The 72089-nt window shown below is 43.2% G+C and overlaps 1 protein-coding gene across 1 annotated transcript; it reads left to right on the forward strand.

The window, feature by feature from the left end:
• Window positions 1–15713: 15713 nt before the first annotated feature.
• Window positions 15714–58171, forward strand: ACP3 (acid phosphatase 3; the record flags this gene model as incomplete). The annotated part of the gene is made up of 11 exons (XM_084248019.1): window positions 15714–15833; window positions 22794–22889; window positions 24619–24705; window positions 25301–25453; window positions 30391–30489; window positions 32854–32946; window positions 34924–35056; window positions 37955–38037; window positions 40333–40436; window positions 45052–45221; window positions 58053–58171. 11 exons carry the CDS (start codon window positions 15714–15716, stop codon window positions 58169–58171), a joined length of 1257 nt encoding a protein of 418 aa, XP_084104145.1.
• Between the last annotated feature and the right edge of the window lie 13918 nt (window positions 58172–72089).

The following is a 72089-nucleotide window of genomic DNA, read 5'->3' on the forward strand; positions in this document are numbered from 1 at the left end:
TTTAAAAAAATTAAAAAATAAAAGAGTTTAGCATAAACTCTTTGGTGTCCAAACAAATAAAGAATGAATAAAAAAAAAATCACAGGACAAAATCACTCATGACTGCAGTGGGGAGAAATAGCAGGGGTGAGGCTAGAGGCATGGAGATAAAAGAATTCACTAATAAAGGGGAGAACACAAAAGGTGGATTCACTGAAATACCCTACTAAGAGAGGAAGCAAGGGAGAAAGGAGCAGTCTGAGCACAAAGGAGGATTCGAGGGTCCCTTTTATAGTCTGTTTTTGCAGACTTTCTAACTTGGGGCACCATTTATCTGCTAAGATTTCTGGTCTCTGGAGCTGGTCTTTGACACAGAAACATGTCCTGGACTCTGTTTCTATATTCCTGGAGTGGGGCTGGTTTCTCTGGTCATGGTGATCAGTCATATGGCATATTCCCATGGCAACCTTATCATTCCCCTTATGTATTCAAGCGTCCCAAACCTACCTGCTGGGCAGGGAGCAGTGGCTTAGTTTTTAGCCTTATTATATTGTACCTAGACAATGACTACAGAAGCAAAAATGATGACCAAGATGCTAGCAAGCAAGCCTAATAATGTATAAAAAGGATAATGAAACAAAATGAATTTTCCCCAGAAATGCAAAGATGGTTTAACTTTCGAAACTCCTTTCATTAATCCTCTACCTCAACAAACTTGATGAGAAAAGTATATCATCATTTCAATGGAGAAAATGGAACTATTGATGACCATCAATAATATTCATAATTTTATAAAAAAAGAAATAATAAAGAGAACCCCCTCCCTCTAGAAATAGAGCAAATGTGTTAGTATATTGAAATCATTTCTTGTAAAATCAGGAACAACTCGAGGGTGATTGATTGCTTTCAACACCTCTAGGTAGCTTGTATTGCTGGTGCTAGCTAACACTTTAAGGCTTAGGGAAGAAATGACCTGTATAAAATTGACAAAGCTTGTTGAAAGGGGGGAATTATTAGGGGGAAAGGATGTCCTAAAGCTAATTCCATACAGGCTTTGTGGACTCCACCCCCACCCCAGGCCAAAGCCAAAGACACTGGGAACTCCAAATCCCATCACCACCAAAGGGAAGGTGGCTGGGACCTGAGGGTGGGGTTAAGCAGCCAGGTTGGTATAAAGCCAGACACGTGGGCTTTGGAGGGGTCCCCCATTTTGACTCTCCGCCAGCTCGCAGCATCCGGCCATCTCGGAGAGTGACTTTGGGTTTTCCAGGTCGTCGGATCGGGTAGGACGCATTAAAGACTTTATTTCCCTATTTTCTCCCTGAGTTGTACATTTTCCTTATTTCCTTTTTACTTGTAAATAAACCTTTTATTAACCTTTTGTGTGTGCCTGTAGTGGAGTATTAATAAGTCCCTTGTAAGCGCGCAGATGAGGACCCACAGCCAGGCAACCCGTTCAATATCGGGGCTGCCCTATAACAAGGCTATACTGTAATCAAGAAAGTGTTTATTGGATAATGGGGATCACAATTGGGCTACACAATCTGGGTGTGTTCCAGCAGGATCAGGGTATGGGGAAATTCTAAAAGATCAAGCAAGGTAATTCATTTTGAAATTTTGTATTGGTTCTTAAATACATTTATCTTTTTACAATTGGTTGACAGGAGTCGTCAGACAGAAGGTTGCAATGTGGGGTCTTTTGTGACCATCAGCCTCTTTGTTTCATAGTGGCAGTAAGGAGAAGACAGTTCATTGCTCAGCAACTACCCAAGGTCCCAACAGTGCGGTTAGGCTTGCTGCAAAGTAAGTTCCAACTTCAGTACAAATAGAGTGTGGGAGAAGGTGGCTGGCACTTCTCTCAAGAGGAAGTTTCAAGTCAATATTTGTATCACAGAGGCAGAGAGAAAAGCGTTCTAGAGAAGACCCATGAAGCTGGAAGACAGTTCTTTCCTTGCTCTTCCCTAATGATTGGACTAACACATGAAATCACCACCGCCAGGCAATTATTACGGATCTCCAAATCTCCCCACCTTCCCAAGGACTACAGGCTCTGGAGGTCTAGTGGGCAGTGAAGTGCCTTTCCATCTCAACCCACTCCAGCCTCCCATAACCAGCAAGAGCCCAGGGTGAAGCAATCCCTCCTTCCCCCACCAGGACACCAGTCCCCACTCACTGGCCATCCTGCATGGCTGGTAATTCCAGATTTCACTAACTGCTGGTGAAATGTAAAATACAAGACAAACGAACAGTCAAAAACAACTAGTTCTTTCCCTGGAGCACTTTTTAAAGTCTGATTGTCCAAGTGTATTTAAATACACCTCAGCAGTGTATTTCAGTCCGTGTCTGTCTGTTCTGTTTAATAAGGTGTAGACCTTATTAAATCAAAGCCTCTTGGGTGGCACCAAGCAAATTTTTTAACCCATGATCTTCCAGTTTGCAAGCAAATTGGAGTCTTTCTACTAAGTGTGTCTAAGGATCAGCTACCTTGGCATCCCTGGGGAGCTCTTTAGAGCTACAGAAATTTAAAGCCCAGTATTTGCATTTCAACAAGGAGATCTGTATAGTTTTACTAGCCCTAGAAACAGGTTGGGGAGAGGTCTGCCTTCCCCCCTTTATTGCTTTTCCCTTCCCTTGGGCTATTTTCCCCTACCTGTAGATTGGGGATAACCTCCCCTCTAGGTGCTTCTTGGCTCTCCCTTGCCTTTATTGACTCAGTCAAGTGTCTTCCTGGGAAGAGCTGGCCTTTGAATTTTCTGTAGCGTTGCCTTCCCTGTCTAGCAACTTGACTGTTCTGTCCTCTGTTCCCACCCAGCAAATACTTGAAACTGACAAGGCAATGGGAATTAGATTATAGAACTTCATTTTCTGAAAAACTATCAAGAATTAAAAATTATATTAAAACACTTATAAACCATATCATGGGGCGGTTTTCTAATATAGTCATGCTCATCATTCACATTGCATGGGCCCCGCACAACTGAATTAGTGAATATGGAACCATTGCTCCCAGGGGAAATGCAAGCTGGGGTTCCTGCAAGCCCCTGATCACCCCTTCCCAGGCTTGTTCTGTGTGGTCTGTCTGTTTCTGAAGGACCTCTTCCGTACTGTTGATTCATCAGCACTGAATGCACAGCCAGCAGCTCTGTAACTCTTGTGTGAGCGAAGCTCTTCCACACTAGCATTTTCTTTGTAAGGCGCTTCCCCCACACTTGGGGACAAAGGCAGCTCTTCAGCGCGGTGCCCTAGAGCCACTTTAAACAGTGGAGTCACCAACAGGAAGCAGAAAAATGCCCCAACACTGTGAAACTGAATAACTTGGAACTGTGAAGAGGACAGTTGTTTGCAGTTTGAGAGCTGAGAAGGTGGAGCTGAGACCATGCATGTTGGGCAAGTCCAATTTCTCCCCACTGGGCACATAGCCACAGATGACCATAAAAGCATTGTGAGCATCAGTTTGGGTTTACAAGTGAATTTAAGCACATTCACAAATGTAGAACTTGTAAATTGTATCTAACAAGCCTTAGCATTGGGACACCAACATATCAGGAGAAATGCATGCCCATGAAGAATGTCCTGAGCACCCCAAATAGGCCAGGAAAGACCACTTTGATTGCTGTGTGCTGGGTCCTGAGTCAGAAGAACCTAGAGGGAGACCCAGGTAGCCAGAGGGGACATAGACACAACATCAACTTATCCACTGGAGACAGAACAGGAATTTTTAAAAAATATTTAGTTATTTATGCCTGCAAGAACAGGGGTACAGGCTAAGGGTGCCGGGGGTGAGAGGATCACCAGAGACAGAGTGGGGAACAGAACAGACAGACGGACTGAAATACACTGCTGAGGGGAACAGCAGGTGAGACAGGAGAGGTCTGCTGCGCCATGTGGGTAGCTCCCTGGCCGGTGATGGAACTTGCTGCAGTGGCTGCAGATAGCTTCATAGTGCTGTACTTAATCCCTTCGCCACCAGGGAGGTCCCGGAACAGGTATAAGGCACCTACCTCCCCCTTCCAGTATTTTTAAAAAACAGCTGTGCACATTTCAGAACCAAGTGACTCAAACCCTACTCGTTTGATACTCACCTCGTTAGTTGATCTCACACAAGGGCACCACTAGCTATAAAACTTCTATCTTATCTAACTAAGGGGAGGTGAGGTCTGGTGGTTTTGTTAAACAAATTAGCCAAATCTTAATATCCCTACCTGTAAATTCCCGCCCCTTTCGTTAAGCAAAAATTGTCAAAACCCATCTGTGAGCCTCTGCCCCCTGAAACTAAGCCTATTTATAAGGGTAGCCTTATGATCCAAGATGTGATTCTCCTGTGGCTCTGCCCACACTCATGCTGGAGTGTATTCCTCACCTGCAGCAAAGCTTCATTTCTAACCCACCAGGACTGGCTCCCCATGAGTTCTTTCCTGTGTAGAAGACAGGAGCCTCAGGGTCCCCCAGTACCCTTGGGCCTCATCATACTCATCATGAAAGAGTAACGATATTTTACTAATCAGTTTGGCTGTCTTGGTCCTTCCGAATGTCAAGGTAATACCAGGCTAAGAAAGCCCTAATCCCCCCCATTTCTCATTCTGTTGTAAGTCTGCTAGATGCACTTACACTGGAAGTTTTATTATCTTTCCTCAAACACACACACACACACACACACACACAACTTATGGTACCTTACAAAAGGGGGAAATCTGATAATTTTACTAGCAATCTGATGCCTACTGGCAAACTTACTATGTTTCCAGTGGCACTGCCCTCGGTCTTTGTGGACAGGAGCTGAGCCTGCTCTGTGGAAAACCCTGGTGCTGTCCAAGTTTGCAAAATGTCAGTTCATAAGAGCATCACAGGAGCAGAGTGGGGTGGGAGGGAGCAATCTGTCTCCTGCTTCAGAGACCTGATGATCTAGAGGGGAGAAGTCAGAGCTGGTGCTGGCTCCCTGCTCCAGTAAGGTAGAAGCTGGCCTTCAGCAGCGCTTTGCGGATGGCAAATGTCACATGCATTTGGGTCACCTGGGAGTTTTGATTCAGATCTGGAGTGGTGCCCAAATTCCTCACTTCTAATAAGCTCCTAGGGATGCGGTTGAGGCTGGGCTGTGGACCACACTTTGACCATCCAGGAGCTGGGCAGCGCAGTGGTCCCATCCCACCTCACCTGCACTAGAATCTCACAGAGGCTGGCAAGGCATCAACTGGTGTCTCAGAGGCCCCCACAGTTTCAGACTCAGTAGCCCTGAGTTAGGGCCCAAGTATTTGCCTTTTCAACAAGTTCCCAAATGAAAATAATGCTACTGTCCTTGGATTCACACTTTGAGAATTCACAGCCCAGACAAAGCCAGTCATATTCCTGAGACCTTGTTTCGTCCCGCTTATGATTATAGGCATCATAACGCTAACCTTTTATCATGTTGGCAAAGAACTTGAGATTCTCATAAAAGATACTGATGAGATACTTTTCTACATTTGTGAAAAGATTCTGATTTCATCTAATGATGAAATTTCTGAAGGCAGAGACCACATCTTATATTCATTTGCCAAATATGAATCTGGTAAGGACAAATTAATAAAATCTGGATGTACTGCAATGAAATAATGAATTTCACTATCTGATGGGAACTTTTATCCTAAGTGCTTTCTGTTTCAACTGGCACAAAACTAATCACTAACTGCCAGCTTGCCTTCTCTATCCCTTTTTACAAATTCTAAACTATAATTTTATAAATTTCTTCTTTCTCTTTTTGTAAATCAACACCTAGAAAAAAAGAATCCACTTGTATCTCCTTTGCCTAAAACAGGACTGTTAAAATGTAAGTATGGGGGCCTCCCCGGTGGCACAGCGGTTGAGTGCTGGGTTGCGAAGCTGCCCGAGGCCTCTGCAGCGCCAGTTCGATCCCCAGCTGCTCCCCGGCCACCGGAGGAGGGTCCCACATGGCGCGCAGACCTCTTCTGCCGCCCGCTGCTCCCCTCAGCAGTGTACTTCGGTCCTTCTGCCTGCTCTGCTCCCCGCTCTGGCTCTGGTGAATTCTCTCACCTCCCGCGCTTCTGACTGTACCCAGTGCATGTATAAACAAAACAAACAAACAAATAAATAAATAAAACATGCCTCTATTAAAAAAAAATGTAAGTATGGGCCTCCCTGGTGGTGCAAGAGGTTAAGTCTCAGCACTATGAAGATATCTATCAGCAGCCACCGAAGCACGAGTTTGATCCCCAGCCAGGGAGCTACCCACATGGCAGAGCAGACCTCTCCTGACTCGCCCACTGCTCCCCTCAGCAGTGTATTTCAGTAGATCTGGGTGTTCTGCTCCCCACTCTGTCTCTGGTGAGTCCTCTCGCCCCCCACACTGCTGGCTACACCTCACTCCTTGCATGCATAAATAAATAAAAAATAAATCTTAAAAAAATATAAGTACTCAATACCTACTTAGAGAAAGAGAGGGAGGGAAGGAGAATGGGAGGAAGAAGGAAAAAAAGGAGGGAGAGAATATGTACCCTTAGTTCAACATACAGTTTGCTGTTGACAAGCCTTCAAAATGACAAAACTGAATACCTTTTTTTTTTTAAAGATGTATTTATTTATGCATACAAGAGCTGGGGTACAGGCCAGAGGTGTGGGGGTGAGAGACAGAGCGGGGAACAGAACAGGCAGACTGACGAAATACACTGCTGAGGAGAGCAGCGGACGAGTCAGTAGAGGTCTGCTGCAACTTGTGGGTAGCTCCTGGGCTGGGGATTGAACTTGTGCTTCAGTGGCTGTGGACAGTTTCACAGGTTGCGCCTCAACCCCCTGTGCCACAAAGGAGGTCCTGAATACCTTTTTTTTTTTTTTGTGGGACCCTCGCCGGTGACCGGGGAGCAAACCGGCACTGCAGAGGCTGCAGGCTGCCCCGCAGCCCAGCGCTCAACTGCTGACCACCAGGGGAGGCCCCTGAATACCTTTTTTAAGGCAGAATTTTATGTTTCCTTTTAATTGCATCTTTGCTCTAGATGGAGTCCTTCTAGCTATAAAGATTCAACTGATTTGATGATGATGATGATCTATTTTAAAAGTGAGTGTGTTACAATAGCACCAGCTGTGCAAAGCAGTTGGCAATTAAGTCACGGGGAGGAGATTATTAAGGTCTAGTCATCAAGTGAGAAGAACAAGCTTCTTCTAACCGGACTGAGAGATTGGCAGATCCAATCTCCTGTAACAAAGATGGTGGCTACCAACCAGAGACCATCATGGTCTGTTCACTCAGCTAAACAGTTAAGGTCAGGTGTTTGTCCACAGCAAGTTGGACTGTCCCTTCACTGTGAATTGGAGAAGCATGGCTGCCTTTCTAGGGAATGAGACTCCTGCGTGCAAGCATTGGCCAGGTGACCACTATGTGGGGGTGACTTAGGAGAAGCAAGTACAGTCTATCTCTCTTAAGGCAGGTGTGGAAGTGAACTCAGAGCCAGCTGAAGGCGCAGGCAGAAAAGAGCATGTGCAGACAGATTGTGAAACGTTTGCCACTGTCCCATCTTCCAGCACCTGTCACCTGGTCCCCCAGACCTGATCACTATAACAATATTGTCATGGTTCAGTGACAATAGCAAACTATTTGTTCAGAATATCTGAGCCCAAACTATAGAATGAGAACCTCATCCAATGCACAACTACACAGGAGCTTGAACAACATATCTGCAGAGAAAGGGCTGATATTAATTTCCAATTTTCCATCACAAACGGAATCGTAAGAGTCCTCAGCCACTGGGACTCTTACTCCAGATTTCTCATCTTCTTTCATTGTTTCACCTGATTCCCTTTCCTACATCACATGCTGTATCCCATGGGGGTACAATCAGTGTTTGTCAGGGATCAGATATGGGATCAGGACCCATTTTACAGAGCTGGCCTCAGTAGAGTCAGGGAGTGTTTTCATTTTCCTTTTTTAAAAGATTTATTTATTTATGCACACAAGAACTGGGGTGTAGGCCAGAGGTGCAGGGTGTGAGAGGATTCACCAGAGAGTGTGGAGCAGAACAGGCAGATTCACTGAAACACACTGCTGAGGGGAGCAGCGGGCGATGCAGGAGAGGTCTGCTGCACCATTTGGGTTAGCTGGGTTAGCTCCCAGGCAGGCCGGGGATTGAACTCACACTGCAGTGGCTGGAGACAGCCTAACAGCACTGTCTTTAATGACTGCTCCACCAGAGAAGCCCAAGGTGTGTTTTCATAACCCAGACTTTGGCAACAGTTTTGCCTTGAGGAAGTCTCCTGTGTACTATGTGAATTATTGGTGAACAAATGGCTTCTCTGTTTGGTGACTGAACAAGACTGCAGCTCACTCTCTTTCTCTCTCTCTCTCACTTGAATATCTGAGTAGTTTCCTGAATTATTTGAGCTGAAAGTGCATGTCAGCTACACTTTCACAAAGACAGCTGCGATTGTTTGTCAATGTTTCTCCTGGGGCCATTCAACCCAATCTGCTCATCAACAAGTATTACCCTGTAAAATAAGCCCCCATGAGGTCCAGTCTAGACCCACAGTCTAAAAGCACAAAGTTCAACAGGAAACACAGAATGAAAAAATAAAATCTTTTTCACTCTTCTCTAGATAATCTTCCTCCAAAACTACTCTTTGCTCTTCTACTAAGCTGGGCTCTTCTCCCGAACAACCATGTGTCATTCTTATTTTATTCAGGTCTCTGTTCTGGTGTGGGCCATGCTACTCATGCTGTCTGAGAAGGTCCGGGCATGGGGGAAATTTCTGAAAAGTCAGAAAGCGCCATAGCTGGCTCCTGCTACTTCCTTTCATTTGTTTGTGGCAGTTATTGAAATCATGGAAATTTTCTTTTTTTTCTTTTTTTAGATTTTATTTATTTATTTATACAAGCACTGGGTACAGTCAGAAGCACGGGAGGATAAGAGAATTCACCAGAGCCAGAGCGGGGAACAGAACAGGCAGACCAAAGAAGTACACTGCTGAGGGTAGCAGCGGGCAAGACAGGAGAGGTCTGTCGCGCCATGTGGGACCCTCACCGGCAGCCGGGGATCGAACCAGCTCTGCAGAGGCTGTGGGCAGCTTCGCAGTCCAGCGCTCAACCACTGAGCCACCGGGGGAGGCCCTAAGGAAATTTTCTATAAGCTTTAGAATAACACAATAAATGTTGGCATCAATGCCAGTTTCGGTATGCACACTTCAGTAGTTTGAGAAATGTACCTTCCAACATGATTGATAATCAAACGATTCCCAATATTTCTCCATGTCCTCCAATTTGTAAGTCAGATACCATGAGTAACACTGAGTTTTCTAACAAACCACGCTTGATAAAACTGATGGAATGAGCCTGGTAAAAGTCCCCACTAGAGAAGGCCCTGAGGCACCCTGGGAGGCGAAATCGTCCGAGAGAAACACCCCATGTACTGTTCCCATGGCACCGGGACCCCTTGGTTCTATATAGGAAATAGGAAGCCACCCTCGATTTTACAATGCCTGCTTAGCTTTGTTTTAGTTACCTAGCTTGAACGTATAGTTGTGTATAGCACCTGTTTCTATTTTCTGAATAACGTACATCACCTAGGAAAATATGTAACCAAGTTAATGTAACCAAGTGACCAAGTTAATCATAGACTAGGAAAATTTAAAAAAAAAAAGGACTGGGCCTCCCCGGTGGCACATCAGTTGATCGCTGGGTTGCGAAGCTCCCGGCAGCCTCTGCAGTGCTGGTTTGATCCCTGCCTCTGCAGAGCAGGTTCAATCCCTGGCCACTGGGCGAGAGTCCCACAGGGCGCACAGACCTCTCCTGCTGCCCGCTGCTCCCCTCAGCAGTGTACTTTGTCAGTCTGCCTGCTCTGCTCTCCCCTCTGGCTCTGGTGAATTATCTCGCCCTCCTGTGCTTCTGACTGTACCCAGTGCTTGTATAAATAAATCTTTAAAAAAAAAAAAAGGACTATGCACTGTTAATGATCATTAATAATTTCTGAAACAATGTACATCATGATTGCATGATGTAATGATCAAATAACAACTTCTGATGTATAAATAAAGCTCCGCTGAGACAATCAGCGGGAGAGTCTGCACCCTGATCAAGTGTCAGTGTCTCCTCACTACCTCATCTACCTCATCTCCCCTCTCCCCTCATCCCTCCACTTAACCGATGCCATCTCGTCCTTCTGGAAACCCAGCCCCGGTCGGAGCTGGACTCCGGCACTGCTCAGTTGTCATCTCTTCAAAAAGACTTTCCTGGTGTCTTCATATAATAGCATCTCCTATTTCTTTCCCTATATCCTGCTTACTTTTCATCATAGAACTTATTCTTCTCTGAAATTACTTGATAGATTTATGTTTCAGTTTTACTGTTTCTTCCACTCTCATAGAAGCTCTAAAAAGACAAGGTCTTGCTCTGCTTTATTATGTTGTTATCATAATTCACTGCGATATTCCTAGCAGGTCAAAGCTGATCTGGGCACATAGTAGATGCTCAATAAATTTTTGTTGACTGAATATAAAAAGAGATCCATTGTTTAGGATAATAACATATATTATTTACATGACTTATTGATTAAAGCCACCCAAATTCTATGATTTCAGCACTATTATTACCTCCCCATTTTATAGGTAATAGACTAAGTTTTCATGAGCTCAAAGGGCTTGCTGAGAGACACAAAGATTGCATGCAGTGGGAGCAGGAGTAAAATCTACACACCTCCCCTTAATCCCACACCACATCCCCTCTCTGGAGAGATGGACAATGGACAAATGATTAGACTAACAGGTCTTTAAGGCCATTTCCAAATCTATGGTGATGCAAAAATAGTCAGAAAAACATGCGAAGTTGTAAACAAATAAAGCAATTGAACTCTTAATAATTAAGTTTGCCAGTCCATTGCTGGATGAACGTCCCTGGAGCATCAGTAGGGAGTGGATACATAACTAGGAGCAAGGAGCAAGCATGTGTTACAGGGGCCATGTATTCTTTTCACTCAAACTTCGGAACCAACATAGATTATTTGGGCATGAGAAACTCCCTCTACTCCAGACCACAGGTTCTGTTCCTGTCCAAAAGCTGCACAGAAGATTCATCGCTCAGAACAGTGAGTTTGTATTGAGAATAGAGAGAGTGGAAGACAAACAGTAGTTTGTGTGATGATAAGAAGCAAATAACTGGAATCAAACAAAGCCTTGAGGTTATGTGAACAAGGTAACTACAAGCTCTGGGGTAGGTTTGCTCAAGAGTGACTTAGGTTTTCAGAGATAAGGGAAGAATGTCTGTGAAGTCCAGGGCAAGACTTACTCACAGCATCAAGTCCTCTCTTCCTGAGCACTTCAAGTCTACCATATACTAGGTGATCATTAGCATCTGGGATTTCACTTGCCTCACTTGGAAATACTTCCCCAAAGTGAATGTGCTTTGTTTATCTCTGTAATTTAGAATTATTTTTTATTATAGTAAATAGATCACATAAAATGAAGACATTATATTAATTTTTCGGATCAACCGTAACAATCAAAAATGTCTCCTAAGGATTTAATAATCCTACTGAATTAAAAAATGAGCTATGCTGGAAACTGCTATGCCTTTCAGACCCACCTTCTGTAACTATACCAACAGTCAAGAGAAAAATAGCATGCAGTTAATATTAGACATTTTGACAGATTTTTTATTTAAATAAAAATATCTGTTCATTGTAAGAAATTTGGACAGTAGGAAAAGCAGAAGGAGAAACTGAAACAGCCTATAATCATATCACCCAGCAAAATTTGCCATCAAAGTGCACATCTCCATACAATCTTTCCTTCAATATACACTTCTACAAAATGAGATAGGTTAATAATTTCGTACGCTGTGAGCTTTTACCTTTACCTTTGAAATACAATCGAACCAACACAGCATTCAATCTGCACGGCTGTATTAAAGGTGAAGCAGTGATGGGACAATACGTCGTTAGTAATTAGAAACTGGGAGCACATTTATGACAAACACTTGTCCCCTAGTTTTCCGACCAGTCCCTAGACAATCGAGACTTGTTCCAAACTGTCTCTGTACTGGAGAGTTCCTTTTCAGGAGTCACTATCAGTTCTGTTCTCTCGGGTTAGTTAATCCTGAATGTGAAAAAAGGAGCATTATGTCAAGCAGGAAGGCTTACGTGGCAGCCTGTGCATGCAGTTATGGTCCAATGAGTAGCTGGAGGTCAGCTCTTTTCAGTCCAACAGATAAAGACTCTTAATTCCATATAATTCTCCAGGCCTCAGTACCAACATCCAACCCAATTTCATAACACCCAAGTTTTCATCTCCTTATAGAGAAAACCAGAGTAAGTTGGATACTTCAAATAAAAAGGAATGTAAAATAATTTATGATTAAAAATCAGAATTTTAAGGGCCTCTCTGGGGGCGCAGGGGTTAAAGACACAGCACTATCAAGCTATCGCCAGCCACTGCAGCATGAGTTCCATCCCTGGCTGGCCAGGGAGGTAACCCACATGGCGCAGCAGACCTCTCCTGTCTCGCCCGCTGCTCCCCTCAGCAGTGTATTTCAGTCAATCTGCTTGTTCTATTCCCCACTCTGTCTCTGGTGAATCCTCTCACCCTCCCACACACACCTCTGGCCTGTACCCCAGCTCTTGTATGCATAAATAAATAAATCTTAAAAAAAAAAAGAAAGACATGGAGGTGAGACAAGTAGAGCAGAGCTACTTGGAAGAGATATGTGGGTGAGAGACATTGGCAGACATTGGTGAGAGACATTGCTATGGTGTATTGTGAGTCTTTCCTGTCCCAGCTCTCTGGGACCTGCTTAATGTCTTTTCTCATGGTTCCCTGCCAGAAGGTACTTTATTGTTTTTTAAAGATCTATTTATTCATGCATACAAGAACTGGGGTACAAGTCAGAGGTGTGGGGGTGGGGTGTGTGTGAGAAGATTCGGCAGAGACAGAGTGGTCTGTAACAGACCACTGAAATAGTCTGCACGCACAGACCTACTGAAATACACTGCTGAGGGGAACAGGCAAGACAGGAGTGCTCTGCTGCATCATGTGGGTTACCTCCCTGGCCGGGGATTGAACTCATGCCGCGATAACTTGATAGTGCTGAGACCTAACGCCTTGTACCACCAGGGTGGCCCAGACGGTACTTTAAACTTATGGCAAGCTTTCAGGCCTCAGTAGCCCGGCTTCAGGTCAAGCTGTTTTGGAGGGGTAATATTCAGAGTTTTATTAGGAATATCCTCTGTTCTCTTCTTTCTCTATGTAAACTAATTCTATTAAAAATCTTTCACAAGAACAGTATGCTTCCTTTGCTTTTGTGCACATGGCTAGCTTGGACCCCTTTTGAGAGTGTACACCCTTTAACAGTTTGGGGTCTCCAAGTACCTCTCAGTCATGTGCTAACAAACTTATTATAAATTTTGTCTCAAAACAGCTGACAATGTGTTAAGGCTCTGATGCAACAATTTGCCTTGATATTGACTATTGACACATCAACATTATTGACACATCAACCGGGGTGTAAGCCAGAGGTGCGTGGCGGAGGTGGGGTGGTTGGCACAAGAGAGACACTGAGAGCCAAACAATAGAGTGGTGAAGATGCGTTAAGTCAGAATTTAATAGTCTTCCCACCTGGTGAAGCGTTCTGGGTAGTTTCATCGTGTTCCTTGTGGCAAACATTTTGCTGCATAAGTAATTGACTGAAAAGCAGTTTTGCGTAACAGATGAAATGCTGGTGGAGGCATTTTTTTTTTTTTTTTGAACTGGAGGATTCGCTTCCACCAGCTATCAGGAATATGCTGACATCACTCAGCTGTCAACTCCTTGACCAGAAGTATGTACATTTCTCATGCACCTTTCACACTCCCTCCCAGGACTTTCATTGACTACCTCAGGCAGGCAAAAGTCCTGGCTCCCTGGTCCCAATTCAATTCCAAAAGGGCTCCCCCAGCTACAGAGCCTCTGGTAGCATCTCTGAGTTCTTCCTTCCTCTTCCCCACCCTATTTATTTCTCTCCCTCTTCTGTTGTCTATCCTGAGAGCCTCCCTACTATGTTTCTTACATACAAATTTCACTCTGGGAGTGTGCTTTCCTACAAAACCAGCCTGCTCCACTTACAGAATGTCCTGACCTGATGCTAATTAGAGGTTGAACACTTGACACATGAAGGAAGAAGTACCACAGGGGAATAAAAGTGATTCAACCAAAAGTTCTGCTGATCACGTCAAAGTGTTCATGTCTATGATTAGGATGCCACAGCTTCCTTTCACAGGTGGCCTGGCACATACAGGAATGGTAAGTGTGGCAACTCCGTCTCTGCTCTGGACTGGACATCCTCTATATTCACACCCCTTTTCCTCAAAATCTCACCCATTAAAACTGAAAGTGTGGGGGGCCTCCGTGGTGGCACAAAGGGTTAAGATGCAACCTATGAAGCTGCCCGAAGCCACTGCAGCACGACTTCAATCCCCAGCCAGGGAGCAACCCACATGGTGCAGCAGACCTCTCCTGACTCACCCGCTGCTCCCTTCAGCAGTGTATTTCAGTACATCTGCCTGTTCTGTTCCCCACTCTGTCTCTGGTAGATCCTCTCACCCCCCACATCTCTGGCTTGTATCCCAGTTCTTATATGCATAAATAAATAAATCTTTAAAAAAAACCTGAAAGTGGGGACTGGCAGGTGGAGAACGTGATGGTGAATCAAGGGTCACAAGCACCCTTCAATATTTAACCACATGCGTTCTTCCCACACATTTCCCCACACCAGAAGAAGTAACATCTCTCCCACACACCACAATCTAGGGCACCCTGTGATCACATAACAGAACCCTCCTGTCACAGGTAAGTCAATGCCCCAAAGAGGGAGTTGTGGCGAAACCACTGTTCTCCCTCTGCTGGAGGGGCAGAAGTCCTGCATGGGAATCCTGTGCTCAGTAGCCTGGGATGGGGCTGGCAGGGTGGGAAAAATGGAAAGCTCCATTCCCTCGGTCAGGGTTGTACTTCTTGTGCGGCGTCCCCGATGAGATCACGGCTGGAGAGGGGTGACTCACACGGAATAGAAGGCTTCTGACCAACGTTGGTGACTGACATGACAGGGAGTTAAGTTCTTTATTGTTCTTGTGCTTAAGCTGTGTCAGGGTAGAAAAGGTACTTCTAATTTTGACATACCACAGATGAGCCCTAGATATTTCAAGGTGTGACTAAAAATGTTCCAAATAAAAGTGCTTACTTTATGTCACCTTTAAAATATCTCCATAGGTCACATGAGAGTTTAGGAAAAAAGGAGCCATGTTTGAGCAGGGGATTGGACCCCCCCAAAAAATACACCAGTACCTACAACCCTTCCCTATTTCTTTCCCTATAATTCTGGATGTCCAAAAGATTAGGAGTGGCTGGCCTGCAGTTTCCAGCTTGGGGATAGCTCTCTTTCCCTAATACTAGCCGCAAAGCAACACTGTATCATACCCCATCTAAGTGACAAAGGTAAACTCAAAATGAAAGGTCTATTAAATGCTCTGTGACCTTCAGCCAAAGCTCTCCCCCATCCTGGGTTTTAGTGTTCTAACTTAAGCCAGGAAGCTGTGATCTCCAACACCCAGTCCCAAATTTATCTGACCAGGCACTTGCCAAGCCCCACCCCAAGCCACCTGGAGATTTTACTATTTGAGTCTAGTCCCTCCCACATCCTCCTTCCGTTCGATGCTTTGATTAAATAGCTTCCCAACCGATGCCTTGGCACAGGGAGCAACACCTCCTAACTCCTGCCTCAAACAGGTCTTCCCAGGATGAGAGCTGCCCCCCAAGGCTGGGTGAGGGCTGCAAGGTTTCACCTCAGCATCTTGCTTCTGCTTTTCCTCTGGCTCAACCGAACTGTGGTAGCTAAGGAGCTCAAGTTTGCGACCTTGGTGAGTAGCTTGTTTGTCTGCCCTTAAAACTGTTCTCAGCATGGCCTGAAAACCAACTGTGGTGGTTTCATTTCACTCTTGTGTTATCTCTCGGAGCCCAAACTCAGAAAGTGAATAATCAAGTTTTGCAAGTTCTTCTAATGAAGACTTAACATGTCCTGACAAAAAGATGGGGTGGTGGGGGCGTTTGCTTTGCCCATATTATTTGTTGACTTATTTTACAACTACTTTGAATGCAGATTCTTCCAGACAGAGGCCAGGAGAAGCCTCTGCTGTATGTTTAGCACCAGGCGCTAAATTGGCACCATCCTGTTTAATGATACCATTTTGCAAAACAAAAAACAGTCATTTTCTGTATTTAACTAGTCCTTCCCTCTGGTTTATCAGGGAATTGGGAAATATATTTGTATACAGTTTCTAAAGTATAAAGGTGAGACTATCCTAGGCTCTTAGTGAGCACACTGGGCTGACTTCTGATACATAGATTTCGCTAACCATTAAAATCATGTTTTTTCCCCACCTACGGTGTAAGTGGCAAGTTATGAAAAAAGGTGGAAGGGTGGTCAGTATCTGTCAGGGAAAAAAATCATACTGATGGCATTGTTTTAAAATCAGGTAGAGGATTTACAAAGTAAAGGGGGATTTACCACTTGACATATGTGTCCTGGAATTAATCCTGCTGTATCTCTTAACTTCTGTCTTTATCTTTTATTTTCTTTGAATCTCTTTCTTCTTTTACCTTCACTTAGTATCTCTCTTTGCCTCTGACCAGCTCCTTGTGTTTGGGTCTCCTCCAGTCTTCCTCACAATTTTTATTTGACATCGTGAAAATATGTTGATAAATAGATAAATTTTCTTCCTGTAAAAACACTCAGAATTTATTTTTATAGTTTGGAGGGAGCTCACCTTTTTCTTAAAAGTTAAACATGAAGTAACTATTTTCTCAGCATGGTGTATTCAGAACTCCTTTTTCCCTTCTATGGAAATATTTTATAACCATGTTTATGCAAAGCATTATTTTTAATCTAGTATATCTTTATTTTTTAATTTTTTAAAAAAGATTTATTTATTTTTACAAGAACTGGGGTACAGGTCAGAGGCATGGGAGGGTGAGAGAATTCACCAGAGACAGAGCAGGGAGTAGAACAGGCAGACAGACGGAAGACATTGCTGAGGGGAGCAGCAGGCGAGGTAGGAGAGGTCTACTGCACCATGTAGGAATCTCCCTGGTCAGCCAGGAATCGAACCTGCGCTGCAGAGGCTGCGGACAGCTTCACAGCGCTGTGCTCAACCCGCTGCGCCACCGGGGAGGCCCAGTCTAGTAAATCCTTAGCAGATCAAGAGTCAATTATTTTACAACTGATTCACCAGCTGTCAGACTTCTGTGCTGAAATAAACAAAACATATTATACTCTTGTCATTTTCTAGGCAACCTATTGAGTTAGACTTTGACTTATCTTCATGGGTTCTTCACCAACATGAACTTTAAGTAGTTGTAGGGACTCTGCAGAGATTGCTCTGCCCACACATAAACCTGGGACTACCTGATTGAGTGGTGAGCCTCTCTGAGGATTAACTGAGAACTCTCAGTTAACCACACGCGGTTGATTCTCTCCTTCGTGATTTACAAGGTCCAGGTTAACTTTCCTCAGCTACCAGAGTATGGTGAGTTCCTTCCTTCCCCTCCACATGTATTCAGGAACTGTAAGAAATATGTCTCTGAAAAAAAAACAAGTAATAAAGGAAGGTGTCTCTGACTGACACAGTACTATTAATGACACTATCCAGCAGTTCCCTGAGCAGGTCCTGTGTGCCAGGCACTGAGAGTTCAGCATGGATTATATCACATCATCCCCCAACAATGTTATGAAGTAGAGTTTGCCAGAACAACACAGGATGCCCAGTTAAATTTGAATTTCAGATAAACAGTGATCACTGTTTAGTGTACATACATTCCAGGCAAATTTTGTTTGCTCAATTTAGCAACCGCTCTACATGATTTTGTAAGAACCTTATCCTTCCTCTTTTGCAGATGAAGAAAGAGGGCTCACTTGCCCATGGCCATATGGCTAAAATTTGAACCCAAGCTGTGTAACTCCAGAACCAGGCCCTTAAATGCTAGACATAATCTGTCCCTACTGTGTGCATACAGTCTAGCACATGGCCCTGAAGTCACCCCACAGGTGCTCAGCGTGTGCCTCAGTCAGTAGGTGGTTCCCTTGCTCTTTCTTAGTGATCCAAGAAAAAGAAATTGTCCCCATTTTTGAAAAGCTTTTCTTGGCAGAAAGAGCAGGAAAATATTGTTGGTTCTTGTTCTTGCTCAGGGACAGTCACCATTTGATCTTTTAGAGCAGGTTTGCCAAGAGCCTCCTGTGGAATGCTCGTTTAAAAGTTCTTACCAGCACTGCTCGGTTAAAAATAAAATTTCGATCGCCAAATGAGCTTTGGCAACAGAAGGTAGATTGAACTGTGTTTTTTCCCCCAAACTCTTATTTCTTTATCTTTTAAATATGTCTCCTGTTGTAAACTGTGTTCAATGGTCTCGTAGGTACAGAACTCCTAGATGTTTTTAATGTTCGCATATGTATTTAGTTTTCAAGGCGTTCAAAATTGTCTTTATAAATATCAAAATTGTCTTTCCTAACCTTTGACTATAGAATCCAGATCCTCTTTTTTCCCCCAGTTTTGCACAGAAAACCCATAGAGAATTTTTTTAACTTTAGAGAGAGAGAATAATAAGTATGGTGGGTCCCATTGTCCCCACCAACCAGCTTCTACAGTTACCCATTAAGGCCAATCTTGTTTTATCTAAATGATCACACACAACTACTGAACTACTAGGGATTACGACTGTAATCCCCTACATCATTATTCCACCCATAATTCAGTAAAAGCCATTTTAAAGCATTTTCTCTCCCCTAACTTAGGGGTAAACACATGTTCATCTCAGGTTCATCTCAGGTCATCTCAGACAGAGAGGAAAATCCTTTCTTGTTACACCAGAGTTTTACACACAAATGTTGGGTGTTGGGTCTGGAAGTATAAGCTTTTCTCACTCTTCAAGACTAATCATGCAGTCAAAGATAGTCTGGATGGAAATCACCTCCAAATCTCAAGCACACCATGTCTACACTAGGATGGGTAAATTCCAGAGTGTGGAAGGCAAATTCATTCATTAAAACAAGCATTTCGTGGGGGGTGGGAATTGTACAGGGATTGTAACTAACATGAAAATGCATACATTGTGCAAAAATGAAAAATGATGTAAAAATACATTTAAAAAAACAAGCATTTTGTGTGTGTGTTGCTATAGGACAGGCACTGTTGGGGTATGGCGGCACCACGACAGCAAGGATTCTGCTTTCAGGGAGTTTATGGGGAAAGAAGATGCCATATACTTACACACACACACACACACACACACACACACACACACACACAAAACTCAGGGATAAAAATAAAACTATGCAGTGCGAGAAAGCCCCAGCAGGAGCTACTTTGTACTGGTCAAGGGAGGCCTCTGGCAGATGTGGCCTGTCAAGACAGGCCTGACTTTAGCCACTGAATAAATATGCACCAACAGAAGCAAGATATTCCAGGCAGGATACGAAGGCCTGGAGGCTGGATCAAAAATGTTTTGGATGGAACAACAGGAGGGCCCCTGTGGCTAACAAGCATGTTTAGCAAGAATATAAGATAAGAACATTGAGGTGGGCAGGCCAGAGCTGGTAGGGCCTTGCAGGCCATGGGAAGGACTAGGCATTTTATGCAGAAAGCAGTGGGAAGGCCGCAGTATCTAGAGTGACAAGGTCAACAAGCACCAACACTCCCCACACTCGAGTAGATCATGTTTGGAGCAAGAGGTGGCCTCCTGGGGCCTCATTATGAACTTCTCTGCTCTTGTGTAGCTGTCAGTTCTTCCACAGAGAAGAAGGTTTAATAGGGTGAGAGGACACTCCAGAGTTCTAAGCAATCAATAGAGCTATTTCCGCTGACGGTTTTGCAAAGAGCACCTGACCACTGTGTGGAGAGGGGGACCGGACAGGCCCCCCCCCAACACCTGCTCACCAGAGCCGCCACTGTGCATGCTCCACCTCTGGTCAGCTGACTCCCCAGAGAAGGACACTTCATGGGGATATGAACCCTGATTCCTTTTTTTAAAAGCTCCTTCTGATTAAAAGGGGGAAGAAAATGTGAAGAGGTAGGGGAGGGGGTGCTAACTATCATGAAAATGAGGCGATCTGGGCTCTTTACACATCATTGAGTGTGGCTGGACCTGTCCTCACGGGGCTTGGGAGAAGCAACAGATGGCAGGAGACAGGCGTCTGTAAAACAAGAGAGGGTTGCAGAGACATCAGGCCTGTCATCATCCTGGATGTCTTCCTACAGTGATCACCACCTAGGCTGGCAACTGACAATAGTCCTGCTGCTCATCCTGTCCTTTTAGTTTCTAAAGAATTTCATTGAACACGATCACCAGACTGAGAACAGAGGATATAAATCTGGCAGAGCAGCACTTAAGAAAATTGCCCTACCACAGACTTCAAAGAGCCTGGGCCAATGCTCCAGCCCAATTGGCCAAACTCCAGAAGTTTCAAAATGCCCTGTGTGCTAGAGGGCACTCATATATGTGCAAACACACACACACTCACACACACACACACACACAGTCTGTTTTCCAGCACTTGGGGTAGGGGTGGTTTTATGCAGTTTCTATGAATTCACAGAGTGCTGAGCCACTGCCTTGGAAACCCTTGAAACCTGCTGAAATGTAGGGGACTTCAATTGATTCGACGTTTAAGACAGAGTAAGAATGTAAGAAAGCTCACAGCCCGTGGTAAGGTCCCAGTCCCTGCTCCTTAAAACACACGTCTGTAAATGCATCGCCTTTGTTTCTCCACAGGCCATCTGTTCCTCAGTTGCATACACTAAAATCTTTGGTTTTATTTTTTAAGTGATGTTTGGGATTGTTTCTTACATCAGGCTTTTGTTTCTTTGATGCAACACTACCCCACTCCCCTACACACACACACACACACACACACACACACACACACACACACACAGAGTGAACTTCCAGTCTTAGAGGAGAAGAGCACTTGGAATAGAGCTGACATAGACACTCTCCAAACCCCAGATTATCCATCTTCAGTGGACAGGATGTTAAGGAATGTGTTTTCATCTAGAGATGAGCCCCTCAGATGGGATTAAACCGCTGGCGCTGGAGACCCTGGCCTGTGTTGGGATCTTTGTTCTACCATGTATGTGCTGTGCGACCTTGAGCTGGTTGCTTTCCTAAGGTTAATTTACTCATTTGTGAAACGCAGATAATAACAGTACATGCTCTGTAGAATTGATGAGAGGATTAAATATGAGAAGCACTTAGCACAACTTCTAGGATAAAGCAAGTGTTCCAAAAATACTGAGTTGTGTTTGTGTTTATATAGGCTGGGAGGAAGCATTGTAAATTACTTTACTAAAGGGGCCTCCCTGGTGGCGCAAGGGGTTAAGCACTGCACTGTGAAGCAATCTGCAGCCTCTGCAGCCCGAGTTCGATCCCCGGCCCACCAGGGAGCAACCCACATGGCAAGGCAGACCTCTCCTGTCTCTCCTGCTGTTCCCCTCAGCAGTGTATTTCAGCCAGTCTGTCTGTTCTGTTCCCCACTCTGTCTCTGGTGAACGCTCTCACCCCCCTTCTGACATCTCTTTGCCTAACCCAGTGGCTCTTGTATCTAGGGAATATTTGGAAGCATCTGGAGACCTTTTTGGGTCTCACGGTTGGATAATGATGTTGGTCTCTATTGGGCAAAGGCCAGGGCTGCCACTGAACATCCCGCCAGACACAGGGCAGCCTCTCACAGGAACTGTCCAGCCCAAGATGTTGACAGCGCTATTGGGAGAGGCCAGCAAGAAAGCGTGACCACAGGTTGATTCTCAAACTGAACCCAGGCAATCGGAGGTGCCTTACACTCCCTGTCCCTCTCCCTTAATCTTCTCCCCACAGTGTACATTCTGCTTCCTTCCCCTGCCTCCAGGAGTGCTCCGAGGACATTGTTGGGTGGTAATATAGCATTGAGACCAACTGGATAGTATGTGACTGAGCACAATTGAGACCTCTGTATAAACTTTGAAGATTTAGCAGGGCCTGGTGTAGAAACTGAGTTCCTTTGCTCATTAAAATGGCCACCCATCCATCCAGAGTGTTCTGCCTCTTTCTTGAGTGTCTCTCCACCCTCCTTATAAGGGAGCTGGTTTCAGATTCTACCTGGGAAGCTCTGGAGGTTGGGCTCCAACAAGTACTGGGTTTGAGAAACCCTGGAAACTAAACAAGGTAGATTTATGATCTATTGAGACCATGTAACAACTTTAGTTACTGAAGCAGCAGGAGGGGCACAGTGCAGGAGCTCTATGACCCAAGCAGATAGGTGAAGGAGGGTCCTGGAGCCCTCGGTGGCTTTTGCAGGCTTTTATTGGGTTTTATCAGGTATGCGCAGGCAGGGGTGCCAGGGGGCCCAGGAGGCTGGCAGGCCACTCAGCCCCCGACCAGTCTTCACTCTTTCTGGGCTCTCCAGCCTTCTCTCGTGGCCTCTGCTTCTCTCTCTTGTTCTCTGCTGGTGGTCTGGTCCACTCTCTGGCATCCCGTGATGCCGCCCTATGAGCGCAGTCTCAGCCCAGGTGTACCCACCTATGCAAGCCCACACCCCACTCCAGGTGTCCGCCATCAGGCATCATTTAATCTAATGGCAGGAGGGCAGAAAAGCCTGATACTTTACTTACCCTACAGTTACTCAGATCTGGGAAAGTAGTTTGCACAATTGCCTGGAGTCTAAAAAAAATCTGATGTGTTTCAGTTACAAAAAGAGAAAGCTGAGAACCAGTGGTTTAGAGGAAAAGCTATTATGATGAGCAGAGGCAAAACATCTAGTGAAGTTTTAATATACAGCCGCGATCTGTCTGCAGGTGTTCAGACATGGAGACCGAAGTCCCATCCAGACCTTCCCAAACGACCCCATTAAGGAATCCTCATGGCCGCAAGGATTTGGCCAGCTCACGCAGGTAACGATTGATGATGAATCTCAGGGGAACGGAGCACTATGGGGCTTGTAATCCCTTGAAACCACATAACTACTTTCGTTACTGACATCTGACAAAGCGTTCTGAACATCTACCTGGAATCTTAAGTTTAAAATGCCTTTTGATTATGAAACGAGAGGTACCCAGGGTTACTTTTGATCAGTTCTGATCTGGACCAAGTCACCTCTCCGACTGGGAAGTGTAGGAAAAACTGGATGGAGTTGCCTGTTTTGCTCTTTTTTTTACCCTGTTGACTTTACTAAAGCCTAAGAGATGAGCATAGACCACAGAAGAATAAAGGAACTTAGAGATGCTGAAGAAAGACAAGAGATATTCATAAGCCAGTCCTGGAGTTGCTCAGGCTTCACCTGAGGACAAAAAAATAATTTTGTAATCAGTAAACTGAACCAGCAAGATCAGGAAAGCTTGATTTCTCGGGAAGTGCTGATACCCAATTTGATTTCTTTCCAGCTGGATGTATCTGGTAGAGAATCCATGATAGCAAGAGGTCATGGGCACGAGGAGATCACGAGTTTGAGAGGTGAAATGCCCTCGTGGGAAGAACTAAGTACCGAGCCCCTTAAATATGTTGAGTTAAAACTGCTTAAACAGAGACTCTAGCCTTTTCTCCTGGAGCAACACACAGACCCTGTCCCTGATGCTGACTCCCTTATGCTAAACTGCATCCGTTTTCATAAAACCTTGCTTGGTGCCTGCAGGACTAGAATCTCCATTATTTCTATTTCTCGGAGAACTCAAGAACCCAGAATGCATAATACCAGGACACCCACATCAAATTCCATTAAATTGTAGAATGGACACACAGAACTCAAGAAATCTGTTTACTCACCAGCTCACCAGTTTATTACAAAGGATATGAATGAACATCCTGGTGGAAGAAATGCATAGGACAAGGTATGGGGGAGAGGCTGGAGCTACCATCCAGGCTCCACTCACCCCAAATCTCCAAAAGTTCACCGACCTGGAGGCCCTCCAATGCACCTTCCTCTTGGGCTTTTACAGAGGCTTTATTCCATAAGTGTGAATGTTCAACTCATTCGCCTTTAGCAACTAAACTCAACCTCTAGCCCTCAGGCCTCCCAGGAAATCAGGGAGAATCCTAGGCTCTGTCCCCAAAGATTCTAGTAGGTCAGTAGGTCAAGGGTAGGACCAAAGAATTTGAATTGTAATCTCCTCCCAGGTGATCCTAATACTGCTAAACCAAAGACCACACTTCAAGTAACAAGTTTTGTTATTATTTTTTTTAATGAACCAGGCATAAGTAAACTGGGCAAATAATAAATCATTGCACCCAGAGTTTGAAAATGACCTGCTGATTCCTCATGCCCCACCTCTATCAGAGGGTTGAATTTCTTAGACAAAACCCCCAAGTGGTCGACCAGCTCAGTGACTGCTCTTCCAGCAAAGATGAAGCCCTGAAATCTCTACTACAGCAAAGAGGAAGCACTCATTTAGATCAGTCACTGGCTGTGCACTGGGCACGACTCGATGTTAAGTACTGATCAAGATGAGGGCATTTTCTCTGGGAGTCAAGACTCCAGATCATAGCTCTTTCTCATTTCCGTTTTAATATGTGTTGTCATGGATCTCTTAAAGTACACCACTGTTCACGCTGCACGTTCTTGAGAGATGACACCCTTGGATAAGATTCACAGAACTCCCTAGTTTTTGCTTCTACTTGTTTCCGCAGGTGGGCATGCAGCAGCAATATGAACTTGGAGAGCATCTGAGGAAAAGATATGGCGTTTTCTTGAATGAGTCCTACAAACGTGAACAGGCAAGTTGGGAAGTGTAGAGTGTGCATGTTGTCCCTTGGAAGATTTTAACATAATGTTACATTTGGAAAAGGGCTCTTTGCCTGTTTCCTGAGTCAGGCAAGTCAGAGATTGTGTTTACAAATGTACTCCTTTTGGGCCTCCTCTGGTGGCGCAGCGGTTGAGCGCTGGGCTGCAAGGCTGCCCACAGCCTCTGCAGCGCCAACTTGTTCCCTGGCCACTGGCGAAGGTCCCACAAAAAACAAACAAAAAAAAAAACCAAATGTACTCCTTTTGCAATGATTTTGTTCCCCAAAGCTTATGAATATGACTAAATTCAAATTTTATGGACGCCAAGCATAAATATTTTGGCAAGGCAAGTAATCACCATGTAACTAGTCTCTTGTCCATTCAGTGCACGGCAGACTAGGTTATTTGATTTCTTGGCATGCTCGTAATACTGCCTCTCCTATAACATGTTATGATTACGAAGCTTCCATAGCGTCTGCTAATCTTTTCTGGTGGGTGTCTTCCCTTTTCTCAAATATGCTATTAACTCCACAGGAAAAAACCCACAGATCCTCTCAGCTGGATTCTGCTTTGATTTTCCTGCTCTAGGTTTATGTCCGAAGCACAGATGTCGACCGGACTTTGATGAGTGTTATGGCAAACCTTGCAGGCTTATTTCCCCCCAAAGACAGCAGCATCTGGAATCCCCACCTACTCTGGCAGCCCATCCCGGTGCACACAGTGCCACTTGCTGAAGATCGGGTCAGTATTCTCGAAAAAATGGGAGATGCACCAGGCCTGGTAGGAGGGTAGGCTGCTGGCACTTGTGGATTTGGAGATTCGGACACTGGGCTCTGCAGTTTTGACTCTTTGCTAAATACATGTGCAAAGGACAATGTGGAATTTCTGGGCCAGAGAGAGCAGGCCTGGGATTTCTCTTTGGATCTTTATCCTCCACTTTGTTTCTTCACTCAGCTGCTGGCAGTTTGTCTCCATGTGTACATACACACACACTTCCCAGTTTCCTGCCTCTAGTTCATTGGCTTTTGCTGTCCCACACAAGTTTTTCCTCCTTTCAGAATATTCTAAGAGCTTGTTATCTGCAAAATTCCCCTCCCCCTGGAGATCCCCACTCCTAGGTAGAGGAAAAAAATGATTTGAGAGCATTGTTACTACCTAGCACTTTCAATGCACTTTCAATGTACTGCCCTTTCCAACAACCTTAACTAAACAATATTATCACAGCCAGGGAGTTAAGGGCTCAGAGAAGTCAAATAAGCAAAATGGGCCGAAGCCCCAGAACTGGGGAGCATCACCCCTGGGGTCTCTACCAGAGCAGGTCCCTGCCCTATAAACTTGTGGTTCTCAAAATTACCTCCATAGTTGAATCACCTGGTGCAGTTTTTTTAAATCGCTGCCCAAGGCGCCCCCAACACATCAGAATCTCAGAGGATGGGATCCAGGCATCAGTATTTTACAATAAGCCAAAGCAGGGATTCCAGCAGAGAGCCAGTGCCATAAAACAAGCTGCCCAAATACAGTGCCTGGTACAGAGAAAGTCTGAAATTCATTATGCTAGGTGGGACTGACCAAGAACTCTTTACCCTTTTCAGAGGAACTGGTGTTTTTTTTAAATAGCAATAAATACTTGTCTCAGATGTGGAACCTAAGACTACAAGAAGGACCAAGGGGCCTTCCCAGAGCCCCTGCAGTCACATTGTGAGCATCTCATCAGTCTGTGGTTGAGGCTGAGCGTGACCACCGGACCCCAGCTACTGCCCAGTGGCCTCCGGGGTAGACCACTGTCTCTTTGCCTTGCCAGTACTCTAGAACTTTGTTTTGTTGTTTTTTTTTTAAGATTTATTTTATTTATGCATACAAGAGCTGAAGTATAGGCCAGAGGTGTGGAGAGGGTGAGAGGATTTGCCAGAGACAGAGTGGGGAGCAGAACAGGCAGATTGACTGAAATACACTGCTGAGGGGAGCAGCCGCGCCATGTGAGCCAGCTCCCTCACTTGGGATTGAACTCATACCTCAGTGGCTGCCAATAGCTTCATAGAGCTGAGACTTAACCCCTTGCACCACCAGGGAGGCCCACTCCTAGAACTTTGACTTAACTTGCAGATGGCAATTTGAGAATTTTTCCTAAATGCTTTATAGAAATAGTCCAAACCTGTTCACCTCACTCTCCATAAATCTACCCAGACCATTTTTTTGGTGTTTCCCAAAAAGATAAGATGATATATTTATGTCTCTTTCCTTCATAGAATCAATAGTGTAGTATTTTGGTTGGCAGTGTTCTTAGGAAAGGAGTTTGTGAATATTTTTTTAACCAAAAGAAAAAAACATCAGGGCCTCCCCGGTGGCTCAGAGGTTGAACGCTGGGTTGAGAAGCTGCCTGCGGCCTCTGCGGCGCTGGTTCGATCCCTGGCTGCTCCCCGGCCACAGGAGGAGGGTCCCACATGGCGCGCAGACCTCTCCTGCCGCCGGCTGCTCCCCTCAGCAGTGTACTTCGGTCCTTCTGCCTGCTCTGCTCCCCGCTCTGGCTCTGGTGAATTCTCTCACCCTCCCGTGCTTCTGATTGTACCCAGTGCATGTATAAACAAAACAAACAAACAAACAAATAAATAAAACATGCCTCTATTAAAAAAAAAAAGAAAAAAAAAGAGAAAAAAACATCACCCCAACCGCAACCTTTTCTGAGAGCTAGAGAGTGCCAACAAGTTTAGCTGATGGAGACTCAGGAACTGTTTAACGCCTTTTTTTTGGGGGGGTGGGGACCCTCACCAGCAGCCTGGGATCGAACCGGCGCTGCGGAGGCTGCGGCTGCGGCGCTGCGGAGGCTGCGGGCAGCCCCGCAGCCCTGCAGCCCAGCGCTCAACCGCTGCGCCACCAGGGGAGGCCCCTGTTTAACCCTTAATCTTGAAACATATAAAGTTAGGTAGTAAAGCAATCAGCTTTGTAAGAAGAGAAAGAGAAGAGGCAGGAGAGAGAGAGAAGCAGGGAGGCAAAATGACCTACCTGTGGCTTGCAGTCACCTGCCACTAAGATAAAAACAGTTCTAACATCCTTCCCAACTCTAGCAAAATCAGTTAACACAAAGTCATTCCTGGAGCTGGACTAAGTGCTATAGAGAGAAAGGAGAAATAGGAGGTCAAGTCTCTTCCCTAGTTTGTAATCTGTTTGATGAGAGAGGATTTGCATGTGTGAGTGGGTAGAACAATACAGGGCGATTTCAACTACACGCAGAAAAGTACAGGAGGAGTTCAGAGAATGAGACCCCCCAGGGCCAGCCTTCAGGTCTTCATGGAGAGAGGGAACTTGACCCAGACCTCAGAGGACAGGAGGAAAGGAAGCAGCCTGGAAACAGGGCAGAGCGTGACCAAGCAGAGTGCTAGTCCTTCTGTGTCCAAATGCCATATTCAGAAAGAATGAAAATAAAACTGAAAAGCTGTGTTGGGCACAGATGAGAGAATCCAGATATGATAGAGAAATCTGGAGATTGCAAGTGTGATGTAGAAGAGGGTGGGGTTTGAAGTTGGAAAGCCTAGGGCTGAGAGCCAACTACTGCTTCAGAAACAAATTTCCCTGCACCCCAATTTCCACCTAGCATCCACCTAACTCCTTCCTAGGGATGCATGAAAGCCAGGTTCATTCAGAAATGCTGAAGATTCTGTTACTGCAAAATGCCAAGCAGGTGTTTAGATGATCACTCTGTTTTCAGTCTGACTCAACAGGTGGATTAGAGAGGGCTGACAAAGCCCAAGTCCAGAAAGGGGACATTTGAAAGCCACGCAGGGAAGTTTAGAATAAAGCGGTGGACAGAAACCTGTATATTATATTCAGCAGATTGCACACGTGGTGAGTAAGGTGTTGCGGCATCTGTCTGAAGATGTCTCCGAAGGAAAAGACAGCCCCAGAGAGTAACTGTTGAAGCTTTTGGAGAATGAGGAAACAAAGGCCTGAAATTAGATGGTGAAAGATGTGAGAGTAAGGAAAGTAAAGCAAGACACAGTGACACTTGGCCCCTGAAATGGCAGGCAGGAAGCAACTTGGGTTTCTAAATGCTTCCTGTGTGGCTACTAATATGCCAGACCCTATTTTGGGCACCGACAATATAGCAGTGAGCACGATAGACAAGCTCCTGGCTGTCCTTGAGTTTCTATTTTCTAGGACATGCATGGAAAAGAAGTGAATACTAAATAAAATCATTTCAGATTGTGATGAGTCCCCTAGAGGAAACAAAGCAAGATGGGATGCTGTGGGGGGAGTGTCCCAGTCAGGGGACAATCTGGCAGAGCCCCCAAGCTTGTACCTTGAGAGGCCAGTGAGGAGGCCCCCGTGCTGCTGGAGAGGTGTGAGCAGGAGGGACAGCAGAGGGAAAACAGGGCTGAGAGGGTCCTTGGGGGCTCACTGTGAGTTTGGACTTTATTCCCGGTAAGCTGGAAACCAGTGCAGGTTTAAAGGACAGAATGCATGGTCTGGTTGATGCTTTCAAAAGATTAGTGTTGTGTAAGAGTAACATAAAAAGGATTGGTGTCGCTGCTGTGCGGAAAGTGAATGGTGAAGGTAGAAAGAGCAGATGCCAAGGATCCACTTAGTGGAAGCACAGGTTATGGTGGCCCAGAGGGGAGGGGACTATGAAGATAAAGAAAAGGGGTCTGTTTGGGATATATTTTGAAAATAAGCAAACCAAAGTCAGAGGTCCATGTTGTGGGATGATAAATATTGCTGTTAACAAAAGGAAAAAGAGAGGACACGGGAAATGATTAAAAATGAAATTAAGTTCAGCTTCATGTTAAATTTGAGGAAGAAGAGAAACCAGCATGAAGTGATATTCACCAAGGGTCAGAAACTCAGGACTAGCCGCAGATGGAAAAGAGAGCAACAAAAATAAACTTGGCAGTCACTGAGCAGCAGATTATACTTACAACTATAGAAGATTGTCACTTTTTTTAAAGGTCTGCTGCGCCATGTGGGTAGCTCCCTGGCCCAGGGATCGAACTCATGCTGCAGTGGCTGTGGATAGCTTCATAGTGCTGTGTCTTAACTTACCCTTATAAGTTAAGGGAGGCCCGACTATCACATTTAAACTTGCTTTAAAGTGATTGCTTTGTCCTCATAATAGGTTTTTAAATATATACTTCTATTCAGTGAACAGGTGCTGTTATTTTAACAAGCTGAAAATTTGCAAAAATAAAGCAACAAATGGTTAATTGATCTCTTAAGATTCTTTCCAGAACTTCTAACTCATTTCTCTGTACTGGGGGGGGGTGTGTGTGTAGGGGGGGCAGGGGTTACATGTACACATATATATCCGTGAATACACATGCATATTGCTGCAAATCCATTGCAAGAAGTGAAAGGAGCAGGAGGAACCGTAATCATATTGCATGGAAAGCCAGGAAGTGTGATTGTTGATCAACAGCACAGTCCTACTCAGACGAATACACAAAAGAAAATAAAATGGTATTCACTTCTGGGTACATATCCTACTATTTTAAGACCTACAGACCATCTATCTATTTCCCCTTCATTTTAGAATTTCCATTTGACTCAAGGCACATATGAATCTTTTATTCAGGTCACTTTTTACCTCATGAGCCTAAAATATGGCTGCAGCTTCTTTAGCAAAAAAAAAAAAAAAAAAGTCCTCCTTCTGACTAATCAAGGATTTATGGTTTTTCTTTTGCCCTCAGTTGTTATACCTGCCTTTCAAGCACTGTCCTCGTTTTGAAGAACTTGAGAAAGAGACTCTGACCTCGATGGAATTCCAGGAGAGGCTAGTTCCTTATAAGGTTAAAAAATAGTGTGATTTGGGGATGTGCAGGGTTGTGGGAGCTCCAGCCTCCTAAGTGTGTGGAGAGGGGAGGAGGAGTCTGTTGGTTGGTTATAAATGTTTCAATGAGCATCATTCATCTACCAGGTCCCCTTTCCTATGCTGGGGGCACCAGCCAGAGAGAAGCCAGTCCCTTAGATCTGATACCCAGTTCCCTAGAGGAACCAGGGAGAGTGTGTGCCTGGATTAGCGTCAGTGCAAGTCTAAAATGACCTGGCCTTATTCACACTGAGCACCTGGGACTATTGTCTTTGCATAAGAAAGATAGTCTTTCTTATTTAATACTTCTACTTTATAAAATTCCCATTTTCAAAAGTCCACAGAGGTAGGCACAATGCCTTGTACTTTTAAAAATAATAATTTGAGGACCTCCCTGGTGGTGCAGGGGTTAAAGACAGTGCTCTCAAGCTATGGCCAGCCACTACAGCAGGAGTTCAATCCCCAGCGGGCCAGGGAGCTACCCACATTGCACAGCAGACCTCTCTGCCTTGCCGCCTGCTCCCCTCAGCAGTGTATTTCAGTAGATCTGCTGTTCTGCTCCGAATCCAATTACTCCCTGTACCTCTGGCCTACACCCCAGTTCTTATATGCATAAATAAATGAATCTTTTTTAAAAAAGATTAAAATAATAGTTTGAATCTATAATATCTATTCACATGATCAAAAGTCAAAATATGTGTCCCAAGATGCCCCAAGTAACCAACCCCTTGCGGTATTTTCTTATGTTGTCTTCCAGTTTCTATTTGCATATGCAAATAAATATGAATATATTCTGGTAGTTTTCCCTTTAGTTACACAAGCCAGGTATACTATTCATAGGGTTGGACATCTTGAGTTTTTTCATTTAAAAAAAAAAATCTTGGAAATAATTTCTCTATCAGTACATAAAGTTTCCTCATTTTTTATAACTGGTATTTGAATCTATGGATTTATCATAATTTATTTAACTGATCTGTCTCCATGGAAATGTGGGTCATTGCCAATCTTTTACACTGTCTGTGTGAATAGCTTATATCTAAATCATTTAAGAATCTGTGGAATAATATCCCAGAAGTAGAAATTCTGGGGCAATTGAAATTTTATCAAATTATGTTCAAAAAGATTATTAAACATGCAGACTTTTGGCTGAAATAGAAAAAGTTTTATAAGTTAAGGAACAAACCATCAATCTTATTTTCTTGAGAGTTTTATTAATATTGTTGCTTAGTTTTTTGAAAGGTTGGCATTTTAATAAGGTTGGCATTTTGTCCTTGAATCAGTTAATAACTAAGATTAATTATGTTTATAGATTTACTATTGCTGATCTTTTATTTCTAGAATCAAGCCACTTTCTTTTAACATGATATTGAATTGTTTGCCATTATTTTATGTGGACCTTTTGCATTGTCATTCAAAGTGAATTGGACTATAGTTTTCTTTCCTGACCACTCTTTGTCAGTATCAGTATTATACTTAGTTCTTATAAGAATTTCAGAAGTTCCTTTTTTGATGCCCCAGAAAAGTTAAAACAGCATTAGAAAGATTGGCTCTTGAAAAACTTGGTAGAATTTGCCCATAAAATCATCTATCCCTGCAGCTCTTGTTTTGTTTTAGAGGGGTGGTCTTCAATAATTATTCTATTTCTTTAATGGAAATCTATTAGTGTTACTATTGGCAGTTTATATTTTCCTAGAAAATTTACCCATCAGACAAACAGTATCTTCAAACCATTTCCCAGAAACTGCTGTCATTTTCATCAGGCAGACAGCTGAGTAGCAGATCTGGTCCTTGGTCCAGAACCTGAGGGGCATTTGCATCCAAATGTCACACTATCAGTCACCAAGTCCTCTTTCTATTGCTTTCCTGGGATACCTTAGCTGGAGGCAAGCTTTCCTTGCTCATTTATTTCAATGTGAATTACCCTTCATCTGCTCCCAAAAATAATTGGAGGCAGTGCACTTAGGTCTAGCTCCAGGGAAAACCAGGGACTCCTGGCAGTAAGCCAGCCTTTGCCCACATTTTTAATGTAATTATGAGAAATGATCCATTCTTCAGTTTAATATTATCCCTAAATTATTTGGGCTTTTCTATAAACTGGGATTCTTTATGAAGGGCCAGTTTATATCTCAGGGAACTTTGGGCGCAAAGTTTGTGGATTATCACAACTGAGGGACTAGAGATGAAGCTGGTGCTGGTGGGGAGAGGCCAGGAGTACTGCTCACACCCCACAATGCACAAGGCAAGCCCCCCCCCCACAACAAAGAATGATCCAGCCCAAAATATCAATAATGATGAAGTTGAGAACCCGACTAAAAAATTATTTATTCTTCTGTGTGTGTTTCAGGATTTTATGGAAACCTTGCCCAAACTTTCAGGATATCATGGCCAGGACCTTTTTGGAATTTGGAGTAAAATCTACGACCCTTTGTTTTGTGAGGTAAGAGGGAAAAAAATATCAAAAATTAGCTTGCAGTTGATTTTATAACTGACGCTGTTGGGGGGAAAGTATGTCTTGAACAAACTCAACAAACAGGCTTAATGGACCCCCTCCCACCCCAGACCGAAGAGATCCAACCCACCAAGGGCTATAAATCCCATAATGTCATCACCACCGAAGGGAGGGCAGCTGGGAACTGAGGGTGGAGTTAAGCAGCCAGGTGTGGTGTATAACCAGACATGTGGGCTTTGGGGTTCCCTGGTTTTTCACCGGCATTCAGCATGCTGTGAGGGTTCCAGCTCAGCAGAACTGGTAGAACACATTCACCCATTTATCTCTCCTGCTCCCTGAGTTATTCATTTCTTTATTTCCACTTTTTGTGAATAAACCCTATGTTACCCCTTTGTGTGTACCTACAGTTGAGTCTCATTATAAGTCCCTTTCAAGTGCACGGGTGAGGACCCACAGTCAGGTAACACATTTCCATTGGGGTTGCCCAGTAACAACACCAATTTTGAAACATGAATACATTTTCTTTTGCTTTTTTGCAGCTGTATTACTTATACTTTCTTTGACATTGAAACATCCTTCAAGACTTCATGTTATCTTGAAAATTCCAACTTCTATTACCTAAGTTTTCACCCTTTGGAAAATTGCAAGCAAAAAAAGAAAATGCTTTTCTTTCTGTGTCTTGCTGCTTACTTATTGTTCAGTCACTCAGGAATGCTGGGTTCTTGTCATGGATTTTAATGGAAAAAGTAATGGTATTGTGCAAAAAGAGAAAAGAAAATTGCCTGCTTTCAGGATATATATAGAAATAAGCAAGCCAACTTTAAGCCAGGCTATTGAAATTGGCTTGTCAGGAAAGACTGTCTTCCTTGCTGTGCAATGCATGCGGAATAACCTTGTGGCTAAATTGCTATTGAGTTTTTCAAAGCCACAAACGTGGTTTTCACTCACCACGCTCCACCTTGTGGCTGAAAAGAGCTCGCTGTAGTTCTGTTTTCTCAACCACCTTGCTGAGTCCAGGGGCAACAGCTACGCACACAGGGACCTCATATGCTCTTTTCTGATTCTGAGATCAGGGGGAATTATGCAATTATGTTCCTAGTTCCTTCCCAGTAACAAATAACGGTTTGCCACCCTAGATGACACAGTAATTCAGCACAAGCTACATTGCCAATATTTCCATTTTATCATTGTATATGTTTCTCAGAAAATCTGTTAGCCTTGTAGGTACTCAGTGGACACAAGAACTCATATTGGGTGTGTCTTGACTTTTTTCTTCCTTCCTTCCTACAGTCATCTCCAAGTTCTTCCATAATGTGGCCAGAGTGCGTGGTATCTTTTTAACTCTCCCCTCTACATCACTTGGCTTCAGTCTCCTCTTCATGATCTCCCTCTCTGAATTCTGCCTTTGAAACTGAAAGAATCTTAATTTTCATAGCAGATATTAAAGAGTAGCAGAAGCTCTCTACCTACCCTGCTGTCTAGCTCTTCATCCATTTAACAAATATTTACCAAGTGCCTGCTATGTACAAGGTACAGATTCTTCCCAAGAGCTAGCAACCTAGAAGTTGATAGAAGGTTCAGAAATATATTACCTTTCCCAGTTGTTTTTCAAGCTGTTTATTTGGCTTTTAAGGAAATATCCACACACCTGTCAGCTTTTGCCTTCCCCCAGGGTTAATAGAAAGATTTCACAAAGAAATGAGGTGCCTTCTTGCCACACTGCATCCTTACTCTGAAAATACAGGTTACTCTAGAGTTAAATCACAAGCTATGAACTTGGTAGGAAGTGGCAAATTGGTGTTTCTGAAACTCAATACCTCTCCTTATTACCATGTAAAGTTTTCCTAGAAAGCAATGGCAGGACAAGAAAGATTTGGCTCTAGTCATCCCTCTGAGATCAAAGAGGTTAGGACACTGAGAAATAAACACACAAATACACATTGGCTTTCTTTTTCTTTGCTACAGGGTGTTCACAATTTTACTTTACCCTCCTGGGCCACCAAGGACGCCATGATTAAGTTGAAAGAATTATCAGAATTGTCCCTCCTGTCCCTCTATGGAGTTTACAAGCAGAAAGAGAAATCTAGACTTCAAGGGGGTAAGTATTCCAAGGATGTCTTCAGTGATCTGGGTCTATGTCCTGGTCCCATCACTCATCAGCTATGTGATCTTGGACAAGTCCTTGAATCATTCCTGCCCCAGTTTCCATTCTGCAAAATGGAGAAGAGAATGACACTCATTTCACAGACAATGAGGATTAAAGTGATTGTGTGTTTTAAGACTAAGGATAACACTACCTTGTACATAATGCATGGTCAATGAACATTTTGTGATTTTAGAATCATCAATATTATTCACTCTGGGCCTTTGTTTTCCCACCTGGAAAATAAAAGCTTAAGGCAAAGTTGAATATTACTTTTCATCCTTTCCAGATCAAAGTATCAAGGTTTTGCATCTGAGCATCATGAAAATGTGCCTAGTGGCCTATAGGATGAATTTCATAAGTGGGGGGTATCACAGAAGTCAACAGTTTTCCCAAAACCCTGGGTGGTGGCTATTGCTAACATTGATTAAACATCATTTGAAATTCAGTTATCCCCTAAAAACTAATGCATGTGGCAATTGGCAAGTTGATGGCACAAATCAGTTTTCCCATTGATGTTCAAAGACGTTCATTTCTCAATGATGCCCCTTCTCAGCTGGGTTTGGCCCTTTGGTATACAGGACACCCTAGACCCAGGCAAGAGGACGCCCAACCCTTGCATCTCAATAGGTGGGTGGAAGAGAGAAATCAGGACCAGGCAGGATGGGGAAGATACCAAAGTCTGCTAGGGCAGGTGGGTGGGCAGATCAGGACTGCAGAGCTTGTCGGCTTCAGAGGGGTGAGTGAGGATGTTAAAACTAAGGATGAAGAGCAAAAGGCAGTCCCTTATGTCAGGTTGATGTCACTATGACACATTTCTTTTTATTTTTTAAGATTTATTTATTTATGCATACAAGAGCTGGGGTACAGGCCAGAGGTGTGGAGGTAAGAGGATTCACCAGAGACAGAGTGGGGAACATTACAGGCAGTGTGACCAAAATACACTGCTGAGGGGAGCAGCAGGCGAGACAGGAGAGGTCTGCTGCACCACATGGGTTGCTCCCTGGCTAGGGATAGAACTTGTGCCGCAGCAGCTGAGGATAGCTTCATAGGTTGCATCTTAACCCCCTGTGCCACCAGGGAGGCCCACTATGACATATTTCTAAGCCACACGAGGGCTTTCAAGTCGGGATTCTAGCTTGAGGAAATCAGTACAATCCCATCGGGACCCAAACCATTGCCAGACCCTGTTCATGACCGCATCAGGACAAGTTTCATAGAAACCCAGAAGGCAAAACACCCTGGGGACTGAACTAGGCTTGGAGGATGTTCTCTCAGGGCAGCAGAGTGGAGAAAGAGCTCAAACCCGCAATCGGAAGGGAGTCAGTGATCGTCACAAACGCAGCCAACAGAGAGCGGGACGAGCTGTAGCTGCAGAACAAGTGAGGTGTGAAGTCAGAGGGTTGGGAACAGGCAGAGCATCCAGGGCGAGCCCAGATGGAACCTGTGTCGGGGGGAGCTAGAGCAGGAGACAGGCTGTGCGTAGGGCCAAGCCCTACCTTGCGTGCTACACAGCAGAGGCTACAGGGTGGACATTGGGCCTCACCAGCTCCAAACCCCTTTAGATGGTGGAGGCGGGGCTCTCCATTTAGTCTCCCAACCTAGTCACATGGGCTCAGGAGTTCAGTCTCTTGTTACTCAAAATACAATCCAGGTGCCAGCAGTGTCCACATCACCCAGCATCTGGCTAGAAAAAAAGGTCAGTTCCCACCTCAGACCAGGGGAATCAGAACCTGCATTTTAGTCAAATCCCAAGATAACTTCATAAATATATCTAAGCTTACAAAGCACTTCTCTAAATGCAAGAGCTAGTAAAGAAAAGGATGAGGAGAGCCAGGTGGAAGCTGACAATGGTCTAACACTAGATGAGCAGGTCTGTATATAGTAAAATGTGGGGTTTGTTCTAGCAACTTGCTCGTGCTTCCTCCTTATACTTCCTTTGGTTACTAGAGACTGTAGTAAGAGGAAGTCACTTCCCCTTTCTGTGTCTCAGTTTCCCCATCTGATGAGTACACTAAACTAGTTTCTATCCATCAGTATTCCCTAACGTGTCCTCTTGGGTCTTGGATTCAAAGACTGGCACCTGTGTGAACATACCTGTTTTCTGGAGAAGTCCACAGCTATTGATAAGACTGGAGATTATTTCCTGAGTGATTCTTGCCAAATCACAAGCTCAGCCTGTTGTTCAGATCTGGCTAGATAAAGAGATGTGCCAACTGCGTGCCTGATAAGTGATGAAGTGTGGAACACAATCCTGCAGAGAAAACACAGTCTAGGAGATCTTCCAGACCTGACCAGCGTCTCTCTGCCCTTTGCCAAAACCTCTGTCTCCTCCATTGCTTTTAGGGGTGACCCTGTTCATTAATATTCTCTTCTCAGCCACCTGCTACACACACACACATACATGAGCATGCACATAAGAAAACCCCGAATGCTATTTTAGAACTATCATCACAGTCAGAAAAATGGTCCCCAGATTAATCCACAGCCTACACTGACATCCAGAGAGCTGTGTCCCCCACGGCCTCCCACAAGGGTGGAGAGAGAGGCGCCTGCTGTCATATCAGGCCACCCTTAGAGAAGGGCATTGACTGACACAGTCTGAGAAAAGCCTTGTGAAGTCATGTCCAAGTTCTGAGCCTCTAACTTGAGCTTTTGGAGTCCCATGTGTGAATGCAGCTCCCTGGCCTCCCTAGCTCACGGCAGGTATGGACAAAATTAGTTCTTTTCCTCTCTTCTTAATTCTTGAGAATTATGGCAGAAAGACTTGCTCCGTAGGATGAACAAAAAGCTTGTGAACTAAAAATAAGCTCATCTTGGGTTCAGCTCATGACTGATTTGTCCTTCTTTAAGGCGTCCTGGTCAAGGAAATCATCAACCAAATGAAGAGGGCCACTGAGCCAGCAAACCGCCGAAAACTTGTGATCTATTCTGCTGTAAGTATCTCTGGCTCCATTCTGCCTCCTTTGTCCAAGTGTGTGAGTACTTTGAGGACAGGAGACGGCCTCTTCTTCATCATCATCTCCTGATCACCCAGTAGATGGCAGATAAAACTTTTAAAATGAAGTACATAGTTCTGCACCTCAAGCAGTTTATCATCCAATACTGACAAGAAGCTAGGTAAACAGGAATGCCATACAAAGCAAGGTGGGAAGAATTTAGAGAAGGGAAAATCACTCTGTACCAAACTTAAGCCAGGAGAGAAGAGGACAAGTCAAGTGTGCAGGGTGTGGGGGCAAATTGGAAAGTGGGTGTAGGGCAGAGCCGTGGAAGGAACTGTCAGCTGAAGGAGATGTGTCAGGTCTCCATGGATGGAGGAGGCAGGGCCACTAGCACAGGTGGTCTTGGAACAGGCAGGTGACTGTGAGACAATTAGGTTTGACATGCCAAGAGGCATCTGAGCAGGAAACTCCAGATGGGACAGGGGATAGAAGAGGCAAAGGGAGCTACAACTTGAAGGTGGAGCTACATTTGGGAGCAGAAAGAACAGAGCGAGATCTTGGAGAAGACTTCCATCTGGGACAGAAGCAGGGAGAGAGACACAGGTGGGGGAGAAGGCCTGGGCGGATCATGTACTGGGCGGCCATCCGCGGAGGCTGGGGTGTGCAGGGGAGGGGCTGAGTGTGCCAGCTCACGTCCCACCCACTCTCCATGATAGAGGATTTCTCAGATGTGGTTTGTCTGCAGAGAGCCTTGTTTCCAATCCATAAGGAGATGGGAGAGATAGTTAAAGTTTGGTTTTTATGTGGAATGCTAAGAGGTATAGACTGGAGGAGGGAAGAGAGTAGAGTGCTTCCTGGAGAGACAGAGGTCTAGAATGAGTTGACTGCCAATTTTTCTAGTTATAATCTAGCTTCTGATTCTGGTAAGTCATCAACCTGAAACTCTTCTTTCTCTGGTAAATTGGTTCTAACCTCTTTCTGAATATGTGTACATGATCTTATAGTTTTTTTTTTTAAGATTTCATTATTGCATAGAAGAACTGGGGTGTAGGCCGGAGGTGCAAGAGGTGAGAGGATTTACCAGAAACAGAATGGGGAGCAGAACAGGCAGATCTACTGACATACATTACTGAGGAGGGCAGCAGGCAAGACAGGAGAGGTCTGCTGTGCCATGTGTGTCACCTCCCTGGCCAGGAATCGAACTCAGGCCACAGTGATGCTAGCATGATAGTGCTGAGACTAAGCCCCTAGGCCACCAGGGAGGGCCCTGCCTTATAGTTTGTTTATTTATTTATTTATTTATTTTTTATTTTTTTATTTTTATTTTTATAGAGGCATGTTTTATTTATTTGTTCGTTTGTTTCGTTTATACATGCACTGGGTACAGTCAGAAGCACGGGAGGGTGAGAGAATTCACCAGAGCCAGAGCGGGGAGCAGAGCAGGCAGAAGGACCGAAGTACACTGCTGAGGGGAGCAGCGGGCGGCAGGAGAGGTCTGCGCGCCATGTGGGACCCTCCTCTGGTGGCCGGGGAGCAGCCGGGAATCGAACCGGCGCTGCAGAGGCTGCGGGCAGCTTTGCAACCCAGCGCTCAACCGCTGTGCCACTAGGGAGGCCCCCTGCCTTATAGTTTGGACACACAAATGTAACATTCATCTTGTAGCTATAGAGGTTGGGGACTTTCTAAAAGTAGGTGGCTAACTGGTGGCAAAACTGGCAAAGCCAGTCCTCTGTGTCTTCCAGCCAGTTAGAGATAAAGATCTAACAACCATGTTTAAGTCACACTCTCTACTGCCAAACATTTTGTCCTCTCTATGCCTTTATAGCCTCATCTATTCTCCAATTGAAAATCACAGATGACTGTAAACTATAGGAAAAAAAAATCTAATTTTAATGTGTTCTAACATTTTAAAATGTAATGAAAATCAAGCTAAAACAGAGAGCTGTTCTACTGGGAAAAGGCAGGGGACAAAATCAGAAGACTTGGCTCAAATTTACCTTCTGCCATTTTGTGGTTATATGACATTAAGTAAATTACTGAATTTCTCTGAGTTTCCATTTCTTCAGCATTTAAAAGGAAATAATGATATGTTTATAAATCTCACTGCCTTTCACACAGCAGAAACTCAACCAAAATTAGTTCTTCCCTCTCTGTTTAATTCACTGGGGTATGGGAAATTTAATTGAGTCAGAAGCCTCCTGGTGTTCTACAAATGCTTAGTACACACCTGTTGAATGTAAATCTGAACCCAGTAAAGATCAAAAACGATTTTGTGTCAAATCCCTGCAGCATGACACTACTGTGAGTGGCCTGCAGATGGCGCTAGAGGTTTACAACGGACTCATCCCTCCCTATGCTTCCTGCCACATAATGGAGTTGTATCTTCACAAGGGGTGAGTGTCTAAGAGGTACTTTTCAAAATTAGGATCAGTAGATGGAGATCGTAGATTTTATTATTGTCATTGTTGACTTAAGGGTTGTTGTGTCTACCTACCTGGCTGGTTTTATGTTCGGGGCAAGGTGGTAGCATGTAATACCTTTGCCAGTTTTTCCTTTGTTTTCTTTTTAAATATTTATTTATTCATGCATACAAGAGCTGGGGTACAGGCCAGAGGTGTGGGGGGTCAGAGGATTCACCAGAGACAGAGTGGGGAACAGAACAGGCAGATTGACCGAAATACACTGCTGAGGGGAGCAGTGGGCAAGACAGGAGAGGTCTGCTGCGCCATGTTGGTACTCTCTGGCCAACGGGGGATTGAACTCGTGCTGCAGAGGCTGAAGACAGCTACACAGTGCTATGCTTAACCCCTTGCGCCATCAGGGAGGCCCTGTTTTCATAAGACTTTTACTGGGAAGAGTACTTAGACATTAGATGCAAATTTGAAAACCTCCCTGCGTGACAGAAATTACATTTTAAAAAATGAAGGTGTTTAAGAAGTATGCAGACATCATCCTGTTCTCTTAAAACAAAAACTAACAGAAGCCGCCGTGGGAAAAATTAAGTTTTGTTAATGGTTATAAAATAATGTTCTTTTAGTTAAAGAGTTCAGACAGATCCATGAAGCTTCTGGTGATTCCTACCTAGCAGTTCAGGTATTTTAAGCACAACTTCTGAGCAGGGTTGACTCTGTGGCCTGGCGTGGTCCTTCCCAGCTGACCAAGGTTCAGCTTGAATGCTCCAGAAGGACAGCAGTGAGAGTGACCCAATGTCCTCGTTAGTCTATAACATCAGGGGTTGCTAGGCCTGGGCAGACCTGGCCACCATAGCCGAGGTCATAGTAGAAATGCGTACCTGTTGTGACATGGTATTCTCACTGGGAGGAGGAGAAGGATTTATTTCTGGTGAACCACCTTGCAGGTTTAATTGATGGAATAAGAGCCAGGAAGGAGCCAAGTTAGGGCCATGGCCCCAGAATCTTATTTCTGGGTTAATTGGGGAGGTTCCTTTTGCCCTCTTGTCAAGGGGTCACAACAGCCCAGGCTGAGCCCACTTACCTCTGCAGTCCCCAGGACCCTGTGCCAGAACAGCCCATGTTTGGTTTAATGTTCTGCTGTCAACATCCTGAAATGCATAATGATTTTTATTTTTTTAAAGATTTATTTATTTATGCATACAAGAACTGGGGTATAGGCCAGAGGTGTGGGGTGTGAGAGGATGCACCAGAGACAGAGTGGGGAACAGAACAGGCAGACTGACTGAAATACACTGCTGAGGAGAGCAGCGGGCAAGTCAGGAGAGGTCTGCTGCACCATGTGGGTAGCTCCCTGGCCAGCCGGGGATCAAACTCGTGCTGCAGAGGCTGTGGATTGCTTCATAGTCCGGTGTTTAACCCCTTGCGCCACCAGGGAGGCCCAAAATGCATCATAATTTTTAAACATGAGTCCCTGTATTTCTTTTTGAAAATTTTGTATCCCTGGCTGTATATTTCTGGCCCTTTGAGCATGCAGAGCGGGAAAACAGCAGCACAGAGGCCTCATTCTAACCAGCGCTGTCAACATTTACAGAGAAAGTGAGTCTTGGGAGTTAGGCAAGGGTGGGGTCGTATTTATTGACCCTCTGACCCTGCGCCAGGCATGGTGGGGTGGAACTAAAATGAGGTCATGGCGAGCCTTGCTCTCGAAAGTCTAGAGTCAGAGCAGAGAAACCATAGCCACAGCGTGGAGAGTGGCCTGGCAGAACAGAAAAGTGAAGGCGAGATAATAGACATGTAGTGCTCTCTGCATCACAATTATGTCTGCTTCTTGGAAAGCTGCTCCCGCCCGGAGGTAATGATCCAGCCAAAATTCCAGGATCAGCTCCAGGAGCAAACACTGTATCTTTGGGGACAGGATAAAGAGGCTTCCCCCTTCACTGGCACCTCCCGCCTCTCTGAGGTCTCTGATCTTGAGTAGGCTTCATTTAGGATGATGCAGCATTTGTCCCACAGCCTCCCTTTCCCCACCCCCTTGAGTAAAACCATGTGATGAATCCAGAGGGGGGATTTTCAAGGGAGAGATGTAAACAGACAAAAAACAAAGAAAGTAACCAAAAGTCACTCATAGGTAGGATATTGGAATTTTTTTAACAGTCCAGAGAAATATCAAAAGTTTAAGTTGCATTGCTTTCATTATCTTTTTCTTTTAAATTCTTTGTTTTCAATTACAGACAAGTATACATAGCATAAAATTTTAACCAGTGTTGAGTGTACAGTTGAGTAGATTTAAGTACATTCTCATTGTTGGACAAACACCACCACCAAGTCTCCAGAACTTTTTTCGACTTGCAAAACTGAAACTCTCCATCCATTAAAGATGAACTCCTTTGTCTCCCCTCCCCCAGTGCCAGGCAGTCAATATTCTACTTTATTTATGTCTTTGTGGGGTTATATTTAATATCCTAAAATGATCACACTTATTTGAATGTATGCCAGCTTAACTACCGTCTTTCAGTTACTGATGTCACAGACATCTTTTTAAACTTACTTGCTTTTAAATTAGGAACAAGGGGTATTTAAATTAACAAATACTGTAGATGTCTGCGTATTAGGTGACCATGAGTAAGATGATCCCACTCTCCCCTGGAAGAAAAGAAAGAGAGCATAGAAATAGAGGAGTTTTAGATTCATTTTTATTTATGTATGCATACAAGAACTGGGGTATAGGCCAGAGATGGGGGTGGTGAGAGGATTTACCAGAGACAAAGTGGGGAGCAGAACAGGCAGACTGACTGAAATACGCTGCTGTGTATTTCAAAGTGGGGAGCAGCGGGCAAGGCAGGAGAGGTCTGCTGTGCCATGTGGGTCAGATCCCTGGCCAGGCATCGAACTTAAGCTGCAGTGGGTGGCAATAGCTTGATAGTGCTGAGACTTAACCCCTTGCAGCACCAGGGAGGCCCGAGTTTTAGATTTTTGCCACCTAAAGTACATAAACCTTTAATGTTGTGGATAAGATCAATGAAAACATTCTTAATGTATTTAATTTTTAGTTAAGTACAAATTTTTAGTTAAGTGCAAATGTTTAAAATAATATGCTAGGGGCCTCCCCGGTGGCGCAGCAGTTGAGAGCTGGGTTGCGAAGCTGCCAGCAGCCTCTGCAGCGCCGGTTCGATCCCCGGCTGCTCCCCGGCCACCGGAGGAGGGTCCCACATGGCGCGCAGACCTCTCCTGCCGCCCGCTGCTCCCCTCAGCAGTGTACTTCGGTCCTTCTGCCTGCTCTGCTCCCTGCTCTGGCTCTGGTGAATTCTCTCACCCTCCCGTGCTTCTGACTGTACCCAGTGCTTGTATAAATAAATAAATTAATTAATTAATTTAAAAAAATAATATGCTATATAAAAGAATTCCCCAAGTCAAAAATATTGCTTCTCTCCACTTTTGCATTTCATGAAACACTGTTATCCCAAGTCTTTATATGCATCTTAATTTGTATCTTCATCATTGCAGCTAATTTTGAGTTCCCTAAAACTGTTTTCCCAATATATTAATTAATAAAGGCAATTTTGGCTACTGTACGAATGAACCTCAAATTTCTCCCAATGGAGAATCATTTCTCGCTCATCTAATAGATGGCCCTTCCCCAAACAGTCCATGGTCTTTTGAAATTATGTACTGAAAGATTCCTCTTTAATGTAAGTGCTTGGATATACACCTATCCCTCTTTCAGAGGTATAATGTTGAAAAAGTCTTGCTCTATATTCAAGTACATGTGCTATATTTTATTCAGTTCCATGCTCTGACCAGGTTAAGGAGGGGGAGACACATTCATTCAGGGGGACCCTGAAAGAAATCTCAAGAGAGGTAAAAATGGAGCAAATGAGAAGCATAAATCGACAGAACAGAAGAAAACCCAACACTCCATCTGTCCCCACTCCTTACTCACAGATTCATCCATCACCCCCAACCCCCAAAACCCCCAACCATGGCCTCTCAACCCCTCTGATTAAATATCTTGGCACCCACATTTGATGCCCCCAGTCATCTAGCAAACCAGCCCTTCCTTGTGGTGAAATTTCACATTGGAATTCCACCCTCCTGGGCCTCCCTGGCGGTGCAGCAGTTGAGTGCTGGGTTGCGAAGCTGCCCGCGGCCTCTGCAGCTCCGGTTCGATCCCCGGCTGCTCCCCGGCCACCAGAGGAGGGTCCCACATGGCGCGCAGACCTCTTCTGCCGCCCGCTGCTCCCCTCAGCAGTGTACTTCGGTCCTTCTGCCTGCCCTGCTCCCCGCTCTGGCTCTGGTGAATTCACTCACCCTCCCAGTGCCTGTATAAACTGTACCCAGTGCCTGTATAAACAAAAACAAACAAATAAATAAATAATAAATAATAAAAAAAAAGAAATTCCACCCTCCTGTTCTGTCCATCCTGCTCCAGTCTCCTCATGCCCGTAAGTAAATTGGCTAATGTTTACTCGTTCATAAATTCTTCCATGGGTCCTTCAACAGACATGTTACAGGCAAGTGGAAAATTCAGGGACAACCTGACAAACCCAGAACTAACAGAGCTCTCTCCTCTGCTCTCCTCTCCTCCTCTCTCCAGGAGCTACTCGGTAGAGATGTACTATCTGAATGAGACACGGCACGAGCCATATCCCCTCACACTGCCGGGCTGCACCCACAGCTGTCCTCTGACCAAGTTCGCTGATCTTGTTGCCTCTGTGATCCCACAAGACTGGTCCACAGAGTGTATGCCCAGGAACAAGCACCAAGGTACTCGGAAGGCTATGGATTAGCATGCAGGCAGAGTTCTGCAGAAAGAGCAGGATGCTCTCAGAGCAGAGGGTGCTGTCCTAGTAAAACATGGCCGTGTCCTCTGGCTTTGAGAAAATAGGGTTTTGGGTGATAATTGTATGTTTCAGGGACCCCAACTTCAGGTAACTCCTACCTCTCGTGTGGCCCTGCCTCTACTTGCTGTATACCTTGACTTGGTTTCTTCATTGCTAAGATACACTCAGAGCTCAGACTTAAGTTGATAGCGATGCTACTCAGGACCTTTTGTTGTTCGAGGATGCTCAGATTTTGTGTGAGCAGGGTTGGGTGAAGTGATTCTTCAAGTGTCCGAACTGAAAGAGATTTCAAACAAAATACAGAACTGAGAGTGAGAGCAAGGAAGAGAAGACTTTAACCCTAGGCTAGTGGGCCAAGGACAACTTATTTGTTCCCACCTTCTCACAAGGGAAGGCAAAGAAACTAGCTACTTTGGAGCAAACTAGAGAAACCATCTACCCTGGGAAGCTGAGCAAAATGCTCATCACACTGAATATCAGGGAAACGCAAATCAAAACTACAATGAAATACCACTGCCACTCTGAGAATGACCACAGCCATAAAGGAACTCTCATACCCTCTCTTTGTATCCTAATGGTACCACATATTGACTGGCAGAGCTGGGGAGAAAAAAAATATCCCTTTGTACTCTTTGGTCCTGGAAAATTCATGTGATTTATGAAGAAACAAAAATCAAACTTGCCAAAACACTGTCTATGATACATAACAGCTCTTGGAGCACATGCTTGTTAGCAATAAGTAATTTGATGAGAGCAAGAGATTCAGGCATGACATGGCAGAGCTGAGAGCCCCATGTGGGCTTTCTCTTGAAGTTAATGGCTAGAGACGTTGGATTTGAAATTGACTTGAGAGGGGAAGAGCACAGCAATACTCATCAAGCAGGAACAACATAAGAAAGATGGGATGGTTCTGAATGCCTCCGAGAGATGTTGGATTATTGCAAGTGTAGCTATGTTATCTGTTCTAAGGACAGAGGAATCCAGAAGGCTTTGATGCTGTTCTTTTTAGAAACCTTAAGCAAGCTCATAGGCCCTGTTGAAACTACCCTCTGTACCAGAAGAAATTATGTTCCAATGGCTCTCTTTTGAGTCTTGTCAATATAACACGTCTAGAAACAGTGTGCGGAGTTGCCATTGTGGATAAAGATGAAATGGTTCCCGGAGTTGATTTCTGCTGGATGGCACTGCCTCACTTAGTTGGTCATGGGAAAATTGACACATCGACTGATGTGTTTATTTGTATCATTTTTTCATAAGTAAATATTTGGCCTTGGATCCATCATCTAATAATTCTTTTTATTTCCATGCATGGAATTTTCCTCCAGCAGTGATCCAAATGTAAAATATTGAATAATGTCACCACTAGGAAATTCAAAAACATTACCTCTCTAATGAATTTTGAAACGTGTGTGTTTAATTAGAATAATGTTCCTAGAGGACAGGTTTCAGAGCCTCTATTTTGCTATACGTTTTTTTTTTTTTTAAGTAACAAGAGGGAAAATATAAATATAAAGTAAAATGACTTGATTGGTTTAAATAAATATTTTACATTGTAAGTGTTTTTAGTTTGTGGAGATAGCCACATGCAAAAGAGTGAAACTGGACCACTCTCTGACACCGTGCATAAACATTAATTCAAGATGGATTAAAGACTTGGATGCAAGACCTAAAACCATAAAATACATAGAAGAAAACAGGCAAAACACTCCTCAACATTGGCTTCAGTGATGTTTTTAGGGACTTGACTACAATGGCCAGGAAAACAAAAGTAAAAATAAGTAAATGGAATGACATTAAATGAAAAAGCTTCTGCACAATGAAAGCAATTACCGTTAAAATAACAAGACACCTTACTGAATAGGAGAAAATATTTGCAAATCACACAAGACAAGGGACTAATAGCCAAGGTCTACAGAGAACTCATATGGTTTAATAAGAAGGCAAATAATCCAATCCAAAAAAAATGGGCATAAAATCTAAATAGACTCTAAAAAAGACAAACAGAAGGCCAACCAGCACAAGAAAAATGTTCATCCCCGCTTAGCACCTGAGAAATACAAATCAAAACCACAATGAGGCACCACCTCAAGCCTGTGAGAATGGCCCATATCAAAAAGACCAAAAACAAAAAGCGATGGTGAGAGTGTGGGGAAAAAAAGAACTCTCATACACCCTTGGAGGGAATATGGACGGTCGCACCCCAATGGGAAACAGTATGGGTGCTTCTCAAAATATTAAAAATAGATCTTCCATGTGATCCAGAGATTCCGCTCTTAGGCACTAGCTGAAGATTATAAAAGTACTAATCTTCCATATGATCCAGCAATTCCACTCCTAGGTATTTACCCAAAGGACACAGAAACATCAATTCCAAAGAGCACCTGCACCCCTATGTTTATAGCAGCACTGTTTACAATAGGTAAGCTATGGAAACAACCCAAATGCCCAAAAATAGATGACTGGATCAAGAAGATGTGGTACATATATACCATGGAATATTACTCAGCATTCAAAAAAGATAAACACATGCAATTTGCAGCAACATGGATGGCGCTGGAAGGGATCATGCTCAGCGAAATAAGCCAAAAAGAAAAAGAAAAATACCGGATGGTCTCACTCATAGCAGGAATCTAGAAAACTTAAATAAGGGATCAGGAAAATGAATAACTATAAGAAAGTGAAAATCAAAATCAACAAAAAACTATGAACCAGAGACACTTTTTGGGGGGGTGGGGGCCGGGAGGGGAGGGATTGGGGTCAGAATGGGGCATGTGCAGTTGTATGGGGGAATATAAAAATAAAATTTATTATAAAAAAAAAGTACTAATATGAAGGATATTTGCACTCCTATGTCCATTGTAGCACTGCTTACAACAGCTAACTCTGGAAACAGCCGAAGTGCCCAGTGACAGATAAATAGAAAATGAAGATGTGGTGTATATACTCAGTGGTTTGCTGCTCAGCTATCAAAAAAGAAAGATGAAATCTTGCCATTCTCAACAATATGGGTGGAACTGAAGTGGATTATAGTAAACTAAAGAAGTCAGAAGGAGAAAGACAAATATCAGATGGTTTCACTCAGATGTGAAATAGAAAGACACAAAACAAAGGAAAGAACAAAACTATACTGAAACAAACCCTCGAAAGCTGCCTGCAGAATTGAGGCCACCAGAGGGAGAGTGTGGGGGATGGGGAGCAAAAGGGGAGGTGATCCAGGGGACTATGGTGGAGGATTAGGGTGCTTTTGTGGGTATGTTGTGGTGACATATATCTGAAGATATGCCCTTACATCATATACAGTGTTGTAAATCAATGTAACCTTAATAAAAATAATGCAATTTTTTTTAAAAAGTGAGAAAGGAAAAATGTATTTAGTTTGGATTTTACTACTTTAGATTGAGACTAATTTGATGGATGACTGTTTCATCTGCTTAAGGCAGTACTTAGTCAGAAAATGCCCTTGGGAAATTTACAATGTAGTGAGGAAGCAAAGAGATAAGAGATCAATATTGTACAGAATAACAAGAATTATGTCCTATGACTATAAGGATTGCCATTTGGATGGCTGTTTCTAGTAGTGTGGTACAATGTACTAGAAAGGCTTTTGTCAGATGTCCTAGTGGCTTGAAGCTGGAAAGGATAGGATAGAGTAGTTACTCAGCAGAAATACAGAATCCAAAGATATTCCTACAGATTTTACTTACGGAGCCAGTTCTTTTTTTTTTTTTTAATTTATTTATTTATGCATATGAAAGCTGGGGTATAGGCCAGAGGCATGGGAGGGTGAGAGGATTCACCAGAGACGGAGTGGGGAACAGAACAGGCAGATTGACTGAAATACACTGCTGAGGGGAGCAGCGGGTGGGTCAGGAGAGATCTGCTGCCCCATGTGGGTAGTTCCTTGGCCAGGGATTGAACTTGTGCTGTAGAGGCTGCAGACAGCTTCATATGTTGTGTCTTAACCTCTTGCACCACCAGGGAGGCCCCTTACAGAGCCAGTTCTAATAAAAGAAAATGTCATCTCCATAAAAGGAAGGATTTGACCCATTGTGTTCCCTGTTATATCTGTCCTCCTCATTGAAATACACTTGTGTCTGGCATGAATTGGTTCTCAGTAATTGTTCAATGAATGTATAGTTACATTTTTCTCCCTGCACCTACTCTTTTCTATCTTGATTAGCAGCAATATCCAGTAACCTGGGAATCATTTCTCATCCCACCTACTCCTTCATCCTCCACAGCCAGTGTGTCACCTCCTCTTATCAAATCTACCTGTAGTGTGTTTATAGAAATCTTGTCCACACAATATCAGTATCAACAATTCATCATCCATATACAGCACATATATATTTAAGCAGCAAAATGTTAATAAAAAGAAAACGTAGGAATTGGTGTCCCAGAGTAGAATGTGTGTATTGCTTCCCAATTCTGAGTTCAGTGACTTCCCTTTGGTAGCTTGCAATTAATCATGGTATCCTGGTGGGAATATTTTTACCTCAGAAATCAGCATATGCTACCAACCAAGAGGTTTGACTTTTTGTTTTCTAGATCCACTGTACTGACAAATCAATGTTTTTCACTCCTAGAAAGTTTGTTAAGGGTCCCCAAGAAAGTGAATTCAAGACTTGAACTTTAAAGAAAAAAGGATTAGATTTGACATGTATGCTATGAAGGAATGATGCTAAGGGCAGCAGATAAACAGTTTAAGAAAAGAGACTGTGTTCTGAGAAATTTCTGGGACAAGAAGTGACCGCTGGGATGGAAGATCGCTCACCTTGGCAGGGACACCATAGAGCTGCATGAAGCTGGGAAGGTGGTAGGGTTGAATGACTCCTTTGTGGGGCTGCCAAGTTTAATGAATTAGAGTATAGGATGCCCAAATAAATGTGATAAATAGCTCTAACTAGTGCAGTTTTGTAATTTGTTGAAAAATAGCTGAATTCAAGACATTTAGAGGGTCATGAGGAAGTCAATACAGGAAGCAGGACAAAACCACAAGTACAGGACATGTCATATATACCAAGCAACATTACTCCTTAGGGTATTGCTACCCCCAGAGTCCTACCCATCCCTATAAGCAATGTTAGCAGCTAGTGCTAGTACACACAATTAATTTAATTCTCATATCAATTAAATATAACAGAACCTTTGCTGGAAAATTCATTATAAGACTAAGGTCTATACCATGTTAACTAGAAAAGAATACAATTCTACTTTTTTTTTAAAGATTTATTTATTTATGCATACAAAAGCTGGGGTACTGGCCAGAGGTGTGGGGGGTAAGAGGATTCACCAGAGACAGAGTGGGGAACAGAACAGGCAGACTGACCAAAACACACTGCTGAGGGGAGCAACGGGCGAGACAGGAGAGGCCTGCTGCGCCATGTGGGTTGCTCCCTGGCTGGCCGGGAATCAAACTCATGCTGCAGAGGCCGCAGACAGCTTCATAGTGCAGTGCTTAACCCCTTGCACCACCAGGGAGGCCCCAATACAATTCTACTTTTTAGAAAATGCTTATTTCTAAAATTTTACTAACAGAGCCATACTAGCTTCTCCAGGACTCTCCCAACCCCTAACCTCAATCTCCAACTGCAATTTTTTTAGGAGGGAGATTTGGGTGGAAAGTTCTAGATTCCCTTTATAACCTTTATAAAGTTGAGACTCCTGGGCCTCCTTGGTGGCGCTGGGTTGCGAAGCTGCCAGCAGCCTCTGCAGCGCCGGTTTGATCCCCGGCTGCTCCCCGGCCACCAGAGGAGGGTCCAACATGGCGCACAGACCTCTCCTGCCGCCCGCTGCTCCCCTGAGCAGTGTGCTTCGGTCCTTCTGCCTGCTCTGCTCCCCACTCTGGCTCTGGTGAATTCTCTCACCCTCCTGCACTTCTGACTGTACCCAGTGCATGGATAAACAAAACAAACAAACAAATAAATGAATAAATAAAACATGCCTCTATTAAAAAAAATTAAAAAAAAATAAAGTTGAGAATCCACGTGATGTATACACATGCCCAATATTCAACCATGAGTTTCTGAAAGGCACACAATTCATACCATTTTCCTCCTTGAACCTTTAGCCAGTAGGACATAATACAAAAAAGAATTTTTCTTTCCTAATTGAATAAATGTTCAGCCCTCCTCACTTAGTCTGATTTCCTCAAGGTGGAGTCCAGATGTCAGAAACCTAGAACTCAATTATTCAATAAATAGGAGAGAGAGAAAGCTATGAATGAACCCCAAATGTGACTGTACTATAAGACCCACTCATTGACATCTACATATGTTTATACCAACATGTCTGTTATTTGGCCTCTGTATTCAGAAAAGTCACCTTGTCCCACCATTGCTATTTAGAGCCCACATGACACCTGTTTCTCACCTCTCTTTCCTCAGAGATGAGTCTGATTTTAATAGCTTCTACTCATCCTTGTTGCCATTATTGTCAGTTTCCCTTTGGTATATGCTGGTCCACTCTTGCACTTCCACCTGCCCTCATCCTAGACAATTCAGGCAGCATAATAAGGGTCCACCTCAAGAACTGCCCACCACACCAATATCCCACTCTAGATCAGATCAACCTCATGGTCTTCCACTCTGATATGCCGAGTGGAGAGGAAACTTACCATCACCATTTCCAACTAGGAAAGTCGAACTTTCTATTTCAGTCTTGGCAGGACTTTTCAGCACTGTCCGGTCAGTGCATTCATCCTTCCTGGGGTCTGTTTTTTATAGGAAGATCTTGTTATTTTCCCCAGTCTTCTAATTCCATCTGGCTTTTTTTATTCTCATGAGATGTCCAGAGAAGAGCAAGACAGTTGACCAAAAACTCTCAAGTTTTCCAGTCACAACTTCAAAATACAGCTTTAACCTGCTTTTTCTGCCTCCACTTGTTCCTCTCTGAGTGACCAAGCTCCTTCTCTCATGTGTGTGAGAGACTTCGTGTATCTAGTCCTGAAACTTAGGACTAAGTGTTAGTTAAAGCTCCAAAACGTGGCTTTGCTTTCTTCTTTGCACCATCCCCTCTGTTGTGAAAGTGTCCAAATCTTCTCTCATCAGAAAGCATCCTCGGGCCTCCCCAGTGGCGCAGCGGTTGAGCACTGGGTTGCAAAGCTACCCGCAGCCTCTGTAGCACCGGTTCAATCCCTGGCCACCAGCGAGGGTCCCGCATGGTGTGCAGACCTCTCCTGCCGCGCCCGCTGCTCCTCTCAGCAGTGTATTTCGTCAGTCTGCCTGTTCTGTTCCCCTCTCTGGCTCTGGTGAATTCTCTCACCCTCCTGCGCTTCTGACTGTACCCAGTGCTTGTATAAATAAATAAATAAATATTTAAAAAAAAAAAAAGCATCCTCAGTGCCTGTGCCATCTCATGCTCTTCAATTCTGATTTTCTTAAACCAATAATGTACATTTGCTATTTCCTCGTCTCCCTCTTCCTCCTGAACTATTCTGCAAAGTGATGTTCATCCTTCATCTCTTTATGACATGTCCCTTTTGAAAGTCATCAGAAGCTAGTTCAGTGGACTCTTCCTTTTCCTGTGAAGTAGCTATAAATGGCCCCATTTTACAGAGATGAAAACTAAACTGGGAGAGTGACAAGCCATAAGCAAGAGAGTGAGGCCTCAAACCCAACCTTCCCAATGCCCTAATTCCCAGATATCCTATTCCCTTTCCAACCTGCATTATCTTGTGAACTATTTCCTTAGGACAAATTCCCCAAAACAGGATTCGTGCATCTAAGTATATGAATATTTACTAAACGATAGATACGCATTGACTACCTATTATGCACTCACTATGCCTATGCAGCAGGTGAGGAAAAAGAGGCCAGAAGATTACACTGGTGTGACCATAGACCTTGGCAGGGGGTGGGGAGCATGCCAGGAGAACAGGAGCTAAACGGGACCTGGCAGTTAAGTCTGGTGTGTTTCTGGACACACAGAGCCAGAAAACATTCAGCATAGGCTGTTAGCCTAAGGCCAAGGGTCAGAGAAGGCTGCTAAAGGGGGTGATGTTTAAACAAAACCTGAAGAAAAAAAGGAATTAACCAGGCAAATGAAGGTGAGGAGAGGAAAGAATTACAAGCAAGAGAAAAGGTACAAAGGCAGAGAGGTTAAAGACAGCATGGACATTTAGGAAACGGAAAAGTCTGTCTGTGCGAATGCAAAGGGGCCCGAGAGGCAGCATTAAGTGTCTCCTAGGTCAGGTTGAGTGGTTCTGGCCATTAACAATGTGGGCAGAGGACAGACAAGGTGACTGGCTTGTTGTTTTAGAAAGACCCCTTTGGCTTCAGTGGGGAGAGTGGGCTGGAAAGCAGTAGGACTGACAGCAAGGAAAACAGTTGGGGGGCAGTTCTAATAGCCCAAGGACTAGGGTAAGTGAATGAGAAAAGAAGAGTAGACAGGACTTAAGGGTTAATGGCAAGAGGAAGAGGCTTCAGAAATGGATGGCCAGAATTGTTTTCAGAAAAGTAGGATCAATTCTCGCCGCCTGTAGCAGCTCACGTGTTCCCAGGCAGTAGATGGTTCCTGCACTAGACCACTTAGCTGTAAGATGCAACCAATTACTCACCCTCAGATCTAGAAAGTTATTTTGTCAAACTCACGAAATCTTTTACAGTGCAAGGAAGCATATAGTTTAAAAACTGAGAGTGAGGGCCTCCCCAGTGGCCCAGCGGTTGAGCGCTGGGTTGCGAAGCTGCCCGCAGCCTCTGCAGCAGAGGTTCGATCCCCGGCCGCTGGGTGAGGGTCCCACATGGCGCGCAGACATCTCCTGCTGTGCCCGCTGCTCCCCTCAGCAGTATATTTCGTCAGTCTGCCTGTTCTGTTCCCCGCTCTAGCTCTGGTGAATTCTCTCGCCCTCCCGCGCTTATGACTGTACCCAGTGCTTGTATAAATAAATAAATAAATAAATCTTAAAAAAAAAAAAAAAGAATAAAACTTAGAAAATTAAAAAAAAAACATAAAAAAAAAAAACTGAGAGCAAGAGAGAGAGAGAGAGAGAAAGAGAGAGAGAGAGAGATTGATTTCCTACCAGCCCCCAAGTGATTGTGTCCCAGGGTCCTGTTGGTTTCCTCCTTCCACACTCACCAAGAGCCAGTATTACCCAGGCTCCGTTTTCTGTTTCCATAGCCCTTATTTCCACATCTACATATAGAATTCTAGGCCTGTTTTTTTTTCCCCCAGTTGCCCACTGATTATATATGAATAAAAATTCATCACAATCCTATATTTGAATCAATCTTTTGGACTCCTCTACTCTAAATTGACCCTTTTTTTAATGTACAGTCTCAATTCACAGCCTGTTTATCTTCTCGTTCACTCAAGCTAGAGCCCATGGGGTATCCTTGACCTTTGCCAATATATGTAGTCCGTCAGAAACCCTATCAAGTCTATTTCTGGAGAATCTTAAATCCTCTCATCTGTAATCTCAGGACCAGAGTTCCAATGCAATCTTATCGAAGGCATTTTTTTTTTAATTTTAAGGATTTATTTATTTATGTATACAAGCGCTGGGATGTAGGCCAGAGGTGTGAGTTATGAGAAGATTTGCCAAAGACAAAGTGGGTAACAGAACAGGCAGATCCCCCAAAACACACAGCTGAGGGAAGTGGCAGGCGAGACAGGAGAGGTCTGCTGCACCTTGGCTGGCAGGGGAATCAAACTTGTGCTCAGTAGCTGGTGATAGCTTGATAGCGCTGTCTTTAATCCCTGTGCCACAAGGGAGGCTCCTTGAAGGCATTTTAATACCTCCCTATCAGATCTATCACTACCATGCTATCTTTTCCCACAGTTTTGGGTTGTTGGTGTTTGGGTTGGTTGTTTGTATTATTGTTTAGCATAAACAGTTCATGTCACTTCCACGTGTGGTAACTGCTGAGGACTTCCGTTTGTACCAGGAGAAAACAGACCCGATAAAACTCAGGCCCCAACACATATCTGGTCTCACCTCATCGTAACCCATACTCCAACCTCATCCAGGTGCTAATATCCCAAACCTATCTCGTTCTGTCTCAAGGAAAAAAATCTTAAACTCTTGTTCACCTTAAAGACCATTCAAATCTTTTCATTTTCTCAGAAGACTTTTCAAATGCTCTTCCAAATGGAACACCCTGTGTTAATTGCAGCTTTTTTCCTGTTCCAATCTTCACACCTCTATTTTGCTATTGTCTATCTGCTTCTCCCACTAGATTATGAACTTCTCAAGAGCAGGGTTCTGTGGATCTCTGGAACCCAGCACACATTGGCCTGGATGTGCACACTGTCTAGGCAAGAAAAAGAGTAGGAACTCATGACAACATAGCCAATTAAAATACTGAAAAAAAAAATCATTGAAAATAAATTCCAAATGCAGAAAGTCAGCATAAAAGAACCTAATTGTTAAGAATCATCATCTCGGCCTTCTCCTTTCATTTCTAATTTACTTCTTTTCTTCCTTCCTCGATTCTGTTTATTTCCCTCCAACTTTACATTAACTCTGTATGCTAGGGCATCCAGCCACCAGGATCGAATTTTATTAATATTCACTAACTCATAATGCTGAGAGGCATTCTGAAATAATAGATAAGAGTTGTAACACGGTTTTATCATTAATTTTTTAATTTATTAAAATTTATTAAGTGCCTGCTCTGTGCCAGATACTATTGTAAATGCTTGGGTTACATTCATGAGCAAAACCACAAAGGTTCCTGCTTTCCTGAAGCTTACATTCTATTAGAGGGAAGGTGGGAAAATAAGAAACATAATAAATAAGTTCTTTGGAAGGCAAGGGTAACAAGTGCCAAGCTGGGGGTGGGTGGAGGATAGGTATTGCACTTTTAAGTAGACTGTCCTCATGGAGAGGATAAGCCTTGAGCAGAGGTGATGGAGTTACCTGAGGCAGAGATCCTGGCCATGGTTAGGAAGGGGGAATGTGCTGGCATGTTCGAGCATCAGCAAGAAGGCACATGTGGCCAAAAGGCAATAACTGAAGGGAGAGTGGTCGGTGAAGAAATCCAGGGGGTTAACAAGGCCAAATGACAAAGAACCTCAGAAGCTGTTATCATCAGGACTCGGGCATTTATTCTGAGTGAAATGAGTATTTATTGAGGACTTACTTAGAGAAATGGCATGGCTTGACTTGAAGTTATTTGACTGCTGTATTGAAACTGTAGGAGGTTAGGATAGAAGTGGGAAGCAAGTCAGGAGGGTGTTGGTGTAACCCTAGCACAGCATGATTGGGGAGAGTGAGGCCAAAGAAGGAGAGTAGTCAGTGGTCTCTGGATACAGTTTTTGGTAGGACCAACAGGGTTTCCTGACAGATTAGGTAAAGGATGTGAGAGAGAGAGAGAGAGAGAGAGAGAAGAGTCAGGTGAGTTTTCACCTGAGCCACTAGAATAAGGAAGTTTCATCAGTTGCCCAGAGAGCAGATTTGAAGTAGTGATGGGACTTGTTGGGACTTGTTGCGATTGCAATGCTCATTGGCCATCCAAGGGTTGAGTACACAGTGGACTGTAAGAGTATTGAGTTTGGGGAGATTTTGATTTGAAAGTCATTCGTGAATAGGTGGGTGGTTTTAAAACCTTGAAACTGATAAGACCTCATGTGCGCCATGGGGCCAAGGTTAATCTGCTTAACTTTAGCCAAATTATATAAGCTCTCTGCTTCTCACATTACTCCTTTTGACTCCTTTTGTGATAGTTGAGACTGTATCAGTGACTTTCAACTGTGTTCCATGGAGCAATAGTGTTGTGTAGACAAAACTTCCTAGGTTAGAGAGATATTTGCTCCCAGGCACCTAAGCCAACAAGCAACCCCATATTTTTTTTTTTTTTAAAGATTTATTTATTTATTTATTTATTTATTTATACAAGCACTGGGTACAGTCAGAAGCGTGGGAAGGTGAGAGAATTCACCAGAGCCAGAGCGGGGAGCAGAGCAGGCAGAAGGACTGAAGTACACTGCTGAGGGGAGCAGCTGGCGAGGCAGGAGAGGTCTGCGCGCCATGCGGGACCCTCCTCCGGTGGCCGGGGAGCAGCCGGGGATAGAACTGGCACTGCCGAGGCTGCAGGCAGCTTCACAACCCAGTGCTCAACCACTGCTCAACCGCTGCACCACCGGGGAGGCCCGCAACACCATATTCTTGAAATGAAGATGAGACATTCATGTAGAGGTGAGACAATGATGTGACACTACAGTGGACTAGTCTGTATGGGCATAGTAATATTTCTGGTGACATAATGAATAGCATCTCATAGAAAACAGCCCCATAGATCTGTTTCATAACTGGTGAGCTAGCCGGCAGAAAGGTACAGGGTAACAATAGTCCATTATTATCCTAAAAAACGCTTACCCTCGCTAATATACACTCCAAGTTTCCTCTCTAAAGATATTTACAAAAACCAGATTCAAAGATGATACTCCATTTCTTCTAAACCCAATTAGTGACTGCAGTCAAGGCCTCAGAATCTTCTTTGACCCTGAAATCATGAACAATGGATTGTTTTAAGTGTAGAAAAATGCATGAAGGCAATGCTGCAAGAGGGCCTTAGAAATACCTCAATCGATTACCTTCCCTTTACAGTGGAAGCTCTGAGGCCCTAAGGTCAAAGGTCATGCTGGAATCAGAACCGAGTCCAGTGCTCTTTGCCACCACACTGTGCTGATTTCAAGGTTGCTTCAGAAATACTGCTGATATTTACAATTAGTGCTGAAAGCAGCACTGATGTGTGACCTTCCTATTTTCTTAATGGACTACTTTTACATTAATGCATTTCTTCTTTTTCCACAGTTCTAAAGATCATCCTTGCCGTTGCCTTTGGCATGGTGTCCGGTGTCCTCGTGCTGCTGCTATTTACCTTCATTCGCTGTGGGCCCTGCTATCAGAGAGAATCCTATCAGAACATTTGAACAGATGGCTGAATAAGGGCAGACAAGCCAGGCCGGCCTCCTGCGATGCAGCGTCTCTCAGTGGTACAGCACTCATAGGACAGGCTTTCCCATGTGGGCATCACCCCACCCCTCCACCAACCTCTGCTCTTGAGTCTGGCTAAAGCAAGATCTATGGCACTGTGACCCAGGGACCGTGCTTGACTGACTGATAGATGAGCACCCAGGCAATTTAGACAGGTCTTCTCGTCCTTGAACTTCTTCACAGGCTTCTCAAGCAGCTAGAATGTAGCTCTTCTGCAAAGAGAGAGATAAGAAGCTAAATGCCAATCAGCCTTCTGCCTGCAAAGAAGAAAAGAAGTTACAAGGTGTGACAAAGACATAGATTAAAGAAAACTGGATAGTAGGGGAAACTAGACTAGAAGTCGTATCATGTAGAATGATTCCTAAGAACTAACACCCAATCAGAAGGTATAAATAAACCTCTTCTTTGGCTATGAAGTAGGTTAATACAAACACACATTTTCCTGAAAAGAAATTTCTACCCTGTGTTTGGTTGCTAGCTAGCAGTTTGTTGGATATATGTCCATATACTAGCAAATACACATATACTTATCTCATTTGAAAAAGCCTTAGGAGGCGACATTTAATTTTCAGAAGGTGTAATTAATGTCAGGTGTTCCACTGCATCTCAGACCTCTTTCCCCACAATTACTTGAATGGAGTGTAACTAGAAAATCCATAGAGCTTGGTTTTGTTTTTATCCCCTCTATTAGAGCTGGATATTTTTATGGTTCTGATTTCTTCTTTTTTTTTAAGATTTATTTATTTATGCATACAGGAACTGGGGCACAGGTCTGAGATGTGGAGGGTGAAAGGATCCACCAGAGACAGAGTGTAGAGCAGAACAGGCGGATCGACTGAAAATACACTGCTGAGGGGAGCAGCGGGCGAGACAATTGAGGTCTGCTGCGCCATGTGGGTAGCTCTCTAGCGTGGATTGAACTTGTGCTGATGAGGCTGTGGATAGCTTTATTGTGCTGCATCTTAACCCCTTGCACCACCAGGGAGGCCCTGATTTCTTTATTTCATTTTAAAAGTAAGAACATTAACTATAACAAGACTTATAGCCACAATGAAATAATAATGTATTTCAATTGCTACATATAGAGCTGAACATTTCAAGCGCTAAGGTAGAAGGGAAAGTAGCTGAAAGACCATGGCCCACAGCCTCTACTCTGCTGACTTTATGCAAACAACCTGGAACAAGTTCTTTTAAATCTTAAACCTTGACTTCATATCCTAGACATGAAGAATTTCAGCTAGATGTTCAGAATAGAAGTCACATCTAGGTCTCATATTCTGTAAAAGTTATTTTTTTTTTCATTTTATGCTATGGATTGTTCCTTGCCCAAGGAGACACCTTCATGAATGGTACCATTGTTGGCAGCCTGAAATCTACTGTAAATAATTTTATTCTGCACTTAGCCTCCAGCCATCTGGATGGTAAAGAATTCAATCTCATTAATTGATAGCATTCCTCACCCACTTGGGTACTATTAAAGGTTCCAGAATGTACTGGATGGGAAAAGTCAGATAGGGGTCCTTTTGGCTGCTGTCATTGGTGGCCCCCAATAAGCTCACTGTCCATTCCCACGTGGTCTTCTGAAGGTGGATAGGGGTCAACCCTATCATTGGCCATTGGTCCCACATTTGGAGTTTACAAACTAGTCTACTTGAGTCTCCTACCTGTGGGGTGATATCTGCAAGCAAACCTGGACTCTTTGCCCAGCATTGAATCACCACTTAGCCCTACCCCATTTCTTAGTCTCAGGAATCTTCCTTTCCTCTTATATCCCACAGCTTCCACCTGTTTAAGTCTAAGCATTTACCTCTCACGAGCCAAGGCAATAGCAAAAAAAAAAAAAAGCCTATTAGTTGTATTTCTTTTTTTTTTAAGATTTTTTTTTTTTAGATTTTAAATATTTTTTTAAAGATTTATTTATTTATGCATACAAGACTTGGGGTACAGGCCAAAGGTGCAGGGTTGAAAGGATTCAGAACAGGCAGATTGACTGAAAACATATTGCTGAGGGGAGCAGCAGGCACAGGAGAGGTCTGTTGCACCATGTGGATAGCTCCCTGGCTGACTGGGGATCAAACTAGTGCTGCAGAGGCAGTGGATAGCTTCACAGCACTGTGCTTAACCCCTTGCGCCACCAGGGAGGCCCTATAAATTGTCTCTCTTGCCTGGCAACTTCCTGCTATAAGGCACACAAGCGAAGAATTTCAAGAACTGACTACATTCTCAGCATGAGAAAGAGAAAAACATCTAAGAGCAAAGGACAAATTACCGTCTCCCTAAAGCAGCCCATTCTGTCATTAATGAAACTACAATAACATATGCTAGTAAGTGATGAGATTTTAAAGTAGAACTATGTAGTCCTTGTTATAATTTGTAAGATCCATTTCCAGATTATTGTGAAGAAATAAAAATCATCTTTTTATGTGTCTACATCTTACTATATTTGTGTGTGTGCTGAACTGATAAAATATTTTTCTGAAACATCTGGAGTATAAACCTGTCTGAACAGCATCTCCCAAGACTTTTTCCAGAATGATCCTAAACTGTATAGACAGGTACTCTTATTAAATGTCTTAAGATGGAATTTGAGAACACACAACAGAGGGGGTGTCTTGTAATTTTTTATTAATATTTTTGTTGTAAGTAATTGTTTTCAAAACAAAAATACAGATAATACAGAAGAGCATAAAATACAGAGTAATAGTCCTTTCTACCCACTTCTAATCATTAGTGTCATCCTGGTCTTAATTCTGGTAGTAATTAGCATGAATTTTATGAACTATCCCAAAATTTACATCTTTCAATGCTCTTAAATCCCATGATTTCCCCTTATATTTTTTGTTCACCATCTTGAAGTAATGTTTTTAAAAATGATGCATGAGCAGTAAGTTTCTGATCCAAGCTTATCCAAATATGTCTATAGTTTGCCCTCACACTTTCTACCAATAGGCTTGGTATCAATTTTTGGGCTGAAAATCACTTCCCCAGAACTTAAATGCAGTATTCTGTTGTCTCCTAGCCTACAGGACTATTGGTGCGAAGTCTGGTATCAGTCTGATTCTCATTCCAATGTAAGTAATCCACCATTGCTTGTTTTATTTACTTATTACTAAATCTTTTAGGATATTCTTTTTAATCTCAGAGTCCTGAAATTTCACTAGGATGTATTTCATGCCCTGGGCTTATCTCAAATTCTTGTGAGTCCATAAACAGGGTTTTGTGGATGAGAAGGGGTGGCCAGCCCAGTTATCAATAGCATTTTGCCCAACAAACATCTTGATAATTGCATTAAATGTCCTTTTAATAATTGCAGCATTGTGGTCATCTCAGGCCCATTCTTGATTGTCTGCTCCCTCCTTCCCCCCCCAACAGGAAACTGTTTGTTTTTCTGTTTTTTTAATCTGTAAAAGAAAGATAGTTAAGCATTCAGTGAAAGGAAAAACAAACACACCAGACATAACACTAGGGATACCATTTAACTTAATCTCACAAACATTTGCTATATTTGCAACTCTTGGCCCGAAGTAGGGTCCTTAGTTTCCCTCATATTTTTCAAAACAATTTTTAAGAAATATATTTTTCAGTTTCAAAAATTATTTTTCAAGAAATCAGTTCTGTAGCATGGTTCCATTACTTGACACAAGGAGTGTGGTCCTGAGTTACTTAGAGAACTACCTTCTTGGGCTCACACTACAACATTTCCTTAACTGGGTTTTCATTTTTCACTAGTTTCTATCATTTTCCCTTCAGAGTGCCTCAAAGATTTGGCTCTTGCTTCCTACCGTCACCACCAGCATTTTCCCTTCAGCATCACGTTGCTAGTTTAAAGCCCTTGCTTCCAGTAAATTTCACACAATATTCCTGACTCATATCTGGCCCTTGTTCAAGACTATGCATTGGGCTGATTCAAAATAGACCCTCAATAAATACCTGTTGATCGACCCACCCAATGTCCTGTTGGTGCTAACCAGACCTGCTTTTACTAGTTTCAAGCTGGAGGGGTTTTCCGAAGCCCCACCTCAAATTCAGTGGTTACAGAGAGTCTACTGGAAGTAGGGCTAAACCAGCAAATCTCAAATTTCAGTGTGCAGAAGAATCTACTCGGATGCTTGTTAAAGATTCGAATTTCCAAGCCTGAAGCCCAGATAGTCTGATTCAGCATGCCGGGACTGGATTTCACCCATCGAAGAGCGGACAGCCAGGATCCCCCTGTAGTTCCTCCTGACTTGGTTCTGAGCAATCCTGCTCTGAGCAGTGCGGTCACCCTCGGGAAGAGAACACTCAACCTATGCCTCGGGTTTATCTAGGTTATGAAGTCTGTGCAGCAGCTCAAAGGTCCCAACCTGCCTTGTTAGGTAGGTATTCCAGGTGTATTTTCAAAGGAAGACTCGTAGAAGATATTTGAAATGAGCTCACATTTTAAAATGTTTTATTAAGTCTCGCCTGAAGAACGGAGGCGATAAAAGAATTAATAAAGCCTGTTAAAAATGATGATGTTGAGAACAAAGAGAAATAGCTCCTCCAAAAGACCAACAATTCACAATTTGTTGTTCCCCAAACAACTAATTTTATTATTAAATGAACAGAAGTACATTTGCCAGGATGTTTGCTAGGCCCAAACATAGGGAAAATAAACTTACTCTATAATGAAATATTTGAAGCATAAAATTCTCGAAAATCAGAGATATAAGTGTAATTTTAGCATGTTGTAGAAAGTTTAGTCAATTTTTAATATATAACTCTTTGTTGTTACATCTTCCAAAGTTACTAGTTAACTGTCACTTCTTCCTGTCTGTCTTCCATCCCTCTTACAGTGTTGTGTAAAGTAAATCATATTTAAATTAAAATCGATGGGAGATGGTACAATTTGTCTCCCCTACAATCACGAAACTGTACTTTTGCTTCTATTCCCCACTTTTTTGGCTGTATCTTCTTACATATATATGTTTGTTTATAAATTACTTTTGAGTTTTATAAAAGAAGAACCAAATCTTTTAAACCAAAATTTTGCCAAGTACTTGTGTGTTAGAAGTTACTATTCTTAGTGGATATTACTTTTTTTTTTTTTTTGTGGGACCCTCGCCAGTGGCTGGGGAACAAACTGGCACTGCAGAGCTGCGGGCAGCCTCGCAGCCCAGCGCTCAACCGCTGCACCACGAGGGGAGGCCCACGGATATTACTCTTAAGGACTGATGGAATATTATTCAATACCTTAGCTCTATGTTTGAGTTACCAACCATTGTCAAACATGGAGAACAAAAGAGAATAGGGTAGTAGTGTCAAATCACATGAGTTCAAATCCCAGCTCTACCACTGATTTAGCTACATGATCCAGGACAAGTTATTTAATTTCTCTAAGCTTCAGTTTCCTCATCTGTAAATGTTAGTAATGATGGAACCTACCTCAGAGAATTGTTATAAGAATATAGCAATTGTTATAAGAATAAATGGTTAATATTGGTAAAGTGCCAGGAACACAGCCTGGCACATAGCAAATATCATATCAGTATCTATTAATTAAAATAATGAATAGAAAAGACAGGAATGTATCCTTCCCAGCTAAAAACATCATTGAGTTTTATGAAGTTTAAAGAAACAACCATACAATGTCATTTTTCATTCATTTTCTGTATAGTCTGGAATGTATACAGTGGGTTTCTTTCAGTCTTCTTATGCCACATCATAAAATGACAACTATTATTAAAATGATAGAAGTTTTCATCTGGTGGATCAACAAGAATACTTGAGAATACTTTAAAGAATACTTGAAACACTTACTTTGATTGAGGATTTCTGTCTAAGAGAACACAGTATTCTCAATAGTATTTTATTTTATTTTTTATAAGATTTTTATTTCTTTATTTCTTTATTTATTTCTTTATACAAGCACTGGGTACAGTCAGAAGCGTGGGAGGGTGAGAGAATTCACCAGAGCCAGAGCGGGGAGCAGAGCAGGCAGAAGGACCGAAGTACACTGCTGAGGGGAGCAGCAGGCGGCAGGAGAGGTCTGCGCGCCATGTGGGACCCTCCTCTGGTGGCTGGGGAGCAGCAGGGATTGAACCGGCGCTGCAGAGGCCGCGGGCAGCTTCGCAACCCAACACTGAACCGCTGCGCCACCGGGGAGGCCCATCTCAACAGTATTTTAAAAAGTCAAAGCAACTAGATTTTAGCAAAAGGTCCACTGTAGTAGGATGTTTAGAAAAGTCATTAAAATGGATACAGATAATGAGTAGAGCAGCTTAAATTATGACCAATTTGATATGAAGACAGATTGCAGAAAGAATGCAAACACAAAGTTTTGGTTTTCTGAAGATTTGCTATCTTGTTAATGATAAAGCAGAATATTATTAAATGTAGGTGGTTGGTACCTTTTTCACTTCTTTAGTTTTGGGCGATAGCTCAACTTCTTTCTTATAACTATGGAAGTAAGCTGCCTCCCTTGTGCCCAGGTTTCACCAACCCCAAAGAAACACACAGGATGCTGTCTCCAAAATTGAACAGGCTGCTGGTGAACAGGTGTCCTTCAATAACTGGATAATTCCCAAGGGGTCTGGCCACCCCCATGATCACATCATGAAGCAACTTTTCCAGTTAGTAAACATGCTTTCTCTCTACCACAAACCAGCAGAAAATCATGACTGTTCCTTTTTAAAAGCTCTTGAGACCTGGGTAAGGTGGACTAGGAAACTGCCCAAGTTACTAAAACAGTCACTTTGTTCATTTTCTTTCTTTGTTCTACACATCTCCTGGCCTCTTGAGGGTGCCATTAGCTCATGTCATTCACAACACACATTTACCTCCATTGGTTTTCTAAAAGATTGACAGAGACAGAGATGAGAACAGAATTTAAAATACTTTTAATGAGATAAATTTCCAGAAAACATATTAAGAAACTGGTATTTTCATAATTTAAACATTTTGTATGTCTATATAGATGATTCCTAAGCAGTTCTATTGTTCATTAGAATGTGGGTGGAAGTTTGTGAAACTTACCCTGATTTCATTAAAGCAATTGATGAGACATTCCTACAGTCAACAAACAAATTTTGTATATTTTATTCATGTAATAAGCACTTGCAGCACACTTTCTACATGCTAGACCTATATAAGGCACACACTAATAGTAACATTCCCATTTTACAGATGGGAAGACTGAGGTTAAGTAACCTCCCTACAGTCACAGAGCTGAAAGGTGAGAAGGATGGGATTTGAACCTAAACTCTTCTTATAAATACTGCACTTTATTTATTTATTTATTAATAATAAATTTTATTTTTATATTCCCCCATACAACTGCACATGCCCCATTCTTACCCCAATCCCTCCCCTCCCGGCCCCCACCCCCCAAAAAAGTGTCTCTGGTTCATAGTTTTTTGTTGATTTTGATTTTCACTTTCTTATAGTTATTCTAAATACTGCACTTTAAATCACTAAGCTATACTGCCTTCTTCTGAAGAAAACTACTTTGGTAAGATCCTCTGAAAATCACATCTCATTCTTTTATTACTTTGTTGTCATTTCTTCCATAAAACCCAAAATGGGTCTCACTTGGGATATATTAATGCCTTGAAGGAAAGTGCTTGCTAATTATGTGAGTCCATCCAAGTGGGATGTCATTTTATTTTGATAATTTCAAACTTAATGCCCTTTAATAAAGTGAGTGGTTTTTTTTCCTCACTTTATTCAGGAAAATAACGTTCTGTTTGGCTGCTTTAAAATCTCTGAAAGACTTGGACATGACCTCAAGCTTGCAGTTTTTATGCAGAGGCAAGAGGATGTGAAGATTTGATATGCTCATCATTTTATGAACAATTTGGGCCTAAAATATCCAGGCTAATGATTTAATATGTTGATAAAATTAGGAGATATTAATGACTCATGTTCTCCCTTAGATCCACTCAGCAAAAGAGTGTGCAGGTCTCGCTCTCATTTTTGTGCTGAAAAGTCATTGTCAAATCATGTGATCACAACTGACTGATACTGAAAGTCCCTTATAAACTCCTCGAAGAGTGCTTTAACCTTGACACCAGAAAAAAAATGAGGATAAGATTCCAGAAATCACAGCACGTGACAATGAACTTAATGAATCTAGTGATAACTTGCTTTTATAAAAGTGACATAATAATGTTGTAGACCAATGTCTTATAGACCACAATCATGATCCATAACAGGGGACCAGGCTGAAATAAAAATATAGCTCACCCCATTAAAGTTCATTGTCCTTTGGGAGAGATAGATTTTAAATAATGTTGACCATTTTAGGGTGATGAAATGTGAAATAAAATAGACTGAGGCAAAAAATTGCTGACATTTGATACTGTTTGAGAGAATGTGAATAAATTACCCCATTTTATTCCTCTCTCCTTTGCAAGCTTCAAGATGTTATTCTTACATGCCTATTTTCAGCATTTTTATTTCATCTTCACCTTTTGTGCCATTGCTATTCTATTTATGACTTAATGTATCTTTTAATTGACCTCTTTTAAAATGTTATCCTGGGCCTCCCCGGTAGCGCAGCGGTTGAGCGCTGGGTTGCGAAGCTGCCCGCGGCCTCTGCGGTGACGGTTCGATCCCCGGCTGGATCCCCGGCTGCTCCCCGGCCACCGGAGGAGGGTCCCACATGGCGCGCAGACCTCTCCTGCCGCCCGCTGCTCCCCTCAGCAGTGTACTTCTGTCCTTCTGCCTGCTCTGCTCCCCGCTCTGGCTCTGGTGAATTCTCTCACCCTCCCGCGCTTCTGACTGTACCCAGTGCATGTGTAAACAAAACAAACAAATAAACAAATAAATAAATAAAACATGCCTCTATTTTTTAAAAAAAATAAATAAATAAAATGTTATCCTATCCTATGTGTGAACTCAGAAGCACTGGTTATAAATTTTCCAATATATTTAATACATTACACTGACATAACAATTGATCTCTATCTACAATAATATGTGGCACAAATGCATCTTAGGAACTGCCTGGATAATTCAAGAGTCACTGAACATAATCCCAGAAAGAGACCTACTTGGTCTCAGTGGATACCAGATGTACCAAGAAATGTTTTTGTTTGTTTGTTTAAAAGATTTTATTTATTTTTGCATAGAAGAACTAGGGTATAGGCCAGAGGTGTGGGGACAAAGTGAGGAGCAGAAGAGGCAGATTTGCTGAAATACACTGCTAAGGGTAGCAGTGGGTGAAAGAGGAGAGGTCTGCTGCACCATGTGTGGGTTAGCTCCCTGGCTGGGGATTGAACTCAGACCTATTGATGATAGAGCTGAGACTTAACCCCTAGGCCACAACCAGGGAGGCCTTGTACCCTACGATGGATCAAACTCCCAAATACAAAGGGTGACCAATAAATGGGTAACTGAATATGAATGAAAGTAGTTAGAAATGAATTTAAGAAGATCACTTTGGATGGATCATCTACACCATTGAAAATCTACAAATAATAGAAGGAACTAAGAAGTTCCAGGGACTTGAACTTGACAGCTGTTGCCATTGTCAGAAAAGTCATCAGATGGTACAGAGAAGGCAACAGTGAGCAAGGCAGACTTGCTGGGACTGGGAGCCCTGGGCCTTGCAAGGTCATGGTGTCTAGGATGTCAAGGTGGAATTAAACTGAAGACCCTCAAGTTCCTGGTAGTTTACAGATAATACTTATATTATTCATTTCATACTTATAATATCCATTTCATAAGGCTATTGTGACAACCTAAAACGATGACATAGCTAAACAATCTGGCACATCTAGTATTATAATTAGTATAATTAGCCTTATTATACACTTCTGGGAGCAGAGATTTAATTAATCACATCTCACATTTTCATTTGGGAGATGGTTTGCTGGAAAGCAGAATAAGGGACCCCGCTGGGTCATGCCACCAATCTGTGCTAGGTCTAGCTTCTGGAACAGGTTTCTCACTCCCAATACTAAGTTCAGTTCATTCCGAACAAAACATGGTGCAGTTTTTAAATCTCCCTAAATGAATAGGGGCAAAGAGAACTCTGCTGTCAGGTTCACAGGGACCATAAGGCCATGCTTCCAAGTCTGTGAAAGGGTTCTTGAGACCCTCTGGTCAAGATTAAAAAGAGGACTCTTTAGGCACTGAGGAGGGCAGGCAAGAGTTTATTGAATAGGGAAAGAGCAAGAAAAGAGAGGTCCAGAGAGGCTTCCCTGGGTGCGAGAGACTCCCTGAGATGCCAGGGCTGTCTAGGTTTTAGGGTGGGAGTATTGAGAATTAAGGAGTTAAACTTTGCTGGCCGAGAAGGGAAGGAGAGTGACTTGGCTAACATCCAGGTGTCTGTCCGAGCGTGGTCCACTTATTGGTGCTAATTGCGAGCATGAATCAGTGCAGCTCGGTGATCACGCAGGGCTCGTGATCATCCCCTGGGCGAGCATCTCATGGAGGCTGTGTGCCTGCAGCTCTAGTCTGAACCGGTCTGGTCCCAGGGTCTGTGACGTCTTTCTTCTGCAGCAGCCAACTTGATAAGCTGTAAAGAGATAGCTCAGGAATGCACAGGCTGGAGAACAAGTAATAATAAAAACAATGGGTGGAGAGACTTTACAGCAGCAGGTGTCTGCCTGGAGTCACGGGTGTGTTTAACCTCCATTACTAGCTTTGGGGGGCGGGGGACAGCAAAGTCCTGTCCTTGAACACCATCCTGCTTGTCATATGATCTAAATGTACATATAGGTAGCATCAGTATATATTTAGGTAAAAGTAACAAGATCAGAAGCAACCTCCCCCCAGAATAATCACATTTTTTATGTTAATGACTCACTATTCCTATCTCATCCTGGGACCCTTCCTGTCTCTAATGGAACCTCTCGCCATAGAAATATATGTCTATCCACCTTACAGATATTCCCTTAGAATCAAAATCTGATCAAGTGGAAAGGTAAGTTACAGACAGTGTGGTTTTCCATTGAAGTGCAAAATTTTTTCTACAGGTTGCTTCAAGTTTATTCTTGCCTTTTAAAACTTGTTCAATCTCTTCTAGTTTTATTTTTTGTGGTTGTTGTTGCTTTTTCATATAAATGTTAGAATCAGTTTGTCCATATCTGCAAAAGATTCTGCTTGGTTGTGGATTGGTATTGCATTCAATCTACAGCTCAGTTGGGGAAGAACTGATATCTTTGCCTTCATGGTTCTTCCAATTCAGAAATATGGTATATTTCTCCATTCTTTAAGTCTTCTTTGGTGTCTTTTTTCAGAATTTTTAGTTTTTAGCATACAGATCCCAAAAATATCTTTTCTAGATCTAGACCAAAGTATTTCCTTTTGGACCTATTGTAAATTATATTTTAAAAATATTTTGCTTTCTAATTCTATACTAATTATAGTATAGAGAAATATAATTGATTTTTAAATATTAACCTTATAAATTGCAACCCTGCTAAACTTAATTTTAGGAGCTCTTTTGGAGATTGAAATTTTCTAGAAAAACAAATATGTCATCTGAAAATAGGAATAGTTTTGCTTCTCCTTTCCCATCTGCATATCTGTTTTTTAACCTCGCTTCATTGCACTGACTAAAATTCCCAATACAATGTTGAGTAAGGGTGGTTGAGAATGGAGACCTTTGATATTCCTGAGCTTGGGGTATGAGATTAGTTGGAGATATATATTCTGTCGATACTTGCTAGCAGGTTGAGGAAATTCTTTCCATTTCCTACTGTGAACATTTTGCAAAATGTTCTCAAAACACCCCCCTCCCTGATCCTGCAGACAAGAAAACAAAGCCATCTGCATAGACTTGAAGGCAGCTATGCAAAAAATCTGCTGCTCCAGGGTAACCAGCCTTTCAACTCCCAGTAATGTCCAAGGATACAGAAGATTTAAACAATGGGTACCAGTCTTTGAGTCTGCATAGTGCATTCTTTAGACATCAGGGAAGTGATTATACCCTAATATTTGTTTCCTCCTACATATAGGTAGCATCAGTATATATTAAGGTAAAAGTAACTTAGGATCAAAAGCAACCTTCCTCTAGAACAATTACATTTTTTTATGTTAATGACTCACTATTCCTATCTCTATAAACTAAACTCAAACTTGTGACTGTGGTATGATTTGATGGGATCAGTCATCTCTCTATTGCATACTAATTGATTAAATTTCTTTCCTGTTGAAGGTTTTACACACTTAAGGGTATGGTCATCTTTATACAGCGGATGGCAGGACCCATTTAGAGCAGGCAGGTTTGGGGGTTCTGGGGTATTCATCAGCCTGCCCACTAACAGTTGAAAAGGCTGCTAGAAAACTAATCTCTGCAGACTCATAAGGGAGGGAGCATCATAGTGGTCTTTTTTTAAGACCAACCAAACAGAATCACTAGCCCAGCAGATGACTGATGCCATCAAATCATACCATTTATAAAAGTGCCATATTTGAAGGTCTTACTGCCTTTTTCTACTACACTGCTTGAGTATACCACACATTGTCTTTTTTTTTAAATTTTTTTAAAGATTCATTTATTTATTTATACAAGCAGTGGGTACAGTCAGAAGCGCGGGAGGGTGAGAGAATTCACCAGAGCCAGAGCAGGGAGCAGAAGAGGCAGACTGACCAAGTACACTGCTGAGGGGAGCAGCGGGCGGCAGGAGACATCTGCGCGCCATGTGGGACCCTCGCCTGGTGGCTGGGGATCGAACCAGCACTGCAGAGGCTGCGGGCAGCTTCGCAACCCAGTGCTCAACCGCTGCGCCACCAGGGAGGCCCGAACACATTGTCTTTTAATCCAGAGAGTGCTAAGGACTTCAAAGACCTTCACTTCACCCATCTTCTAAAATCCCTAATCAAAAACAAATGCCAATCTCTGTAAGATTCACATGGGTACCTCAATAGGATTGAGTCTGGAATGTATTAATCACTAAAATATTATTTTATTATTTCTTATGGCCCAGAGCCTCTTAACCATGTAGTTATAATAAGGAGGTAATTCAGTGGTATCAGAATACAGAAACTTGAAATTGTTCCAACACTTGCATATGTCCTTGATAAGTGCTTGTCATATGATCTAATTATTGTGACGCAAGAAGCTGGGGTCCATCTCCTTCCCCAGATTTTTGTGAGATTGCACAAAGGACTCAACCACTAGTTTGTAGGTATAATCTGCCATCTATTGTCCATAAATAGTCTTTGCATGCTTGCTTTCTCATTTAAAGTATGATTCACAATACAAATGATATATTTTTGAGGTTTTTTTAATGAATTAGATGCAATATGGATTTTTAAAATCTTCAATCTAATGATTTGCCTCCTTTATTCTCTTTTTTTAAAGATTTATTTTTTTATTTATACAAGAACTGGGGTACAGGCCAGAGGCACGGGAGGGTGAGAGAATTCACCAGAGACAGAGCAGGGAGTATAACAGGCAGACCGACAGAAACACTCTGCTGAAGGGAGCAGCTGGAGAGACAGGAGAGGTCTGCCACACCATGTGGGTATCTCCCTGGCTGGCTGGGAATCGAACCCACACAGCAGAGGGTGCGGACAGCTTCACAGCACTGCGTTCAACTGCCTGAACCACCAGGGAGGCCCCTGCCTCCTTCATTCTAAACATTCTATCTAGCAGAACATTCACTATCCTGGTCCCCTTCAAATTGGGTCAGAACTTGGGCTTTCTTTGATCTGCAGAAAAAAATACTACTGGGGTGGTAGATTAATTCAAATTAAAATTCTGGAGTTGCTTACTGCCTGTGCGTAGTTTGAGGTTCCCTTGAAGCACAACCTGGGACAATCTTAAAAAAATTTTTGTGCTGATGAGATACCATCTTACACCAGTGAGAATGTAACATCTTAAAAAAATTAGCTACAACAAATGTTGGGAAGGATGTGGAGAAAAAGGAACTGTCCTGCGCT

The sequence above is a fragment of the Talpa europaea genome, assembly GCF_964194135.1.
Source record: "Talpa europaea genome assembly, chromosome: 11".
Classification (NCBI taxonomy): Eukaryota; Metazoa; Chordata; class Mammalia; order Eulipotyphla; family Talpidae; genus Talpa; species Talpa europaea.